Source organism: Arvicola amphibius, chromosome 10, assembly GCF_903992535.2.
Source record: "Arvicola amphibius chromosome 10, mArvAmp1.2, whole genome shotgun sequence".
In the NCBI taxonomy this organism is placed as follows: Eukaryota; Metazoa; Chordata; class Mammalia; order Rodentia; family Cricetidae; genus Arvicola; species Arvicola amphibius.
Window position 1 is genome coordinate 21,751,237 of NC_052056.1, and position 72,089 is coordinate 21,823,325.

Here is a 72,089-nt window from a genome sequence, read left to right on the forward strand (position 1 = left end):
CCCCCCATACACACACACACACACACACACACACACACACACACACACATATATAAAGGTACACTTTAATTTTTTTATATACAAGAAAGCATTTAATTGGGGACTTGCATATAGTTTTAGAGGGTCAGTCCATGACCATCTGGTGAATCTTCTTTTTCTCTTAAGTGAATATGGTCATAACCACCTCAGTGAGGAACTCAAATTAAACTGCCAGTCAGATATAACAATCATATGTCCTAGAACAACACATTTTTCTTCAAAATTTTGTAACTCTGCCACTGGGATATTATGCACACAGTTCACAAGCATATGGTAAAATGTTTAATTAACTGAAAAGCAATTAAAACATTCTTTCAACAAACAGAAAGGCTTGGCAAGTAAAATGGTAATAACAAATAAGTAGAAAATATAAAAATGAATAAAATGAAAATCATTAAGTTCATGGATTACAAAAGCAAAACATAAAATAGCTATATTTATATTTAATACACTAAAAATGATATTATCTTATGAATTTGCACTTATTATCTTCTTAGGTTACTCATTTTTAGTGTATTAAAAAAGAAAATTTTTCAATTGTTAACTTCAGGTTTTCTGATACTTTTAACTGTTAGCTATTGAGTGGTGTATATTGTTATAAGAAATGGATATGGAGAATGTGAGGTTTTCCAAAGAACAATCATGAAGAAATAGAAAATTCAGGCACAGAGGCAACCATTATGCCTTATACTTTCATCCCTTCACTCATAATTTTGTTAATCTTTCCAGAATCCAAGATGTGACAGGGGCTATGCGAGGTGACAAGAGATAGTGATTGAAAAGAAATAATGTCCCATTCTCTCAGGGAGATTAGAACCGGTGGGAAGATATAAACAAATGGAAAACCGATTACTTTAAATGATACAGAGATCATTGAGTCAAGGAGATCAGAAAGGTAGCTGGAAGAGTGTTTTTTAGACAAGAGGAGAGTTATCAATAAATTAAAGACCTTAGGGTTATTGATGCTACTGAACGCTGAAAGATGGATTGAAAAGGGATACAGTTCCCAGCACAAGGTACATTTAGGGTCTAACACAATACCGAACAAACTCAGGGCACATACAATAAGTTTCATAATTTCTTTCAAGGAAACTAAAGAATAGAGAGTGACAGTTAATATCCTTGATCTATTTTAATATCTGCCTGTCAGCAAGTGATGGAATAGTGAGTTAAATTATGTGCTAAGTATCACACTGTCCTCCTACCTTTTAACTATTGACTGGTGAGATGTTCTCTTCTCACAAACGGTGCTTCTTCACAGTGATGGCCCTGAGGTACCTTTACCTACATGTTCATATGCTTGGATCAGCTTTTCTTCTGAAGTCTCAGCAGACACTCTAGATACATTTCCAATGGCTGCATTTGAACTTGTAATGAAATAGCAGTCATACATTTTTAGTTTCGGGAGATATGAACTGCCATGGCCAAAGTTAGGTTCACTGGAGAGAATACATATGGAGCAAGAATATGGGTGATGTTTGAAAAGGACTTGATACATCCATCTAGCAATAGGAGTTGATGTTCCAGATGTGTATCTCCAATGTAACCCAAGCAAGGGTTTTCATCTGAAGTCTTTTTTTGAAAGAGGACCTGCATACCAGGGATAGGGAAATAAAGTATATAAGGAAGGAAAGATATCTATACATGTATTTTACAAAGAAGAATAGTGAACCCACATCTGAGACAAGTTCTGTTCAGAGGTGTGATAACAGTATAGAACACACTATCATGCCCTACAAGGATGCCAAACTATCTATTCTTTTTAGGTTACTCCAAGACACACTAACCTTCTGGCTCTTCTAGTTTAGAATATTCCCTGTAGGCAGAGGGGCAGAGGTATGAGGTGAAGAGTGAATGAACAGACTGAGTTCTGAAAACTATGCCTCTCTTAACAGAGTGAGATCTTCTAAGATTTGTAGCAACGTGGCTTTGCATCTAAGCCCATCTCTATCTAGTCCAATGCTGAGCACTCAAAACTGAAAATCTCAGTATTAGAATTTGAGTTTGACTTGGTTGAATAATTTCATATCACATTCAATATATTTGATAAGTATTCATTATTGGATTGTGCTGAGATATAAATGAAAATATTTACTACTTTCACTTTATTTCAAGAGAACCAGTCAAAGTATTTATACCCTACTGAAGCTAGAAATTATATTCTGCAGTCATTTTGACAAAATTGGTGCCTGGCAGTTCAATAAAATATGATCATATGACTGGTTTATTATTTGCTGAACTTTCCATAGTAAACTTATGATAATATATGGAATACATAGATAAGTCTAATAGAAGTGATACATTTAAAGGAACATTCATGTTCATGAATTCACAGCTTATAAAAATACCAATCATAAAATATTAGATTTTAATAAGAGTAAAACTCAGTCACTGTTGAGAATGTTTGCATACAAAACCAGGGCACAGAAAAGTGGTTTCCAAGAGAAGCAACTTGTTAAAGTACAAGGTCAAAACCCACAGAACAGTGCTCAGAGCTATGCAGAGACATAATGCATTTCTATTGTAGTGTTCTCTATGTTTACTTCATCTGATCTTGGGGAAGTAAAGTGAGTGTACATCCTTTAAAAAGAGTGCAAGGAGTAAATTTGCATCCCATGCTTCCTTTTCTACGAAAAAAAAAATGTAGGAAATTAAATGTCAAGTCAACGCTTGTGTTTATAATGAAGGGTCAAACTCAGAAGATCTAGCTCTAGGTTCAGTGCTGTGATGCTACCCACAGCTCCTGGACTGTTCTTGCTTCATATAGTCTGTCACTTATTCTGAACCTTTAAATTTTAATATCAGGAATTGACTTAGATGAAATAAGTGTGTTATATTTAAAGAGAAGTGAGAGAGAGAAGGGAGAGAGAAAAGAGAGAAAGAATGGGGGGCACATTTCTCAGTATCTATTCCAAATTTGTTTTTCAAGAAAAATATAGGAAATGAAATGACCAAATGGCCAAATCACATCTTGAAGAGAAGAAAAATGAATCAAAGCCAAGTACCAAACGAACAGCCAACAAACACAAGCTTTTAGTCACAACAGAAGTTTTTAGTCAATAATACCAGAAGGTATAATTGATAGCTTACAATGCAATTTATTTTTTTCCAGACAGGCTGTACATCTTCAATAAGTATAAGACACAAATATCTACTAATATGTTGTGTGATTTTGTGTTCAAAAATATACAAGTAATTTATATATCTGTATCATGTCTAAATCCTCTTCTGAATGTGCCCTGAAAAATCTTTCCTGAAGACTAGTTTACAAGAATTTGACATAGAGAAAGATATGGATAAAGAGGAGCACAGGAAAAGGAAGGGAGGGACTTAGATTTTTCTCAATCCTTTTTGATCTGGGAAGAGTAGAGAAAGGGTCAGCTGGTTGGTCTTCTGCTGCTTTTTTAAAACTTTCTTTTTATTTGTTCTTTGTGTCTTCCACATTGTACCTCCCAATCCCACCCATCTCCCCATCCCTGCCTCAAATAAAACAAAATAGAATTTAAGAGAAAAAAAAGAAAGGGAAAATTTTGTCGAGGAAATTATAGCATAAAACAGTGAGTCACACAGGATAACCCTTTATGCATACTTTTTTTTGTTTTTTTTTTTTTGTTTTTTTCTTTTTTTTATTTTTTTTCTTTTTTTATTTTTTATTTTTTTTCATGGTTTATTTTTTTATATTTAAAAATTTCCATCTCCTCCCCTCCTCCTCCCCCTTCCCTCCCCTCCTCCTCCCCCTTCCCTCCTGTCCTTCTTCCCCTTCCCTCCCCTCCCCTCCACCCATACCTCCCCTCCCTCCCTCTCAAGGCCAAGGAGACATCAGGGTTCCCTACTCTATGCTAAGACGAAGGTCCTCCCAACTCCCCCCAGGTCCAGGAAGGTGATCGACCAAGCTGAGAAGGCTCCCACAGAGCCCGTCCATGCAGAAGAATCAGAGCCCAGCGCCATTGTCCTTTGCTTCTCAGTCAGCCCCCACTTTTGGCCACATTCCAAGAGACGGGTTTGGTCGCATGATCCATCAGTCCCATTCCAACTGGAGTTGGTGATCTCCCATTAGTTCTGTCCCACCGTCTCCATGAGTGAATGCACCCCTCACGTTCCTGACTTTCTTTCTCATGTTCTCTCTCCTTCTGCTCCTCATCAGGACCTTGGGAGCTCAGTCCAGTGCTCCATTGTGGGGCTCAGTCATTTTCTTCATCTATTGCCAGGTGGAGGTTTCCTCATGGTCCTGACTTTCTTTCTCATGTTCTCTCTCCTTCTGCTCCTCATCAGAACCTTGGGAGCTCAGTCCGGTGCTCCAATGTGGGGCTCAGTCACACACAAAGACCACTGGTCTGATTCAAACTCATGGTTTGTGCTATATAACATGGATGCTGGACCCTCACTGGGCATCTTCTTAGATGCCCCATTACTGCCCGGTGTCATGGAGATCATATAGACCTCAATCTGCAGGACCAACCCCCACTCTTCTTCCCCACCCCATGTTCCAGCAAATCACAGATGGGGTAGGCCAAAATATAGCCCTGGTTTTGGGCCTGGGAAGTTGCAGGATTGGTCAGCCCACAGACTCTTCCCTGTCTTCACCACAAAGGTGAAATATCCAGAATTGCCCTTGCTTGTTCTTCTTTTGCAGAGATGAGCAAGATTTGGGGCCAGTTCTCCTGCTTTCATGTCCTTAGGGCCAGTTTCCCCATCCTATCCCTTCAGGGCCAGCTCTATTGCATTGCCCAGGGGAGGTGTAGGGACCACTTTCCTGAGTACTGCCATAGAGGGGAGCAGGACCAGTTCTCCTGTGCTTATGACCTTAGGGTCAGCTCTTCTAACTGCCTCAGGAGTTGATTGGGGAGCACATTCCTCTACCTATCCTGTCATGTGACTGATGCAAGGGAGACAGCTCTCCGATGCTTACAACATCAGGACTTGCTCTCCCACTCCTCTTTCAGTGGGGTTAGCTCAACTGTGCTGCCCAGGTGAGGGGTAGGGCCTGCTCTCCTGAATGTTGCAGCTGTTAGCGGGGAGGAGCATGGACAGCTTTCCCACTATTATAACCTCAAGGCCAACTCTCCCACCAACCTAAGGTGCTAATGGGCATGGGTGGAGGGCATCTTTGGACCACCCATGCCACCACAAGACAGATGAGTAATAGAGACAGCTCTCCCATACTCACAGCTTTGGGGCAGGTTCACTCACACCTCCACCAACAGGTTGGCTCTATTTTCCTGCCCAGGTGAGGTGCAGGGCCTGATGTCCTGAGTGTTGTAGCTGCTTCTCCACATCTTTTTTGAACTATCAGGGATTTTTTTAACCCAGTATCTGACTTCCAAATTTTTATTGCTAGTTGAACAATTTATATAAACATAAGGAACCTGACACAATGAGACCAACTGTGGCCCAATCAATAGATATAGTTTCATTTTGAATGCCATAAAATATATTTCCACCCATACCCTACTTAATTTTTTTCATGGCATTATATGCAGGTATTAAATCCTATTGATATTCTTTTCCAAAGTATTTCTAGATTTGTAAAGTATTTAACATAATGATTAACTACTCATCAGGTCTGTTTACTAAAATTTAATAAAAATGTAAGATTGCACTTAACAGTACTTTGTTACTATAGATGACATCAAACTACTGCATAATCAGGCAATTTTTTTCAAGCAGTTTATTAATAAAGAGATTATGTTTATGATACAGGTGAAGTATGTTACAAAGATAATGTTTCAGTATTAACTTTTTTATTGTGTAAATGTCAAATAGTGTTAGTATGCAAAAGCAGAAAACTCAAAGTTGTCAAAATTAAAACAGTATATTTTGCAACTTCAGATATTACAGTCATTTGAAATAAAATCAAAGATATACAACATTACGAAAAAATCGGAAGGAAAAGATGAATCTCTGGGGATATTCCATTAATATACATTCTTCATTTGCTCCAAGAAAAGCCAAATTTCAAAGTACTGTATTTGATAAAGATGATTTACATGTGAAAGGATTTTGGAGGAATGTGTCCAATTGAATCATTTTTCCCAGAAAATTCACATGTACATGAAAATCTATGGTTGCACACATGAACTAGATAGGCTTTTAAAGTGGGTATGCATGCTGAGTGTGTGGAGAGAGAAAATGCAGAAGAAACCTGAGTTCAGTTTTGACCAATAATGAGTTTTTCTAAAAGGGATGAGAAGATTGTTCCCAGTATGCTTAAGACTTCCTCTGGAAAGAAGGCATAGACCTGACATAGTGAGACCAAGTTTGGCCAGAGAACAGATGTTATAAGTTTAGTCCTTCCTGCTTCAAAATTTCTGGAGTACACCAAGGATGTTTTCTTGTGATCTTTTCCTTTTATAATTTTCTTCATCTCTTTATAACTTCTATAATTATACTAAACTTTATCTCCATAGTTAATTCCTTCAATACCCTTATACTGCTTCTATGTTAAAGATCTCCTCCAAATGTTTCTAAAGAATGACACTTGGAATTGTTGGACTCAAATACAAATTTCTTGTAGCTAAGATTTATTTGGCATTCATTCCTACTAGACTTTACATATAGCAATTCACATATTCCTCACAAAAAGCTCAAAAATGTTAAACCTACTTTTCTGCCTCTTGCACATAAAAAAAAAAACCTTAACTTCACACCAACTAAAGGGCCCAAGGCCATATATTTTGTAGTTCTGGTATCCATAATGTAATATAAGTCTAAATTCCTATTTCCTGTATGTTACAATAGATCCCTGAAGTTTGATACAGTATGTTCTTTGCTAAGAATATATCCTTTCAAATTTATTTTATACATTTTGAAAAACAATGAAAACATATTTTATTATAGTTCCTCCCTAAATAATATATTACTCATAAAAAGTAGGAAAGTTTGCACTTCTGTAATAGACATTTAACCTATGTTTAAAACTACATGTAAGTTCTGTACATGATGTGTTAAATTATATTTATTATAATCTGTATCCTTAACTGAAAATTAGAAGTAATCAAATGTATTCATCACATTGGAGTCATCTTTCCTTCTCTTTTCTCATCACATCTTTCTGTTTGCTCTGTCATCACAGAGCACAAGGACATCTTCCTTCACGCCCATGTCAAGATTCCATTAAGAAATATACACTATTTTCATTACTAGAGTTAGCCACACTGTATCTGTGTACCGGTGGGTACCGGCTTGTACCGGCGGTCGGAGGGGTTTGGAAATAACCAAAATAGTCCTTTTATAATAAATCAGTTTTAATAAAAGGGGAAATAAGGGAACTTACAGAACCAAGGGTCCAGCGGAGCAGAAGGTAACGCGGGGGATAGCAAACGGGCTCCTTCCGGCGCCCGGATCCTTTTTAAGGGTATCCTACTCCCCTGGGGCAGCCACGCCCCTGAACGCAGGGATTGGGCCAGCTGCCCCAACATATCTGGGACTGACTTTTGCGGCCTAGTGAAGGAGAACATTTCTACTGTTACATGATAGGAAGAACCCCGTGTAGACTCAATTCACCTGATTTGTTAGGTTTCCTAAAAGCGACAAAGCTCACAACTCATTGCCAACTGGCTAGTTATAATCTTTGTAGCTTGAATTATGTATACACTGAAAATTTGCTCTATTTGTTTTCTTTAGAATAGGGCTTAATTGTTGTGCGTTATTCTGTGATACAGTCCTTAGATTTTACTTATGGACCAGTGAAACTAAATTAGGTAACACTGTTCAGAATACTCACACTGAAGAGACTTCTTAAATGCTTGTTCAGCACCATTAGGCTGCTCATAAAGCAATTGCCAATAAACATTTAGAAAAGATGACTTTATTACATGTATACATTCGATATTCACAGCCCGGTAGCTATCGCACCTGATCACACATGCTTCAAGTACAGAGATGGAAAAATGTTTTTGACCCTGGAATAACGAAGCAATAAACAGCTTTCCACTACATTAAGTATGAAGGTGAATTTGAAGAGCCTGGTAATTGGAAAAGTCATTTGTGAAATAATCTTCAACATCATGAATATTGTGTCTATTGGAATTTCAGATAATGGAAACATAAATACATCGACATGTTTAGGGAAAGAGTTAGACCCGTTTAGTGTCCAGAAACTTGTGAGCTTTGTTCTTCACATGGTAGAGGTGAATGGATTCAAAGGAAAGAGGTTTTTAAACTAAAAGAATCTTCAAAAAGAAAAAATATTAACAGTAAGAAATCATTGAAAAGGATATTTTCAAAAATATACTCATTTGTAATATTTTATATCATTTAAAATGAGCATTTTATATAATTTTTTATTTGTTTCTAGTCATAAAATTTATTCACTCCTTCAGTTAGCTTGCTTTTTTTCTTAGCAACTTATCTGAATTTTTTTAGAGGGTGATAATTTGAATCTGTCAGAAAAAAGATAAAAGGTCAACAAATAGTTTTATGATATAATAATTCAATAGTAAAATTCAATCATAGTATTTTATGCATTCAATATGTTATTCCTCTCACAAAAGCTTACAAACACCATGTAATATCAAAGTCATTTCATACTAAAATGCTGACACTTGGACTATATTTATTTTTAATAGATTTTAAAAGATATATGCTCAGTTGCATAATTATATTTGAAAGAGATTTCAAAGACTATTTAAAGGCATTTTAGAAATACATGTAGGAGTATTTTTATAGAGAGGTAAGTTTTAAAAACCTGCAAAATTCAGGTGAGGACATACCAGAGCCCAGATTATACTATGAAGGCAAGCTATCAAAAATTTGTATGGCTCAATACCACAAAGTTGAATTTAACACATAGGAAACTCTTCAGTGACACCTTTCCAATTATGAATTTACAATTATCTACATTGCTACCCAGTGTCCCAGCATAATTTAATGGGCCATGTAAAAAGCTGGAACACTTGGGAAATAAAAGAAAGCTTTTAGGTGTTTCAGCCTGATAGTGACATGTCAGCTCTTCGGGTTTCCCATTGGATCTTTGACGTGGTCTGGTCACATGACTGCTTTTACTGCAAAGGGGATGAGCAAGAGGGTATCCAAGTGATCATAACTTGTAATAATATCCCACATTAACCCCAGTGAGATTTATGACAGTAGAACATTCTGTGAGAAAAGGAACAAATATGCCATCTCTGTGATCATGTGACATAATTTTAGGTATAATAAACTGCTGTTTCACTACCACCAGCATCTCAAGGGAACAGAGCATTGATGAGATTTCTAATTCTATAAGATTTATAATTCTGTAAGTTCTGCCATTCCTTTAAAATCTTTGAGAAACCATTATTTTGAGTGACGTAACCCAGAAACAGAAAGACAATTATCACAAGTAGTCACTCATAGGTGGTTTTTAAATATAAAGCAAAGAAAACCAGCCTACAAACCACAATCCCAGAGAACTTAGACAACAACGAGGACACTAAGAGAGACTGACATAGATCTAATCTACATGGGAAGTAGAAAAAGACAAGATCTCCTGAGTAAATTTAGAGCATGGGGACCTTAGGGAAGGGTTGAAGGGGGAAGGGGAGAGGCAGGGAGGGAAGCAGAGAAAAAATGTACAGTACAATAAAAATAAGAAAAAAAACCCAAAAACTTTTACTTCAAGGCAGTATATTCTATAAATTAATAAATCATAATAGTACCATAACAATCAGCACATTTGAAATCATTAGATTCAAATTCAACAGCATGCTCAAAACTCAAAACAATGATGACAGAAAGAAAAAAAAAACATAAAGTCACTGCCAATTCTTTCCTCCAAGAAAAAAAGGCATAAAAATGAGTAAAGAAGAGCAAACTAAATTTGTCTCACAATTGCGAAGAGGCCTATGGCACTGTAGATTAGTTACTTTTTGCTGTCTGGGAAAACACCATAAACAATACAATTTACAAATTGAAGAGTTTGTTTAGGATCACGTTTCCAGAAGAAAAACCCATAATGCCAAAGAAGGCATGGCAGTGGGTAGCCAAAGAAGGTTGCAGAGAGAGCACATCTTCAACCACACACTGTTAACAGAGAGGATAAACTGGAAGTGGGGTGAGGCGCTGAGCTCTCAAAGCCTAACCCAAAAAGAACAATCCCACAAATTTCGCTAAAAGAACCATCAATGGAAGAATATGTCAGCCCATGAGAGATATTTCTCAACCAACTTACCTTGTCCTGTGCGCAGTAAGGAATAGATGTTTTGCTTAAACTTTTCCTTTGAATCCATATGTTCAAATTATGCTCCTATCCTTCTCTTAGGTTTATATTAACAGCAATATTATTGAAAAGTATTCTTTTGATTTTGACCATTTTGATAACAAAATAAACATTGAGATATTTAAGGGGGTAAATCAAAATTGGCAAACACCAACTTATTAAATTTTTGCTTAGGTTTCTAGTCTGTTTGGAAGAACCTGTTGTTCTTACTTCTTTAAACTGAAAAAGTATTTATATAATGTTACAGCTACTTTTCAAAGTATAAACTCAAATACATATTTTCTATTGGCAAAAAGACCTTCTGATAAGCCTCCTCAACACAAGTATGCATCTTTAAACTAATCAAAAGAGGGAATTATAATAATTATTATCTTATAATATAAACAGCATTCATCCCACCTGGTTTTGGTCATCAGCAATTAATAAGGCACCTGGAAAATAGCTCTCCAATTAAAGCTTGATTACTGAAAGAACGAACAAATGAATATATCAATATATGAATTGACTGTACTGTGTAGCAGGTAAGAAACATAAACCATATGTAAATTTGCAAAACCTTTTGGTTCTTGTTTATCTGCTCACACCATCTGGATCTGAACCTATCTCCTTACATTACATACGTAGATACAATGGTTCTCTGAAAATATTAAGAGTGCAAAAAGACAAACTTTTCATTGAATATGATTACCTTTTGTCTATTAATTCTAATACAACCCATCCATTCACTTGATAAACCTATATTTAGTCCTTCATGGAACAACTTCCTGGAAATTTGTATCTGTCAATTTTATTGTCATTGCTATAAAGAGCACAGATTAGAACAGAGGCAAAACAAATAAATGCTGATGGCAAAGTATAAGGAAGATGATACAGGTTTCACAATAAATAGGATTGGTACAAGATTGCTTAAGATACTGGAGTAGAAGTTGAGAGGCAGAGAAAGCATTGTAGTCCAGGTGGAGGTGAGTGTGATCAGGGCACACATTCACCTGGAGACCATTAATACGATTTAAGTTCTGTGTGAGAAAATAATCGATGTAATACCAGAGGAACAGGGATGTTACAGCTGAGGATAAGATGAATTTGAATATTATTTGTAGCTTCTTATAACTGCTGGATATGAGAGGCTGTAACTGTACATTTTAATGTCTTCACCAGAGACTGAAATCATGAAATGTTCTTTGTGAGAGTTCAGCTAACTAGAATCATGAAGCAATTAGTACAGTGACCAGCATACACAAAGAACAGGTAATTTTCTGAAGATTTGTCCAAGACAGTTTGTCCAAGATAAAGGATAAGCATATTCTTAGATATTTTTGTTTTTTTTTCCAGAGGGAGTTTAAAGATAAAGTTACATCCAGATAAATCCTTATAATGCGAAATATTTTTACTCACATATGTAGATTACTGGAATAAATCATAATTTTGTGCTATTTCCATATGTACTTATAATGAGCACAAAACTATTGCATAGATATATTCTGTGCATGTTTTTAAGTTGCCAACCAGCTGTCACTTTATCAAGTGCCAATTGAACTGATCTGGTCTTGAGATAGTAAGTGCCCCTATGTGGTTTGTTTTATCCAAAGACTGGGTGATACTGGGCAATACAAACAGTAGCCACTAGAGGAAAGACAATGTTTAATTAACATGTTGCTGTGTACTGAATATTTTTTATTTGACATTAGAATTATCTTCTCAGTTAAACCAACTATCTGTAGCCTTGTCTTTATTTTGAAAGTATTTTTAAAGGAAAGAAATAATGAAAGTCTCATCCTAAGACCAATGAAAGACTAACCATTGTTAGTAGATTAAAAATTAATTTCCCACATATATTTATCTGTTTACTTAGCTATTCCAAACTTTAGAAATTAGATGACTTTTGTTATCTTTCTTCTACAGTAATCCTTGTAAATATTCTGCATTAGTATAATCCTATAAGGAGATTTAAGATGTCTTCGCTTTTATTAACTACTTCTGCTTTCCATTCCTCTTAGAAAAAAGTAAATACATAAAATAAAGGGAAGTATATAGCAACTCTCATGCAGGAATAACCTAATTCTAATATGCAAGTATCCATGTTGACTCAGGTTCATTAAAGAAGCAAATTTAGGTTTTCCTTTGTGTGCCCACTGCATCTGTCTGTGGTGCACACGATTCCAGTGCTATTTTGGATTGATTGCTGACAGTGGCATCATCCATTATGCATGTGAGGAATGGAGTCTCAGAAATAGGACTTTTCAGTCTGACTCCATGAATATACAAGAAGGCTAGAACTTCCTTGTTCTGGTAATCAGACAATAGATGTCTCATTACCATGTTTAAACCACAAACAAGTTGTACGAATTTGTACTACATTGATAGTTATCAATGCTTATTTTTTTTCATGGTTTATTTTTTTATATTTAAAAATTTCCATCTCTTCCCCTCCTCCTCCCCCTTCCCTCCCCTCCTCCTCCCTCTTCCCTCCCCTCCTCCTCCCCCTTCCCTCCCCTCCCCTCTACCCATACCTCCCCTCCCTCCCTCTCAAGGCCAAGGAGCCATCAGGGTTGCCTACTCTATGCTAAGACCAAGGTCCTCCCAACTCCCCCAAGGTCGGTTAGTTATGAAAAGAAGCATATTCAAAAAATTAATGAATCCTAAATAATAACCACAGGTATTCCAGTATTGATAAATATAATATAATAATTATTACACACGATTATTCTACTTAAGTAAAACATTGTAAAGGCAAACATGATAAAAATCTAGTATTAAATGTCAGTGGTACAAAGTAACACTTTCATTTTAAATTATATACAAAAGATACCTAATGTGATATGATTCACAGATACTCTAGAATCCTTAGAAATAATCCTGACTAGCCAAAACTAGATAATTCCTCTTATGATTAATAAGTGGAAGATAGCTAATGAAAACTGTTGAAAACCATTACCATGTTCCTAATAAACAGACTTATTTTAAAGAGTTCTCAATTAGCTATGCCTGTTTTTATGTATATTCTTTTATCATCTAGAAATAGTAGGACAATGACCTACTGAGAGAAACATACAAAAAGTAGGTCCATCAAATTATGTTTTATCTTTCAGAAAAATGCACGAATATAAGATTAATACTAAACATAATGCAGTCTTTTTTAAAAAAAAGATCACTTTACGCTTTTATTCATATAAAGAAAATGTATAATCACCTTACTTGCTGTTGAACTTAGACTTATCATGTATTGAGCAATCTATTTTAAAATCAGCCAGTAGCTAACAAAAAACACATGTCAAAATATAGTGATTAAGATCTATGTAGCAGAAAAGAATGTTTGTATTTTGATAGAGTTGTCTTGAGAGTATGTATTATTTATCTATGTTAGAAATAAATCCCTAGAATAACCATAAAAAATTAAGGATCACAAGATATTAATATGTATGTAGCTTAATAATTTAAGACTAAATATAAAAATTAAATGCTTTAAGAATTGTGCAGAAATAGATGGCTTTGTGATAAAACTTTTTAATTTGATTTCATTATAAATTATATTGTCACTTATTTATTGCATAAGAAACCGGGTTTTCTGCAGACAATTTATTTCAATACTTCACTCTAGGCCTATTCACAAAATATGTCACCTCTCCTGGGTGTTTCCATCCTCTCTCCCCTCGCTAGTGTTCTTCTTCCTCCCAGTCTCTCTTTCGTTTTCATGTCATTAATATGCAAATAATTTCCTACTTTGTGTCCAGTTTATTGATAAAATACACTGATTAGAGCAGTGGTTCTCAACCTTCCTAAAGCTGCAACCCTTTAATATAGTTCCTCATGTTGTGGTGACCCCTAACCATTCAATTACTTTCATTGCCACTTCCTAACTGAAGTTTTGCTACTGTTATGAATTATAAAGTAAATATCTTATTTGCAGCATATCTGCTATGTGACCCCTGTGAAAGTTTCCTTTGACCCCTGCATAGGGTCAGTACCTGAAGGTTGAGAACCACTGGACTAAAGCAATTTTAAGGGAGAAATGGCTTTTTAGGTTATAATCCATCATTACTCAGAAGATGAGGCAGTAGGAATTTGAAAGACTTAGTCATGTCTAGTCAGGAGCAGAAAGAACATGAAGGTATTGATGTTTGCATATTCTCAGCATCCTCTCTATAATTATGTTGTCCAGGAACTCCTGCCTAGGGCCCATTGTCACCCAGTGTGAACTGGATTTTCTCATGTCAGTTATCATCATCAAGACAATCCCTCACAAAGATGTAGGATAACTTGACCTAGACAATCCCATGATGAGACTTTCTTGCCAAATATTGTATGCTGTGAGAAGCTGATAAGTAAAAAGCACAATCATATATATTGACAAACTATTCTGAATTCTACAAATAAGAGAAAAGGTGGTATTTGTCTTTCTCTAACAAGATTGTTTTATTTAACATGATGATCTCTTGTTGCATTCTTTTTGCAGCAAATGACATAATATCATTCTACATTTTGGCTTAGTGTGTGTGTGCATGTGTATGTGTGTGTGTGTGTGTATGTGTTTGCATTTTCTGTATTTTTTCAGTTACTGACAATACCTACTCTGATTCCACACTTAGCTATTATGACTCATGTTGCAGTAGGCATAGGTGTACACATATCACTAATATCACTAATGAGCATTTGATTTATGAAGTAGTTTATAATAATCCTTTATAAATCATTCAAAATTTGTAGAAAGTATTAAAATGCATTATTAATAGTACTTGGTGAATAAGGTAGACTGAAATAAAGGAAAAATGTAAAAAACATAAATTGACAATCATAAAAATCCCAGGTCTTCTTTTGAAAGCTGTTTTTCTCCTTGTGCTTTGTGGTGTGTTTGTGCTGTCTGCTGTTGCTGTTTAAAAATAACAACAAAGAGACTAAGAGTAAAACTCTCATGTAAGCATTGAAAGAGTCTGATTCAGTCCCTTCAGATTTTTCACATCTTTATCTAATCCTCTCCCCTTGGCACATCCTTACTACTAGCAACTTCAAACATATCTGGGCTCCTGAGTGAGTATCCACATCCTATCTGTCTCCCTTTGACTCTATGCTGTGACCCAAAAAATTCTTTGTTTGCTCCGCGTCAATGAAACCCTTGAGAAATTTCTTAAAATGACATTTTAAAGGATATTAGAGGAAATCAGAACTGCTTAGATAAGTACAATGCAAAAGTGAAGTAATAAATATCTTCAAAGGGTATTACTTTCAGCTATGGTCACATTATATATCCAATCACACAGCTGTCTTTTCAGCTTCCTAAGCTAGATTCTTTCCTCTCTATTCCTAATTTGAATTTCCAAAGTTGAAAGAAAGTACATTTGACCTAGTTTTTGATTTTTCACCATATATTAACTCTCAACACTTTTCAAGACACTGGGCTACATACAGATAATTACAATGAACTAAATATTCATAAAATAATGCTGATTCATTGTTACATGAAATGTTAAGATTTTTAAAATGCTATTCTAAAATCAAATGAATTAATTTTATGATACAATCATGAATCACAAAACAGTCAATTTAATAATAAATAAGATATAAAAGGAAAAAGCACAAATAGAAGGCTAAATGCTGATTCTTTCTTATTTATTTTGAACTCTGTATGGATTCATTATGTAAATATACTTAAATGTGAAAGAAATAAATTCTTTTTATTGCTGTTAATCGTATACAAAACTTCAAAGTCATTGGTTATATTCCATTCTGAGGAAACTCCTCGCTCTTTAGTCTACCAATTTTGATGATATTTTAGAGTTTCGCTTTTTGGCCCTTTTTTTCTATTTCAGCAAAGTTTGTATAATAGCTTTCAAGCAAATTGGAGAGTTCAATATTTGTTTTTAGCTTAAACACCTGCAGGTACAATCTGGCCTGTTCCCATTAACAACACATATGACTGGATTTATGGTGATAGAGATGGTTGCGTGGGGTTTGTTATGAGAACAAAATGGTTCTTTGTTGTATTTGTACCAGATAGGAGGTCAATGAGAACAGCTGATGCCTAAGGGTCCAGTCGGGGCAAGTAATATAGAGTAACACAAAATCTGATATGTTCCTGTCTATCGTTGTCATTCAGAGCCAAGTCCTATAGGGTAACTCCTGTCTTATTTAAGAATAATATACCATGACATCTTTAAAATATAAATTCCAATATTAATCATTTTTAATGGTTTTTCAAGACAGGGTTTCTTTGTGTAACTTCGGAGCTTGTCTGAAACTTGCTTTGTAGACCAGTCTGGCCTTGAACACACAGACATCTGCCTGCCTCTGCCTTGGAGTGCTGGGATTAAAGGCATGTGCCACCAGTACCTGGCATCATTTTAAACCTTCCAAAATGGGGTGGGAAGATAGCAAAATTGGTACAGCACTTGCCTTGCAAGTGTGAGGACCTGAGTTATGTCTCCAGAACTCAATTTCCTTCTTAAGGTATGGTAGCGTGTTCTTATAATATGTGCTCTGGGAAACAGAGACATGCAGATTCCAGGGACCCAGCCAACTTCACCAGTGGGGAATTTCCAGGATAGTCAGAGATATGTCTTAACAAAACAAGTTAGGGCTGGGGACATGGCTCAGTGGGCAGATCATTGGTATTGAAAGTATAAGGATATGATTTGAAATCTTCCATATAAAGAGCCTGGGGTGGTGTCACATACCAGTCACCCCACAGTTGTTGGGGGGGAATGTCAGGATGCTCTTAGAGCCAGTAGATGGTCAAACAATATTGCTGACTTGGTGGGAGTCTGGTTCAGGGAGAGATCCTATCTTAAGGCAACTGAACAGAAAACAGTGGAGGAGTACATCATGCTTGAGTTTCTCATGATTGAACACAGGGGTGAAAACACACACTCATGTATATACACTGCACACACACATACACACACACAAAGGAAGACAGAACAATATAAAGAACAACAACCAAGTTTGTGCTCTGGCCTTCACATGCATCTGCAAAAACATATAAGTATACTTGCACATGTACACACACACACACACAAAGGTGGACAGAACAACATATTGAACAATAACCAATGTTGCTCTCTGACCTCCACATGCATCTTCAAAAACATGTAAGTATACTTGCACATGGACATGTATGCATACACACACACACACACACTCACACACACATACACACACACACACACACAAAGGCTAACACATAAAACCTTATCAAGGAGGCAAAAAAAGAGCTTCCAGAAGAATTTATAGTTTTTGTACTACTGCTAATCCTTGACTTGCCATTTAAACTCATTCTACCCCAATGAGATTATCCATTCCAGTGTCCGTGAAATCTATGTAGGCTGCTATGGTGATCTACATCTGCTGCGGGACATCCCTGATCTAATCCTTCATTTGAATAATGTCAGAAATCTGTTTCTTTTCCTGTATTTGGCTGTACTTGCCTGCATTGCTTTCTTCCAGTTTATTCCTGGTAACAAATGCACCAAAATTGCGGCATGACATAACCTAGGTCCTGGGTAAATTCTTCTGCATCACATTGTGATGCCATAGATCCTTAAGTAACTTTTTTCATTATCTTAGCTTCAAGTAACATGGGAAACACCATATATGTAAGTGGTAGCTGCAGTTTTTGAAGCAATGGAAACCTTTATAAGTGCCCAGTACCTGCATTCACTCAGGAAAAGCCTGCCCAACTTACCTTCATCAATCAGTTAAACTGATCCATCCTTACTTGTTAACATGGGATCAGTCAAGTGAGCAGATGAGGTGAATAGAGAGGCAGAGGAGGAAGAATGGGAGTTAAATAGATAACCATAATTGAAAGGAGGCCATGTTTATATATTACATACATTTCACAATCTGCTATGTTGTATCTCACAGATAAAGGTTTGTATATGGTTGCCCTGTGTATTAATCAGTCTCCCATTCAGCTCCCTGATCTTAGTAATACTGTGATTAAACAGTAATGAGTAGAGTTGAAGAGGTACTGGAAAAGCGATACCTCTTCAATCAAGATGTGTAACTAGTCTATAAACATTCCTGTTTCTTTTGTCATTGACATTCAAAAAGGAAGGGACAGAACAGCTGAAGGGTTCTGACACACTGACACATCCATAGACCTTACTTTCTCTGTTATTTCTCCAAGCGCTATACAAAAGAACGATTGTATCTCTAGGAAGCCCTGGAAAATGCCTACTTAGTTTCTTTCCACATCACCAGGGCTCAGCTGTCCATTAGACTAATCTCAAAAGGAGATTTGGACTTAAGAGCCTTTCCCCTTCCATTGGCAGAAATGAGTTCAGTAGAAACACTGGAAATAAAGAAAAAATTATGACACACATGAGAGAGAGAGAGAGAGAGAGAGAGAGAGAGAGAGAGAGAGAGAGAGAGAGAGAGAGTCAGAGTCAAAAATGACATGGGATATTACCATCACTTTCAGTCTTCAATTCTTTTCACCTTGATTCTCCTACCAAGGGAGATTAAAATCATTCAGTTGTATTTGGCTGGCTGGCCAAGCAACGTAAGGAGAAACTTTTAAGTGGATAATAAAGCAACAGAACTCTTTCCCCCTTTCTTTTAAAACTGTGTTTTTCCTTTTGCTTTGAGTTCTGCTCTTGAGAAGAGAGCATATGTTTAATCAATGGCTAAAGTTGATTGGGATAAAGTCTTTCTTTTAATTTTTTATTTATTCTTCCCTCATACAATATATTCTGTCCAAACTTTCCCCTCCCTCCATTCCTCCCAGTACACTGCACTGCACCCCTCTGCCCCAGATCCACTCCATCTCTTTGCCACCAAAAAGAGAGCACATTTCCATGTTACGTAGAAATTTACATAAAAATGCACAGAGTAGCCATTGGTTGTCTGACCTTACACCTACACATGATACTGGGCATTGCAGTTGTAGCCTCAGAGAAAATAGTGCTCTGACCTAGCACTCATGATATTAATTCACATCATTCCAGGATGAAGAACTAATACCTAAGCTTAAGCATTTCCACCATTTCCTTTTAAAAGCAAAACTAATTATTAATTTGTCAGTAGCGATTACATACATTGAATCACAAGTAGAGTGTTCCACTTTCAAATTAAAATGTTTCTTCTACCCGAAAAGGCAGGTTTTTTTGGAAGATCACTCACCCCAAGACTCATCATAAGAATCATAGAAAATGGTTTTTTAAACATTTGTTGGTTATATAGAAACTAATTTTAAAGACAAAGACAATATCATGTTCTATAGCAAACTCTCCTCATTCATAAGGATTTTATAACAAATGGTTGTGTTAATGGTCCCTGTGACGCTTTTTCTGTAAAACTGCTTTTGATGATGTTTCATTTGTTGGTAGAAGGCTCGAGCTGGCTGTTCACATCCTCTGTATCTGGATGCATTTCTCAGATATGTGGGTTACCTTGCCAACTGTGAGTTTTGTATATTCAGAGTATTGGAACCCTATATCATAGCTAATATTTAGATATGGGAGGACCTTTTCCATTTCTTCATCAACAACTAAAATTACTGTAGTTTACACTTACCAATACAAACAAAATTCACTATATTTTTAACCATATCATGCATTTTATCCTATTTATAAAACTGAGATATGCTGGTAGAATTTTAAAAGATAAAAGATTGAAACAGTTATGAGCAGACCCTTTTATATATAAGAAACAATGTAATAACCTATTTGTTCATGGGAAATAAATAGAACCAAAATGAAAAGCATATGTCCTATGATCATCTTATGATATGTTGCCATATATCATAAACCAACACAGTAAGGATAAAAATGAAATGACAGCATTGTTTTATGATTTTTTGGTTATTTAATGACTTACCAGTATTATATTTCAATTACATCATATGATGAGGAAATATAATTATTACTTGAAAAGACTCCGTGATGATAAAATAAGAGGAATTTAAAAGAAAGTGGAGCAAGACTTATGTATTCAAAATTTAAGTTAATATCCTTTTCTGACATTTTTCCTTACCAGTTCAGAATTGTGTCAAATCATTAAAAGCACGTACTTAGATTGTGGTAGAAATAGATCTCACAATAAATGCGCCCCCTTTAATCCTAATCCTGCTTTGCAGTAGGGTCAATACCATGTGTCCAGAGCTGCCAGATAGACCATTAGTGTATGTGTGGTATTTCACGACTAGACAGGCTAATGACTACTGAGCTCCGCATCCCTCTGTTCCCTGCCATAGTGAACTTGAAAGCCACATGTTCACTGAGTTAGTATCATTATATGAAGAAAGAAGGCTACCTGATGGATATATGGGATTTTATGTGAACAAAAACTTTTACATTTGGTAGTAAAAGTGTTTTGTTTTAACTAATACAAGATAAACAATTTGTAAGAATTATTCCTAGAAATGGATGTTTATAGAAGAGCTTGCAGCAACTGTGTTTAATAAATTCGTGAACATCTGTGCCAATATATTTAAAACCATGCCTTAAAAATCTTTATCAAAAGATATGTTTCAAGAAAGAATTTAACTTAGGGGAACAGTGAGCTCTGTCACAGACAGACCTTTACAGGAAAAATTACTAATCATTTACAAAAAAAAAAAAAAACCATAAGCTGACTTTTACTGCAACTTGTGTATATTATTCTTTTTTTCTGTGATTGCATGAATGTATTTGCCATTCTTCCTAGAACATAGAATGGTTATCTTCAGTGAAGCAACATTATTAACTATTATCTTTGAGATCTTTAAATTCAATCAAGGAGTGTTCTATTGTATGCTGTCCTTAACTTTATTTGGTTTCAAAGGTTCTGCTAGTATCATGTCATCTAAAATGGCTTGCTGAGAATGTGTGGGTAACTTTGAATCTCCTGTCACATCACGGAATTGTAAGATCTGTGAGGGTGGGAAGACATACTGATTATCTGACATGTCATCCTGTTCTTTATTTCCTTCTCCCTTCACATGTGTATCCACTGAGAGGGAGAACACCAGCCTATGATGCTACATCTTGAAGATGAAATGGTGCATTATTTCTTGTTCAAACCCTTGTGATCTGTCCCTATTGCTGCAATAACTAACTTAGCTGATTTTGATTTCTAGGTCTACTTTATCAAAGTCTACATTTGTTTTCACTGCACTGTCATGAAATTCAATCTTTAAATGGCTCCTATCAGTTGTCTGTGCCTATATACAAAAAAATATCTCCAAAACATAGTAAATTAGAATAAATATTTAGAATCTCAAGACTTTATGGTTTTGAGGACTAACAAGGCTCCTGTCATTTAGTGATGTGCAAATTTATGAAGCTACAGAGAAATATGGGTCAGAGTGAAAATTATCTGAGGCCTCCTAGATGTGTATAATTCATGAAGGCCCAGACACATGACTTCTGGCTTATGGTGTCATAGCTTCAGTGTTCTAAGTACTTTATCAAGTTAACCTTCCAGAAGACTCCATTTTCGTTTATGAACCCATCCTTAGAAGAAATGTGGAATTATTTTTACTGTAAAACTCTGGTAAAAATTGAATCACCCGATAAGCTCTTTTGTAGCACAGGTGGACTACAGACGAGTGTGAGGAGTGACAATGTGGTGTGTAGGGTCGGATTTGTAGATGGACGGCTATAGTCTCAATAGTTCTAGACACTGTGCATCCGGACGCCTCCTAATCTTGGCTTTGCAGCCTCTCATCTTTCCTTTGCCTTTTATTTAAATAGACTTATTCATATGCTTTGTAGATTGAATTTATTATTATCATTATAATAACATGTCATTTTCTGACACTAAGTAATAGGATAAGTTTCCTTCCAGTTATATTGAATAAAAATTATATTCTTTATTTAAAGTTTCTTGTATATTTCTTCAGGTGTTATTTCATCCTGCTGTATTAGGAGTCCTCATGAAATTACATATTGTAATCATATCAAGGGACTTAGAGGTAGCAGACATTTGTTGTTCAGCTTTATGCGAAAAGGTCATATAGAAAGCAGGGCATGTACTAAGTCATCTGAATATCTATGTAAGTAAGGGAAATTATTTTGCTAGTACATTGCAAATTTAAGCTGGGTTTGAAAGATTTAGTTTCCATTCTTTCTAAATACGTATAAAACTTACTTGCTTGAGCACATTCTCTGAATTTTCACCAAAGTGAGAATGATAAATAAAATGTAAAGGAAGTCAGATAGCTAAGAAAATGATATGAGGGGCATATTGCATGATACCAATTATGATATTCACACTTAAAGCCTGTGACTTTTTGTATTTCGTGAGCTCTTATAGGAAATATAATGGAAGTTTTTCATTCCATTCCAAAGTTATTAAATCAAATATCTGTCTTTTAGCTAGTACTTTGGTTCTCAGCAAGATAATAATGTGAACTCTCTGAGGAAAAAAAATCATTTTCCTCTGGTTTGATACAACAGGCTCACTCAGTTACCCAGACACTAATGAGAAATATGTCTCTTATTTATCAAAAATGGCAATTGTTGCTTTCTGCTTAATTTTTCTTTTTTTATCTTTTTATATTTTATTTTTTTGAAAGTAAATTATATAATACTTTTATTAATCAGTAACTACTGTGCTGTTCAAGGACCATTATATAGATTGTAACAAATTATAATTATATGTACTTTTGTTTATTTTTAAAGAAATTATTATTTATAATTTTTCTTTATTTTCTGCTTAATTCTTTTGTGATGTAAACATCAGGGAAAATTCTATATTCCTATTAATATAAGAAGAAAAAAATTTAACTTTTATCCAAACGTACTAGCTCTTAGGAACTGTTAATGTGCTATAATTTGTTAATTATATGTTACATTTAAACATAAGCAATGTAATTATATGAAACATGCAAATTCTAAAAGGTATATTATGTAAAATGGAATGCTTAATATAACTATCATTCTATTATCTGACAATTTATTAAGAAGTAAAACTTGGGAAAGTGTACATCTCTAGCCGTTGCATTTGTTTTTGAATATTACAGATAAGTGACCTAAATCAATCACTTTAATAATGATATTATTGAAGTGATTCATGATACATTTTTCTATAAATTTTCTTTGTTTACCCTCTATATTATAGTTAACTTAAAATGCTTAAGCACTACTTCTGTCATGTACTTTCTTCAAAAGCTTGAAATTAGTTGGTATTATACAAAAACAAAAACAAAAACAAAAAAAAACAGAGAACTTTCAAAGCCATCAGATTAAGGTCACAGGTCAGTGTTCAAGCAAAATAGACCTGGGCTACCCAATGATTTCCTGTCATTAAGACAATAAATCAGAGCCATGTTGATAGGTGTGAGCTCTAGAATAGCATGTCAGTCGCACACACAAAAAAGCTGAACTTATGTGGTGATCAATGCTGTCAAAATATTCTGGAAATAAAAGTTTTAAGGAGGTCAAAAAATCCTTGAAAAGACTGTCAGTAATTTTTAGACAATCAAAAATGCAGACTATCCATGACATAATTTGCAAGGCATCTTCATGAAATTTCTTGATGGGCAGTGCTGAAGAATTTTTCAGAATGGAATCAAGTTTTTCTAGAGAAGTATATACTCAGATTCTCACAGACATTAAACCCTGTAAAGAAATGTGGAAAAGAGTGCTTCATTTCAGAAAATTTTCACACTTTCCTATGGGACAACAGAGTCATATAAATTTAATTACAGGCATATTCTCTGGTGCAACCATATTTCTATAGCTTCTCAGATTCTGTCCCTAAAATCCTGTCTTCCCTTTCCCAGGTTTTGAATCTCTTGCCAGTCTTCATGGGTCATTGAAAGAGTTCATTGAATAGAATTCATCCAGGCATTACTGAATTCCCTTCCATGTGAGCTCATTTTGCTTTTCAAAGGTTACTTTTTAAATACTCAGAGAACAACTGCCTCTGCCTCCCAAGTGCTGGCATTAAAAGCATGAACCACCAATGCCTGGATTAATTACCCTTGTTTTTTAGGTCCTAGGGGATAAGCTACGACTATCATTCTGTTAAAAATCATAGTACTAAACCATCTCCTAATGACTTATCATCATACTCAGCGATTAATGCATGCGTCAGCCCTAATCTGATAAGCTTCTGTTTGCAGTAGATGATGATTAAAACAGATCAACCACTGACCAAGATGCAGAGAATGAGAAGCTGCAGAACACTCAATCTTAAATATGGCATCAATATTTTATCTCCATTTGAGAGGCTCGGAGATCAATGTGAAAGACAACAGAAAAGCTGAAAGAGCTAGACGCCAGTAGATGAATATATGAAAACTGTCCTCAAGCGAACACAGGCCAGAAGCACATGCAAACTCACAGAGCTTGTGAGAACATTCATAAGCCCCATGCATGCTCAACCAGACCAAATAAAATACCACTATGGAAAGGAAAGATGGACATGAAGTATATGTCTAGCAAAGAAGCTATTGGCGACTTCAGTTCCTGGAAGAGGGAAAGCTGGAATTTTCTCTGGGATGTCAATAACACTCCTGTGGAAGACTGCAGTTCAAGGAATACGTGGGTAGGAAAAATCGGACTTCATGGGTGAAAACAGAGGACATGACCTTGAGTGAGTGGTAAAGTAGGATGGACCGGGCAGGAGTTAGAAGGGAGAATATTATCAAAGCATTATATAAAATTCTAAAAACTAAAACGCTTAAAAATTAATTCAAGAAATCCTTGCTTTAAACTTCATTTTAAGTAAAATAGTGTAGAATTTTAAATCTTTAAATCACATTAAATACTTTAAAGAGTTTACATTCATTTGAATGTTTTATAAACTTTGGCTATCACTCTCTTTTGAGAGTCTGGCTGAAAACAACAGCTACTTTTGCCAGAAAAAAATCAATTTCTATAAAATGCATGTAAACTCATTTATATTTATAGAGCATTATGAATGTTCTGAAGTAACACTAATACTGGTTTTATGAAGTGACTAATGTATTTCCAATTGAAGGTGTATTGGGTAGTTATCTTCAGAGACAGAAAAATATACCACAAATGAAATAAGGAAACATGACAAAAAACAAACAAACAAACAAAAAACCCACGAAGTTGTTTAAGAATGCTGGAACTGCCATTCTGGACAGCTAGCACATACATTTGTTAGCTAAAGTACCTGACCAGGTTTGAAGATATTTCTTTTTCTTTAAAAGAATAATTTTTTTCTAAATCTTAACTCTTTTACTATGTTCATGTTTCATACGTTTCTATAACTTGAAGTACCTCCTGCATAACATTGTGTAAGTTATGGATATTTAGCTGTTAATTGACAAAGAAAAAAACCACGAAAAGGGATGAGAGATTATACAGTCAATCTTCTGTATTTTAGGGGAAGGATGAAGAATGTTGGAATAGATGTTATGGCAGATTTAGGCTACTCAGTGCTTTTAGTAGCAAGATAGAATTGAATTGTTATTTTGTTGCTAAATTTCCCCACGTTTTAACCCAACCCCAGTAGGCATGAGTTTGGACTCTGAGGCTTCAAAGGTTTACTTCCTGATGAACAGAGGACAAATAGGAAGACCTGAAAATAAAATTTAGGAATTGCCTGCTGTATCAAAGAGCAGAGCTCCCCATAGCATACTTACTAAAGGAGATTTCTATCATACCTAGTATAACGAACGCTCTTGAAAATGGTTTCATACAATTCAGGAGGCAGCCCACTCCAGGGAATATCCGTCAGAGCTACTGCAGATGAATGGTACACTCTGGCACTGTGCTGTGGCATCTCAAATTATATCATCCAAAGGATGTAGTCAGTTAGCACTGTGTTTGAGTTTGGCCCTTACGGTTTATTAGAAATATGACCTTAGTCATGTAAACCTTCCTCAAAAAGTATCTGGAAAATCAGCTATGATGCTTATACACAGATCTCTCAGATAGAAGTAAAGCTTTTAATTGAGATAAATGGTTTTAATTTTAATTTTATATTACAAACTTTAATGATGTCACTGTAGGCTTTTGTATTGTTGTTGCTGCCATTATTGTTTAAAACAGGCTCTCATGTTGTTCAAACTGTCCTAAAATTCACGGCATCAAGGATAACCTGTGCTGTGGGACAATGGTCTTGTACCCAGTCAATTGTATTTTAATAAAATGCTGATTGGCCAGTAACCAGGCAGGAAGTAGAGGCGGGATGGACTGGGCAGGAAGTAGAAGCATGGCAACGAGAACAGTTGAATTCTGGGAGGAGGAAAGAGTCAGTCTGCAGTTGTCACCCAGAGAGAGAGGAAGCCAAACACAGAGAAAGATGTGACTGACTTGCCAAAAAAGTTACCAAGCCACATGGCTAATATAGACAAGAATTATGAGTTAATGTGTTATAAGAGTTAATCAGAAGCCTGAGCTAATAGTCCAATCAGTTTATAATTAATGTAGGCCTCTGTGTGTTTATTTGGAACTAAATGACTGTAGGATTGGGTGGGATAGAAAACTCGGTCAACAAACCTAAATGCCTGATTTTTTTTCTCCACCTCCAAGATAATACAATTACAGAGCTGTACCATCAGCCATGAACCTACCCAATAATATTGCTTTTAAAATGAATGATAGGTAACACTTCAGATACTTTGATCTCTAACGAGAGCAAGTATTAAGGGATCTAAGCACCAGTCATTTCAAATATCTAAGCTAGAGATAGTTTAAGCCTTTGTGTTCAAGGAACTGCCTATTACTCTATGAGCAATTTGTAACACAGTGTCAAGTAATTTAGAATACAGCAGTGGCGATGATTTAAAAGGACAAACCTAAAGTTTTACAACAGTTAGGTAATACATGGAAACCCAGCTCTGTTGGAAATGACCAAATTCATGTGTCCATCTTGAGGTAATAGAAAGTCATCATACCTTTCACAAGTCTGCTCAGCTAATTTATCCAATGCCACATCAGCATCATCACGTTTAACCTTCCTTCATTTGGAGTGAGAAACAATCACTCTATTTCCTTTTACAATTGTAGCCTCTCATTGTTTGTTTTGATTTTTCCCGCATTCACCACGAATGCGAGGTCCCGATCATCTTCATCCACAGTCACTGTGTGTTCTCAGTTTAATCTAGCATACCTGCTCTTGTCATTTCCTTCATCTTCATATTAAAGAAGTCACCACTGGTATTAGAAGGCCAAACCCCAAGCTTCTTTCATTTTTTTCCATCTCATTTGATAGAAATTGAAAAGGGAATATATAAATACAAAGCATATTATCATTTAGCAAATTTATATTCACATTGAGCGTCACTTCTCCATCCAAAGGACTTCTCAGCCTCTCTCTGAGGGCATTCCCCATTCGGATTAGCCAAACTCTAAAAGGACCCTTAGCAGTCTTCATTTAGAGTAGATATGAGCTGCTTAGATGTACTAACATGTTGTGGCCCAACATAAATAGAGTTTGTAATTTCATGCAGTTTAAAAAGTTTCCTCGGGATTGGTATGGAAAATGAGAAAAAATATTTATTGAAAAATATAAAATAATAAAGAAAAGAAAGCTTCCTCAAAACTGAAGTACAGTAACTAAACAGCACAGTGTCTTTATAATGCAGAAAAAATGCTCTCTCCCATCTTAACAAACTTGTTGAAGTCAATGAAAAAAACATTTCCTCAAAAAAATACCACATACAAAAGGAATAGAACTTCTTTAATGATATTCATGAAGTTGAATTTTAGTTGATGCTGGGAATTCTATAATGTTACAAAATGGTTCATAAAATATAGCCATCTGCTGTGCCGAGTAACCATTCATTTCTACTGGTTTTGAAATGGCTGTGCTTTTATGCGTTTGGATCTTTGCCTAAGCTTTCAGTTCCCTCTGAAAGTTCCTTCTGACCTCTGCCTGTGGAAATATAAAAATTCTGCCTTTCCAATCTTGCTTTATAAGCTTCAGTGGGAGGATGTAAATAGACTAAACACATTCTGTGAAATTTCCCCATGAAAAACCTTTCACATACTGCCTGCATGGTTGGCTCTCTTTACAACATTTCTGCTTTATACTGAGGAAACCACTTGTAAAAGAAATTGCCTGAAGAGCTAGTGCTGAAAACAAACATTTCGAGAGTAATATGTAGTTAGCAAGAAATAAAGACTTTTATTACAACACAGGAAAACATTCAAAAAAGGAAAGAGAGATTTCCTAAAAAAAAAAAACAAGAGTGTAATGTAAGTTTCAGAGCTGAAAATATTATAAACAATCCTTTTGCTCAATAATAAAAAGAAGGTTTGGTGGTGTTAATAGAATTTTAATTTTAGGGGCATGTGTCCATGTGTGTGTGTAATCATGCATTCTTTTGCTTTCCATAAAATGACTAGATATTAAAAGCATAAATATTTTTTAAAATAATGAAAAGAGTGAATAAAGTTGGGAATCAGTGAATAGATTAATTTTTGAGTGGTTATAAGAAAATACTTTTTAAAGTACAAAGAAGAGAAAGAATAGCTGTTTCAAAAATAATAAAATGGAAATTAGCTTAGAAATAAAAACCATAGAACCTTCATCTGGCGATGGATGAAGCTAGAGACAGAGACCCACATTGGAGCACTGGACTGAGCACCCAAGGTCCAAATGAGGAGCAGAAGGAGGGAGAACATGAGCAAGGAAGTCAGGACCGCAAGGGGTGCACCCACCCACTGAGACGGTGGGGCTGATCTACTGGGAGCTCACCAAGGCCAGCTGGACTTGGACTGAAAAAGCACGGGATAAAATCGAACTCCCTAAACATGGCGGACAATGAGGGCTGCTGAGAAGCCAAGGACAATGGCACTGGGTTTTGATCCTACTGCACTTACTGGCTTTGTGGGAGCCTAATTTGTTTGGATGCTCACTTTCCTAGACCTGGATGGAGGGGGAGGACCTTGGACTTCCCACAGGGCAGGGAACCTTTACTGCTCTTTGGACTGGAAATGGAGGGGGGAGGGGGAGAGGGATGGGGGAAGGGAAATGGGAGGAGGGGAAGAGGTGGAAATTTTTAATTAAAAATAAATAAATTTTAAAAAAGAAATAAAAACCATGAGTAGAAAAAGATACAGATGCCCATAGAAAAAGACTCAAAAATATGAGACCCTATAGACTGTGTCCATGAGCAACAACTTGACTTTTGCCTAATACCTTTTTACTTGAATATTCATGCTGATTCCTTCCTTGTTTTCCTAGATGAGTGTATCTTTCTTGTGTTAGTCAGAGGATAGCATCATTTGGGGACCTGTTCTTTGTGGTATATACAGTTAGTATTGTTGGCAGTATAAGTATAAATGAGCTGTGTGTTCTGGAAGTTTTCTTGCCGTTCTGTTCTCAACAAGCTTCCAAAAGGAGTGTTCTCATACACCCCTGAATCACACTCTCCCTCTGTCATGTAAGTGATTATCGTGCAACTTTGGAGCTACTATCAAAATTGACACAAGACGATTAGCTGACAGGCAGCAGAGATTTACTGCTCCTGTTTCATGAGACGTGGGTTTTCCCGATCAAACCACAAGTAGCTGTAATACCTTTTCTGACTTGACTCTTGGGTCTCACATCCTTGTCTCATTATGGAGGGTACAAAATAGATCTTTAGGGTCTCTTTTGGCCTAATAACATGATCTAATCATTTCTCCAATAATTGCTGATGGTATTCTCTTGGAGATTAGAATTTGAGAATATTCATTTAATGCCAAGGCTGATATTCACAGTCAGTCCACAGCAAGGAAAATATTTTCATCTTTTTAAATGCATATGTTCGATTGGAATACTCCCAATGAAACAGATGTGATTATCAGAAAGCCTGCAAATTTTTAATTATGCATTGAGGATACATATATAAAAAGTAAATTCTATATAAATTCTACAAAGTTATTAAATAACTGAACTAGTCCGAGCCCAGTTTGTTCTGTCCAGTTTTCTGCATCCAGATGAGTCACCTGCAGTGCTGACTAGAGGCACCGAGTAATAAGAGACATAAGAGAAGAAACACATTTCAGCTCCCTAACAGAATTCACTTCATATTGTCATGGTTTTGAAAATTGATGTTGGCTCAAAGGCATCAATTCAAAAATGTTAACACTCAAACTGGGCCTCAACATTAGTATGTATTAGTTTAAGTAGATTGCTTTCTTCGTTCCACATAAATTATATCACCTGCACTGAGTAAATGGAAATTATGATTGCATATATATAAGAAAAGAGGCAAAGCAATATGGAACTGTGTGGAGAAAGGATTTTGAAATTGAATTTTCTTAAGGGAGTACAGGGCAAGAAAAAGGAATCACTGCATTAGGTGGTTATATCAGTAAGAAGCATTAACAAAGTAGAGCAGGACGAGCCCGTGATCTCTGCTGTCTTTTAAGGGGTTTTGACAGGACATTGCTGCAATAACTCACTGATGGACCTCTCTGTATGTTAATGTATCTTACCATAAATAACAGTTTAATGAATGAATGGGCAGACTATACATGAATGGAAGCAGATGCTAGTGGGGATGTGAAAAGTATTTCCAAGGTTTGCATGAACAAAACTCCTAAGATGCATAGAAATATCATCTTTTGTATCACGGCCCAGTGCTGAATATAAAACATGACTACCAGCTATATGTGCTTGAATAAATCCCCTATAGTGCATGAAGTCCAGTTGTCTGTGCTTGCATATAATTTCCCAGTTAGTTGATTCTCATGGTTCTTCTTGTTTGAGAGCCACTGTGGAGGCTGATAATCTATAGAATTGTTTTCTACTGAGGTTTGTCAGATCAGAGGGTGTAAAGAAATAAAAGTGTGTGGGTAGCAGAATTCCAAGAATCTAAAGGTCCCTCAGAGGTGAATTTTTCTTCAACTTGGTAAAGTCCAATTAGTTTCTATTTGGAGAAAACATACCTTCAGTTTACTACGCATGTAACTGTTTAAAAGTCCAAACATGCAAAGCCAAGACAAGCCCTCTGTATATGAAGCAGATTCTGTATCAGGGCATCCCTCACTCAGTGCAGTAAGACGTGCACATCTGGCATCCCTCGTCATCTGAGCATGTGTTCAGAATTTAAAAAAGACGAATACATATGTAACATAGCAGTTACCCCAGTTGAAAATGGTTGTATGAGTCAAGTTTATATTTAATTTATATTTATTAATGGCAGTTGATGCTAATATAGGAAAGAAAATGGGGAAGTTTTGCTAGATATACTACAAAGATACTTAAAAACTGTCAAAGTCAACAAAAAGATTTATATTCCAAAATAACCAATTTTATAGTGGTATATTATTTGTATTTTGATAAATAGATCTTGTCTGAAGACCAGATACAAAGCTAAAGCCACTAGAGGTCACGTAGTAGTGGCACACACCTTTAATCCCAAGATTTGGAAGACAGAGACAGAGGGATCTCTGTGAGATCAAGGTCACCCTGGGCTACTCAAGAACAATGCCTAAACAAATCCAAATGGTGTTGGCCTACACCTTTAATCCCGGTACTAGGGAGTCACATGCCTTTAATCCAGCACTAGTGGGGATATAAAATGAGAGTAGAGAGAGGCTCTGTCTGCTTAGTTTTATAGTTGCCCAGTCTTGGGAGAGGTAAGACTTCTCTAGTGGCCTGGCTGCTTGGCTTTTCTGGTTCTCGGGCTAGGCCCCAATTTTTGTCTCTGGGTAAGACTTAATTAATAGCCATCATAGAATAATTATTTGAAGATATGTCTATAATTCCAGTCCGCATAATAAACTAAGAGAAATGTATTTCTCATCACAAAAATTAAATCTTTCCATTTCTAGAATGCCTACCACATGATAGATACCATTAATTATTAGATCCTTACAATGGCCCTCTAAGACCCATTGCTTCTGTGAATGCCACCATTTATCACAGCTACCCAGGACAGCCATCAGGATCTTGTATGTGGCTCAGGTACATAATCTTATGCAAATGACTACTAGTGTCTTCAAAGTCATCACTTCTCTAAAGAGTTTCAATTTAGTATTAGAAAGAAAGTTTATCCCCTGCAATTATACCATAATTGCCCATTTTAATGCAATTTTCTTTTACTGATCATAGTCCTAGATTTTCCAAAAGGTTAGGTGGCTAACTAATTTGATGACACATACCTTATCTCTATAGACATAGGTTAAGAAATGTCACTTTGATTGTCTCCATGGCAAGCTGTGTTACCTGTGGACAGGTCCACCTCACTGTCTAATTTGACCCAGTTTGCTATATTGTTTCAACAGCACATTATAGGCAATCACTGATCTGTTATCTAAGGAATTATGAACCCTGTGGGTTATCTTCCATTGCACCTGCTTTAATCAGTGTTCTGCCTTGGGTATTATGATAACTTCATCCTTTAATAAAAAATGTTAATATCATCAGCTGTATTTTCCAGCAATTTGCAAAAGCATGTTATCTGGCTGGCTCATAGATAAAGCATCACACAAGTGTGGTTACATGGTATGATATTACCAGGAACAATTCTGTTTCCTTCATGCTAAAATTATTTTCTTAGATAAGCTGTCATATTCAAACTAGTAAATTTATTTGAGGAGACAAAATGTTTTCTTTTAGTACTATGATCTTTCTATACTCAATATCATTCATGCAAATGTTATTTCCCTAAAAGACCAAAGTTTGTATTGCTTACCCGAGTAAACTTATATAATTCATTGAACAAAAATATCTACTTTTACTGAAGTTTGAATTGAGGGATAGGACCACTCAATATTGTACCAAATAAGCCTAGAGGAAGCTAGGGAATGTTCAGTAAACCAAGCATAATGGCTCAGTGGAAAGAGGTACTTAATGGTTTAATTCAGTGACCTATGAAAAGTTGAACCTATTGAGTTTTGAATATAGTTATACGATGAGATTCCTGAGAACTTATAGAGAATTATGTTTCCATAACGTCTACAGCTAAGGTAGCAATTTGTGTTTATCTGCTTACTCTAGCTTACTATTTCTTATATCCATTATTGTTTATACCTCCAACTGACTACAAATACATTTTAAAAATATTAGATCACTTATAACGTGTTGGTTTGTCTGTCTCTGCTTTTTTCTGTCTCTGTGTCTCAATCTCTCTGTCTCTTTTATTGCTCTCTCCCCCTCTTCTCTGTGTCTTTGTGTCTTTGTGTCTGTCTGCCTCTCTCTCTGTCTCTCTCTGCCTTTCTCTCTCTCTCTCTCTCTCTCTCTCTCTCTCTCTCTCTCTCTCTCTCTCTCTCTCTCTCTCTCTCTCTCTGTTTGTGAACAACCTGTGAAATTTCACTCTCTCCACCATCTGAATTCCGAGTCTCAGACTTTAAATTCCTTTATGTCCTGAAACATCTGGATGACTGGAGTAAACATTTTTATCTAATTTAGGGAAAGTGTTACAAGAATAAAAGAAAAAGTATTTTTATTTTGAGTGTAATTTTATTAATATTGATTATCACTCTGCGTTTTATTGACTGGGGACATTTTCTCTCCTTCACATCTCCTGTCAGAGGCACAGTTTTTCAACGATCTACTTATTTCAGTCTTATATTCTATTTTATAGTCATTTACTGACAGTAACTAAATTGAATGGAAACTGAATACCAATAATTTCATCTATGATATGTGATAAAATAAAAATCAAATTTCCCCATCTCACTTCCCCCACCCTCTGTTTGTATGTGTGTGTGATGTTGTGTGTACATGTGTGTTGATTATTTTTGAGAATCTGTTGAGTCTGCATTGAAAAACAGGATTCATTTGCTTTACCTGAGCAAAAGCAATACATCAATGATGTTTATCTAAAATTTATTAGAAAAGTAAAAGATTGTTATCCCTGAAAGAGAAAACTTCAGAAGTCAAGCTTCACATAAGATTAAATTTCTCTTCATATTTACACACACACACACATACACACACACACACACACACACACAAAGCTTTTATTGACATTCCTATGGTTATTCTGGCAGGCATATATGGTGTATAATATATATTTGTCATGACTGTGTATTTTGCATTTTGTGAATATGAGAGTGTGTGCAAGCATTCACACACACAGGAAGACCAGAAAAAATATGAAGTTTCTTCTATTACTTCCCGATCAGAGTCTGTCAATAACTAGATCACGCCTTCAGCTCACCTTGCTTCCTAGAAAGCTTTTGGATTGCCCATTCAGAATTCTCCATGATGGAGTTCCAAATACCCACAGTCATGTCCAGTTATATAAATGTTCACATGTATATGCTTGGAATTCTAACTGTGTTCCTCATACTTATAATGCAAGTTCTCTGACCTAGTGTTTCACCTCTCATGCCCTTCTTATTTTCTTGATAATAAAATAAATAGTCTCCTTAATAATAAAATAGTTTAAGAATTCCTAATGTAAGGCAAAACTCTAGTTGTGAGATATAAAAATAAAAATAATGTGTTGAGTGCAGTAATATGAGAGACTTAATTTGTTGTCCTCTGTTTTCTCAAACCACATTTACTATACTTTCATGGGATAAAACCATGAAAAGAATAGAAAATATGATAGGTGATCCATAAGAACCAGTGTGAGCCTCAGCTCTCCTACTTCCCAGAAACACAATCTTGAGCAAGTTACTGTCTAGCTCAATCATTTTGTTCTCAATTATAAAGCTGTAAACTAAAGCATAGCACCATGGTCACCAGAGGCTATAAGCCTGAACCAAATGGCTTCACAAAGTGTAAGGCAAATTCATGAGCATGGAACTCTTATAAAAATGATCATAGAATTGGTAGAAAACACATAGTCAAAATATGTAGACTATCATCTATGCAGTTGCTGGACCACCTTGATTCTACATTATGCAGAACTAAGCAGAGGACTCAGATGGTTAGTCCTAAAAGGTGATGCTTTACAACTAGTTATCCTAGGTCTAGTTATACTACATTGCTTTTTAGGCTAATGATTTGTGGCTGAGCAGAGAAATTTTCATCTTTCATGTATTAAACTGAAGTACATTGAGTTATGAAAATTTGGAATTTCACAGGAGGCTTGAGAGGCATGTATAACCTTGATTTAATAAGGGGAGTTAGGCCTTTGAGGGTTTTGCACAGATTTTCTAACAAATATTTTTTTTCAAAAAAATGTTTACTCAGAACATCTCTGGTTATGTGATAATGAAAACTCATATATCTTTGAAATGTCTTATGATGACATTTGGCAAGGATCAGTGAAATCCTTCTCAAATATTAGAAAAATCATAATAAATGTGTGAGAGCAAATGCTAAAGTATGTTTTATTTTCTTGTTAGTAGTTTTCTGAATCTCAAGATGATAACTACTATTTGTTATTCTTAGAAACAAAATGTGTGATATTACTCTTTCATGCCATTTTATGTCACTTTTGACAACAGGTATTTATCTTTTGACCAGAAGGTATGAAATTTACTTAGTGTAAGTTAGTGTAAGTAAATGTAAGCCTCATAGTTTAATATGTTCAAATAATCATAGCTATAAGATACTAATTAAAAGGTTTCATCTCTTTAAACAATAATGAAACCCATGAAACATTATTGCTTAATACATTAGAAGTGTTATTTATATTATAATTCATTAACTCAAATAATTAGTACACATCATCCTTGGAAGGTAAAAGGACAGTGAAAACCTGAGAACAAAGGAATTTAGTTCTAGACATTATGAAGAATTCCAGTAGAGAAAGTAAATTAATGAAACTAATCACTTTGAGAGATTGGCAGATCTGCAGCTGAACAACCCCGGAAGGACACAGTACAACAGAAGGAAATTAAAATGACAATTCATCAATGAGAAGAGAGAAAATAGGAAATGAAATTTTCTTGTTACAGTTTCTTTAAATAATCTTTTGAAAACTGTATACATGTAGAAACTATACATTGCTTATATCCCGCACTCACCACCTCCAACTTCCGCTATGACATGTCACATCTCCTCAAAATTTTTTGCCCCCCTTTTAAAATTACATATTTATATTTTTAACCCACTGAGTCCGTTTTGTACTGTCAATGAGTATGTGCTTATTTCTTAGGCATGGGAAGTCTACCAGTGGTCACAATGTCAAATAAAGATGATACTCCCTCTCCTAGTAGCCAGCAAGGGCCAATATTGCTTAGGTAAGATTGGGGTATTGAGATCCCCTTTCCCTACTTGCTAGAATTTTTAACTCGTTGGTCTTCTGCAGGTCTTGTTTAGGTGACCACAGCTTCTTTGAGTTTATGTGTGCTACAAACATGCCCTAACCATAAGATTCATTTTACAGTATTTGCCCCCATCCTACATCTTTGTACCCTGTCATACTTGATGTATTCTTTTGAACCTTTTCATACTTAATGTTCAGTAAGTTCAGAGAAGGAGGGTTAAATACATGTACCATCTAAGGCTGATAACTTGTAGTCACTTGTCCCTTTGTATTGCAATAGTATTCTTCTCGAAATAAGTCTGAGAGAATCATGAACCTATGATTGTAAACAGATATATGGAAGACAGTTTGATAATATTGCCATTTAGAAAAACAACATTAATGGGTTCTCTTCTAGGGCCTATAATTTCCTCATCATGGATTTAACCATGTTCATTATACTAGGCAGAAAAAATGTATCCTATTAAAGGAACAATTAGTTATTCCAACCAACAGTCTTGCTTCTGTTGTGGGAGTAGGCAGATTGTGCCTGTGAAGTTGGTATTGGAGCGGGCAGTGTCTAGCCCTAGATAAGTCCATGCTTATCATCCCAGTGTTGCTGACCATCTGGCCTAGCATACGTGGAGAATTTCGATTCAGTGAGATACCCACTCTCAAACCAAGGTGGGCAATAATGGAGTGACAATGCCTAAGGCTGGTCCCTGGTGTCTACACATGTGTGCTCTTATTCCCAACACACAGACAAGGTATGAATGAATGGTTCTACTAAGATGAGCAAACAAACAAACAACTAAGCAATACCAGCATAGGATGAGAATGAAAAGATAAAAAAAAAAGAGAGAGAACCCCCTATAGGCATGAAGAAAATCCCCCAAAACAACAGATAAATGTTATGGCAACAATTGGAGACAGAATAGATTAAAGGCCAAATGTTGATGCCAAGCAAAAAACAATAATAATATAATAGTCTCAAAATTTATATTAAATGTAAAGATTTAATACAGAGATTTTGGTCACTGTATTAGAGATACCATCATGGGGTCACACATAGTAAAGAATGAATCGTGTGCTTCAGCAAGATAACCAATTTTAGAATGAAAGTCAATAAACATTAGAAGAACAATACAGTGTCACAGAGAAATAAATGGAGACTCCGTGTTCTGTTTTATCACAGTTTGGAATAGCCTGTAGACATCTGTCCAACTCAATGAGATTTGAGTCTAGAGTTCCCAGGCAAGGTAAATCCCACTGCTGTCATTTCACGGCTTTTCATTCCTTAGCAACACTAGCACCAACTAATGTATGGCATACTTACATTATGTTTATCAACACTCATGCATACATACACTCATGTGCACACACATATGTACACATGCGTGTACAGAGGTTCCCAGGCACATATGCACACAGGCATGGACATATAAAGGAGTGTTTTGAGAAGACAAAAATTTTAACTCCAGTGTTCTCAGGAAGTAGTATAGGATCATTCTCTGATGACTATTATGTATGTATTTTTAAAAATGGCTTTTATGTGCCCTTCCTGTCTCTTGGACTTTTTATTTTCCATGATCTTGATGAAACATACATTTTAATGGAAGAGATTTGTATTGTGTAATTTTAAATAAAAAGGTTTATTTCTACATATTTCCTGGTTCTTTCAGAACTAAACATCACTTTGTGGCCTTTGGTAGTTAAATGTGATGAAATCATTCTTCTACAACCTCAGAAATGAGCCAGAACACATAAATGCCTCCACAGCTCCCAAGAAGTCGGAGCTGACACCCTGCATTGAACTCTGGGGTATCATGTCTTCTGAGTACCTGCAACCTATGAAAACCTGTTTGCTGCTTTCCTCACTGACTAGGTGTCATGCATCCACATCTAGGCTTGTGAGTGGTTCTCTCATTGTTACTTTTTTTCAGATAAAATAATGAATGAGCCAGAAGACAATGCAATAGGATTTTATAATCTCCTCCTCAAATATTCGGTTCTCTTGGTGCATTAATGATTAATGATCCTATGTTAACTACCCTGAATATTTTACACCAATATTCTATGACATCCAAGTCAAAATATACACATTCTCTACTTCCTGGCCTATCTATTACTTACTTTGTTGGAAGTAACATCAGCACTATAATTTATAGTTTTGAAAAAGCATATGTGAAAATAAGACAGAAACAAAAGACACATAGGTTAACACCAGTACAAAAAATCCATAGAATATGAAATACAGTTTTTCAGCAAGAGATACATTTATCTACCTTATAAGCTTGTTAAAATAAGAGAGAGGAGGGTGAAGGGAAGGAGGCGGGGGGCTTTTAATTAAATATTTAAACAAACCTTCCTGAAACAGTCTTCTAAATGGCAGCAGACAGCAATCTTACTTTTTTGATTTACTATCATCTCGACTGATGCACAAGCATAGTTTACTTTGTTCCTCCCAGAGTCTCAACAGTTAGCATCCAGGTGCTCTCCTGAAAGGATGTCATATTTATCTGAGTCACACCAATTGGTGTGAGATGTTCCAAGTTTCCTCATGTTATTGGCAGATTAACAGAGGAGCTTGTCATTGTAGTACTTAAGTTTTACGTACTGCTGTTTCTATGAGCTGCAAGTCCTCTTAGCTGACTTATAGGCCCTATCATGCCATCCCATTTTATTTTTCCAAGCTATTAAAGAAGCTAACTCCACTCTGCTATGACATAGGTATGCACAATATAAGATAATCAGATGAATGGCATCTCATCACATTTGCTAATACTCTACTTTCACAAGCAAGAACAGGCCTCTGTTTCTAAATGGCAGGGATGACAGAACGATATGAATCAAGACTCAGTGGAAACCTCTTAGGTTCTATCTGCTGAAAAATGAAACTAACTACAATCAGTTTTCTATTTCACGACTCTAACTTGACTCCTATTTGGAAATTTAAAACTATGGCCTGCTCCATAGAACTTTCCAGGAGTTCACTCAATAAAAGGCTTGCTATGCAAGTACAAGGACCTGCTGTGGGTTCCTGGAATCCAGCACATGATATAACCACCTGGAATCTAGTGCAGGGAAGACAATTGGCAGATCTGTGAGGATGGGTGGCTAGCTAGTCTAACTGAATTCATTAGCTCCAGGAGACAGAGTTTTGTGAATAGAAAGGTGGAGAGTGATGGAGGGAGAAACATCCAGTAGAGACTCCTCAGACACAAATTATTCCACATGAGTGTCAGGTTCCAGAGCATGTAAAAGGCAGAAATGAAGATGTCTTTGGAAGCTGACACTTTATCAGAGACTCATAATTCTCCTTCAGTCTCATTAAGGGTATGAACAACTTCAATTCTGTAACTCAAAGCCAAAGAATCACACAGAAATTATATTCATGACAATACTGCCCAATGGCTTAGGTATCTTTCTAGCTATTACTTTTATTTTAAATTAACCCATTTTTACTAATCTGTGCATCACCACAAAGCTGTGGCCTGCTGGTAAGTTTCTAGTGTTCTGGTATCTTTCTCCTTTGGCAGCTACATAGCGTTTCTTTGACTCTGCCTACTCTCTCTCTCTCTGTTCTGAATTCCTGCCTGGATTTACTCTGCTAAGCCATATGCCCAAACAACTTTATTCATTACTCAATAAAAGCAACCCATATGCAGAAGGACATCCCACATCATCTCCTCATTTCTGTCTAAATAAAAAAGGCTTTTAAATTAACATAATAAAATTACATATATAAAACAGGTATCAAGCAAGAATTACATTTGTACAATGGAGTATTACACAGCAAAAACAAAAAGATCAACATCTTGAATTTTGCAGGAAAATGGATGGAGGTAGGAAACATTATTTTGAGTGAGGTAACCCAGACACAGAAATACAATTATCACATGTACTCACTCATAGGTGGATTTTAAACATAAAGCAAAGAAAATTAGCCTACAAACCACAATCCCAGAGAACTTAGACAACAATGAGGACACTAAGAGACTCACATAGATCTAATCTACAGGGGAAGTAGGAAAAGACAAGAACTCCTGAGTAAAGTGGGAGCATGGGGACCTGGGGAAGGTTAAAAGGGGAGAGGAGAGGCAGGGAGGGGAGCAGAGAAAACTGTGGAGCTCAATAAGAAACAACAAAATAAAATAAAATAAAATACACAGTGACCGTTTAAAGGTTTAATTTGTTGACTCTGTCTTTATTGCATATCTGTAATCATTTTCTGACTAGGAGCAACTTTTTCAAAAGTGATGAGTGGGTATGGCTAGTATCAACTCTACAGCCCTGCCTGTTGGTACTGTCCTCTCCAATATGGTAGAGGTATGTTCACCACCTCTGCAAGCCATGTTCGCTGCTGTAGCTCCAGGGTTTCAGCAGATCTACTTTGCCATTAAGCAATTTAACACACTACTCACAAAACTCCACTGAAGTGCTCTGTAAATTTACCGCTCAAAAAAAGCCAGTGATTTTGGTGCAACCAGCATGAACCATGAAGCTGGTTGTTTAAAAAGCCACAATTATGCTTGTTACCAGCAAACAGAGCCTATCTATCTATCTATCTATCTATCTATCTATCTATCTATCTATCTATCTATCTATCTATCTATCTATCTAATCAAAAAGCTGTGATTAGCTCCCATTTTTATGGGTCTTGAAGCCTTTTGTTTCCTCTTGTTAGCTTTTTTAGGTCTTATGGGATGCATACCCCACAATGGATACCATTTTGCAAACAGAGACTGCTCTTAAGTTTCATGGGTGCCCAGACCAGAATAGTCACAAAAAACTATATTAATTACAAGACTGTTTAGCCAATGTTTAGTCTCTTTAACTCCCCCTCATCTTTCAATCTCTGTTCTGGTTTCTCACCTGGCATTACTCTGCTAACCCATTGACCCAAACAGCTTTATTCATGACCCAATAAAAACAACACATATACAAAAGGACATCCCACATCACAATTTCCTGTACTTGTAGAATCAATCCCTCCTTGTTTTCCTGTTGACTAATGTATAGAACTATGCTGTTGTCCTAGGGAGACTTTCCACCACCTATGACAGATCACAGACACAGTTGCACTAATAAGGCCAGGATGAGTATCTCTATGTACCTTTCAATCTCTGACATCTTCCGCCACTGACTCTTACTCCAAGATACAAAAGACTTATGTAATCACTCCTACCTCTCGTAAATAAGTTGTACATCCATAATGCCTTTCTTTTGTGTTAGTCTCTTTAGAGATACCCCATTGTTGTCACATAGACATGTGTACTAAAGGGTGAATATATTGAAAAGAACAATCTTAGCAATTTCAATGTCTTAACTTCCTTTTTAAAAAGTAGAATCATTTTACTGAAATGACAAAATTCAAAAGTTGAAAAGTAAACTGTTCAACAGAAATTTTATTTTGGTCCTGTGGTCTGGAAGGATTTTGTGTTATCTATTTTTGAACAGACTTCACTTATCTTTCCACGGTAAAATGAGTAAGTCTGATGCTTAAAACACTTGGTAAAAAGTCTACATAACATATCTGCGTCAGGATAAGTGTCTCTGATTATGAAAGAATAGGAACTTGTGATTTTGAATGCGATATGAAACTAAAGTATATTCAACTTTAAAATGGAAAATTATGGAGCTCCAGTAGCTTGGGCAAATGTCTGGCACTTATAATAAATGGAAAACTGTGTGACTCTGCTTTAAATGTATCTGGTAAGGTAGGGTGTGATGGCATATGTGTTTAAACCCAGTACTGTAGGGGTAATAAAGGGTCTTCAGCACACAGTGAAAACCTCTCTAAAAACTAAATAAAGAAATAATATTGTGATAAATGGAAATCAGAATCTGACTGGAGATATAATTAGCCTGCTGTATTTATTTATGGAATTTTCCTGACAAATTCAGTACTACCTCACTTTTCCTACTCAATTTTTCTTTCTGTATGATTTATATTTACTATTTATCATATAGATTTCTTCTTGGGCTAAATAAAATTTTATTTAGCTAATTTGTAACTCCAACCATTGTCAAATATTACCCATTAAAATGAACCAATCAAGCCGGGCAGTGGTGGCGCACGCCTTTAATCCCAGCACTCGGGAGGCAGAGGCAGGCAGATCTCTGAGTTCGAGGCCAGCATGGTCTACAAGAGCTAGTTCCAGGACAGGCTCTAGAAACTACAGGGAAATCCTGTCTCGAAAAACCAAAAATAAAATAAAATAAAATGAACCAATCAGACAGAAAGAGTACCATGAAATTGCTTTCATATTTAAATACTACAAGGATTTTTTTATGAATTAAAACAGTTTTTAAAATATTGTATATTATATTATTATACTCCTATAGTTTAATAAAATTATCATATACCTATCAGATAATTTAATGTTTTTAAATAAATAAATTATAAAATCAGAAGTGAAGTGTTTAAATTTGTTAGACAAAATCTAAAGGTTATCTAGGAAAGGAAAATTAAAATGGAAATTTGGGGGAATGTGGTACAAAGAAGGATGCTGTTGTGGCTCCTAAATATTTATGTGTGGGTACCAACCTTTTTGGCTGTTGCTGTCAACCATGGCACTTCCCTTCTTATTTCTGTTTCCTGGGGGAGATTTTCAAGTACTAAGTTGGTGCAGCAGTCTATAATTGCTTTTTCCTTTGAATTTAATTTTTCTTTCTGGAATAAATCTATATGATCTTAGACAAAATTACATATTTAAGCCAAAGTGATGTGTTTTGTGATGGCCTATTCTTCAGCCTGTAACAACATGCTGAAAAGAAGGTTTCAAAGCATCACAGTACAGAAAGAAGTAAGCTCCAAGAAGAAGATTATTTCATAGTTTCATTTTATGAAATATCTAAGATAGTATAATTCAAATCCAAAGCAGGAAGTGAATGGAAATGCTGAAAGTGAAGTGAGGAATGAACAGCAACTACAGGATGAGTGCTGGATTTTCTCCTGGGAAAAAAAAATGAAGCTGATAAAGTTGGTAGGTTTCCACATTAGGAATATACTAAATGCTATGGAATTCCATAATTTGTGATTGTTAATTACTTATGTGAAATTCACCTTGGTTTTTAACAATGAAGAGCAATATTTCCAAGTGTAGGTTTGAAGTCAATACTTGTAACAATACGTAAAGCATTATGCACAGCCTAAGAGACATATTCTTTGATATACCTTTAGTATTTCGTAATTTAGCGTACCTTTTGGTGAAATCTATCCCCCCTCAGACCTGACTCTGGAGGTGAAAACTCAAAACTAATAGAATCATGTTCAGTTGCTCTAGGTTATATATTATAAGTTTGTGGATGATTGTGTTACTGGAAGGTATTTGAGTGTTCCTGAAAACCTGCTTCTCCTATCATGTATCCATTACCCTCACACCATTAAACAAAAAGTCAGTTTCTTTCCTCTTGAGGTAATGCTTTGGGGATCTCTTGGTTCTTGTTCCTTTGGAGACAAGAATTTAACATGGTTCAAAGAAAGATCCAGCACATATAACTTACTGTATCTGAAATACTCTTGCAAATGGTGTAAGCACTTGTTTCCATAGAATATTGCCCAGTTGTCTGAAATTCTGACTTTGTATATGTCATCAACATTATTGTTTATGTGGTTCTCTCTTGGCCTCCTGATTTATGGTTTTAAAATGCCTTTTCCATGTGCCTTCATTGAAATCTTTTTGAAGTAGAAGTTCCTTGTTCTATCTTAAGCCTGCCAAGGGACTGTTGTTTAATAGCATGACCTCTTATAGGTTAGGCTACCATGTTACTAAAAGTTAAGATGTTGAACTAATTTTTGCCTTTTTACTTAAAATTGACTTTTTCTCAAATAATATATACTGATTAGTTTCCCCTACTTTTACTTCTCCCAGTTTCTCCCCAAAACTCCTCCCATCCCAGATCAACCTGCTTTTGCCTCTTATTAGAAGTTAAACAGACTTCTAAGAGATAATAATATAATATAATAAGCTAAAGGAGAAAAATAACACATTGGAATAAGATGCAACAAACACAAATGGAAAAGGCACAAGAATCAGAACTGTATATAAAGATACCCCCATTCATTTGCATGCTCAAGAATCCTATAAAAACACCACACATAAAAGCACCTATAGGTTAAAAGAATAGAAAATAAACACGAATAAAATTTTTTTAAAAAAGATCAAAATTAGAAGTTCTGACACATGATATTATGAGAAAAGGAACCTTCAAAGATGATGTTAGATTCTTTTTCTGTTGTCCATATTCTGCTGGGTATGCAGATTAACCTTAAGAGTAGCTTGTTTTCCCAGTGAGAGTCCTTTGGAGAAACTAAATTTTCATTTGCAAGTGGTTATAATTTAAAGATGACTTCTGGCTTAGGAATGGTGGTACCTTTCCATTTCTCTTTGCAGTCCTAGAGTGCTATCTGGTGCAGATTCATGAAGGCTCTATGTATGTTGCCTGAACCTCTGTAAGCTCATATATGACTTTATTCTATTGATTTAGAGACCTTTCTTATTGTATTCCATCCTCCCTGGTACTAACACTATTTGTGCTTCCTCTCCTAGAGGGTTCCTTGATACCTGAGGGAAGGGTTGTTAGAGACATCGCATTTGGGGCTGGGTATTCCAAGGTGACTTACTTCTTGCATATTGTCTGGCTGTGATATTTACTTGTTCTCATCTGCTTCAGGAAGAAGCTTCTCTGATAATAACTGAGAGAGTCCCTGATTTATGAGTATAGCAGATTGTCATCAGGACTCGTTTTATTAATATGTTCTCTTAGTATAACAGATGTATGCAGCTTTTCTCCAGGCTCCTGGGCTATCTAGTGTCAGGTTCTTGGTAATAAAAGTGATATTGGATATGGGCTCAATCTCTGATAGTAGGCCTTAAATCTAATCAGATGTTGTTTGGTTATTCCCACAAGCTTTGCGCCACCTTTGCACTTACATATCTTGCTGGTAGGAGACCATTGTAGATCAAAAAGTTTGTAGTTGGATTGGTGTTTTCATTAAGCCTAAGGTCATTTACAGAGTGCATTAGTGTATCAAAGACACTAGCCACTAGAGCTTAGTCAAGAGGACTTTATGAGGTCTAGTTTGTCAGATAATAAAATGACTACACCAGTTTGCTTTGTAGTTTGAAATAGCTATTTCCATCATTTTACCCTGAGGTGATTGATGTCTCTCCTTTGTAGTAAGGTGTGTTGCTTGGATTTAGTAGATGGACAGATTCTGTTTTTGCATCCATTCTGTTAGTCTGTGTCCTTTTAGGGGGGAATTGAGACCATTGATGTTGAAAGGTATCAGTGAGCCCTTTGTGTTTGTTTATTCAGGTTATTTTGGTGTGTGTGTGTGTGTGTGTGTGTCACTTATTTTGATTTTATGGTTTAAATTTTTATTCCTTTTGTTTTCCTGGGTTTAGTTAATATTTTTAAATTGGACTTTTTCTTTTAGTGCATTCTGTAAGCTAGGTTTGTGCATAGATTTTGCTTAAATTTGTTTTTTTTATTATAGAATGTCTTATTTTATCCATCTATTTCGATAAAGTTTTGCAGAGTATTGTAGTCTAGGTTGGTATTTGTGGTCTCTTAAAGTCGTAGAACATTCATCCAGATCCTTCTGGTTTCTAGAGTGTTAGTATTCAGGCATCTGTATTGGCCTCACTTTGGGGTTTTGACAGGGTATGTCCTCAAATGTAGCCACTAAAAGCATCTTCTGTTCACATTCACTGTGTTCTCTCTATAAAAGGCTCTGCCACCTCCTATCTCTCTCTTTCTTTCTATGTCTTTCTAACTGTCTGCCTGTCTTTCTTTCTTTCTTTCTTTCTTTCTTTCTTTCTTTCTTTCTTTCTTTCTTTCTTTCTCTTTCTTTTCTCTTCTGTTTCTTCTGTCCACAGAGGCTGGTGTCCCCTCTTCCCTCCTGCGTTTTCTGTAAGCAGGAAATCCTCATTTATTTCCCAACTGCTCAGATCCACATAATCACACAGAATCCATATTAATTACCACACTACTTGACCTATTAGTTCAGGCTTCTTATTAACTAACTTTTACATCTGAAATTAGCATATTTGCTATTAATCTGGGTACCAGCACAAGGCTGTGGCTTACTGGTAAGGGTCTGGCAGGCATCTTTCTCCTTTGACGGCTACATGGCACCTCTCTGACTCTGCCTACTCTATATATCTCTTCCAGCCTGGCTATATTCTGCTCTGCATAGGCTGAACCAACTTCTTTATAACCAAAGGTAATAAAACATATTCATACCATACAGAGGGGAATCCGAAATATCTCACCTTTTCTTTCTAAATGAGAAGGAAGGTTTTAACTTTAACATAATAAAATTACATTTAACAAAGCAAGTATTAAGAAAGAATTACGAGTAAAATATTTGGTCCATTTACATTTGGCAAATTAAAGAAAACTGTCTATCATCTTTGTGAGTCTAAAGTTTTATATCTAATTTATCTTTTATCATAGCTATGAAATATTGTAACTATAACTATATGTCTTCAATGCTTCAAAGACCCCAGAAGGATATATTACCTAAGTAAACAGGAAGTGTGTTATAAGCAACTCCCAAAGTTCTAGAATTGATAGAGACCTCTCACCCAACGTTCTTTAACACTGGGACATCCATCTTCAGTCTACACGCTCATAGTATCTAGAAGACATTCCCATGAAGCAGGAAATTTGAAGGTCCGTTCTATCTTATAATGGCAAATTTCATCAGTTGCTATCTTCTGTGTCCTGCACAATGCCTGGAGGTTTTCTCTGTAAAGCAGGAACCCTGAAGAACTATTCTGTCTTTTGGAAAGTTCACCAGTCACTTTTCTGTGGGTCCTGCATGTCTACTTCATATAGCACACCATCAAGCAGTCCAGGGAGAGCAGTTTCTTGCCCAAATGACTAGCCTTGTTATGTTGATATTGTAGGAGCCAACTGAAGTAGGGTTTCTGGACTGTAATAGAGACATATGGTCCTCAGTGTTACTGATTGTCATTTTAGGCTGGTGTCTAGACATCTGGGTTTGGCACAAATGTAATTCTAGTTGCTACTAACTGGTCTTGTCTTTGTTAGGTGGGTGTGATTGTTCTGGTATTTTTGCAATTATACGAACTGGAGGTCCTTAGTAAAACATGTATTTAGATTTAAAACAGAAATTTAGGATTTGATGGTTAGGGATGAAAATGGCTATAGAGGGAGGAAGGACAAATGTACTATCAAAATCTGCTAAATCACCTGGGAAGGAGACAGAGAGTACGAAGAGGTCAAAATGGGTAATTTGTTAAAGAAATGGTGATCAGATTATGGGATTGGATTTCAAGGGAACGAGAGATAGTGATGATTTGAAGCTTGCCTCTCTGCTGAACTGACCTACTTGCTTAGAAAACAATATGTTTCTATAGGTTTCTTTTCAAGCTTGCTTAAGGTTATTCATGTCTTATTCACTTCTTTTTTTATTTTAATACATGATTTTTTATAATGAATGGCCACAGTTTAATTAAAAATGCCCAAAATTCTGAGTTATGCATGAAATAACTTTTCTAATATTTGAATATTTACATGACATAAATAAGTAATACTGAGCTATGTCTATTGAGGAAATTTTAAAGAGATCTATTTGGACTATGTTTAAGACCAACCTTACAGTGCAATTTTTAGAAGGAAAAATGTCTCTGAAGAGAGGAAGCAATTTGTCCTACTGTGTCTCTAAAGGACAATATTATATTTTTTTGGTCTTTTTTTTGTTTCCAGTTTATTTATTTTTTATTAAAAATTGCCATCTCCTCCCCTCCTCGTCCCCCTTCCCTCCCCTCCCCTCCACCCATACCCCCACTCCCTACCTCTCCAGGCCAAAGAGCCATCAGGGTTCTCTACACTATGTTGAGTCCAAGGTCCTCCCAACTCCCTCCAGGTCCAGGAAGGTGAGCAACCAAACTGACAAGGCTCACACAGAGCCCGTCCATGTCGTAGAGACCAAGCCCATCGCCATTGTCCTTGGCTCCTCGGTCAGCCTCCACCATCAGCCACTTTCAGAAAGTCCGATTTGGTCGCATGTTCCATCAGTCCCATTCCAAGTGGGCTTGGTGGTCTCCCATTAGTTCTGTCCTGCTGTCTCAGTGGGTGAACGCATCCCTCATGGTTCTGACTTTCTTTCTCATGATCTCTCTCCTTCTGCTCCTCATCAGAACTTTGGGAGCTCAGTCCGGTGCTCCAATGTGGGGCTCTGTCTCTATCTCCATCCATCGCCAGGTGAAGGTTAAGGCTCACAGTGAGCCCGTCCATGCTGTAGAGTTCACATTCATTGCCGTTGTCCTTGGTTTCTCAGTCCTCCTCCACCGTCAGCCACATTCAGAGAGCCCGGTTTGGTCCCCTGTTCCATCAGTTCCATTCCATGCAAATGGAGGGAAATAGAAAACACCATCCTGAGTGAGGTAACCCAGGCCCAAAAAGATGAACATGGGATGTACTCACTCATAATTGGGTTCTAGCCATAAATAAAGGACATCGAGCCTATAATTCGTAAAAATCCTAGAGAAGCTATATAAGAAGGTGAACCCAAAGAAAAACATATAGTTATCCTCCTGGATATTGGAAGTAGACAAGATTGCCAGACAAAAAATGGGAACATAGGGGTGGGGTGGAATGGGGGGAGGGGGGATGGGGCGAGAAAAGTGTGAAGTGGAGGATGGGAAGAGCTTGGGGGAATAGGATGGTTGGGATATAGGAAGGGTGGATATGGGAACAAGGAATTATATATCTTACTTAAGGGAGCCATTCTAGGGTTGGCAGAGGCTTGACTCTAGAGGGGTTCCCAGGTGTCCAGGAAGACGCCCCCAGCTAGGTCCTTGGGCAGCTGAGGAGAGGGTGCCAGAAATGTCCAGATCCTATTGCCATACTCATTAATATCTTGCATATCACCATAGAACCTTCACCTGGCATTGGATGGAGAAAATGACAGAGCCCCACATAGGAGCACTGGACTGAGCTCCCAAGGTCCCGATGAGGAGCAAAAGGAGGGAGATCATGAGCAAGGAAGTCAGGACCATGAGGAGTGCGTTTACCCATTGAGACGGTGGGACAGATCTAACGGGAGACAATATTATTTTTATAGCTTCTAGAAGAGAATTTAAGTCTATTATTATGAAATTAATTTGAATATTCATCTTCAAATGACTCATTTGCAACCAAGAACACTTCTAAATATACCTTCACATTCTTCAATATGATTTAAAACTGATACTGGATTTATACACTAATAAATATTAGGATTTTTAAAAGTACGTATTACATAGTGATAATTTTTCAATACCCATGGCATCATTTATGTTGTGCTAGGATGAAATAATGAATAACTCTGGCTTCATTGGGACAATACAGAGACAATTATGAGTCATAACACAGGTTGAGATGACATTCTCCTAGTTTACTAGCTTGTATGACAGAATAAGGTAGAATAAGGCTGCGTATCTCTTGAAGGTTTTGCTCTACCATCTACATGCTGTACCATTAGGCACCCAGGCCTGTTCCACCTGGACACATCTGTGGAAATATGTGCACCATGTCCTTATCTTTTCCTCTTTTTCTTCTTTTTCTCTAATTCATAAATATACCATTCAATATTGATTATTAAGAGTTTACACTTACTATATTTAGCACAATAAGTCTTCCATCTAAAAAGGAACAGATGAATTATTTATTCCATACAATGTTTTTAAATGCATTCTTTACCAAACCCCAGCTCCTCTAAAAAAAAAAAAATCAAAAGAGACAAAACAGGAGGAATAACTAAATAACATAAACTAGAAAATTAATAAAAATTAAAACAGAGAACAGAACAACAGTCTTAAAGATTAAAAATCGAAACATAAAAAAATAAAATAAAAATCAATAAACAGAAAACATAAGACCAAGCGAAAATTACCCCACACTAAAAACATAAAGTTCATTCTTTGTTGACCATTTACTCTTTGGCAAGAGACCCGTCCTGGAGTGTGACCAGGGACAGTCCTTCAAAGAAGACTGAATTTCTCCTTCCTAAAAGATAACAATTGTAAATGGGTTCTGGATTAGTGCTGGGACTTTCTGTCTATTTCTCCTCCTCAGGGCTGCACCTTTATCTGACTTGAACCTATGTGGATCTTGTGTGTATGGTCACAGTCTATGTGGGTTCCTGTGTATCAAGAACTGTGTGTACCAGTACCCTGCTGTGTCGGAACAAAATGCTGTTTCCTTGGAGTCATCCCCCACTTTTGGCCCTTACAATCTTTTCAGCTCCTCTTCTACATAGATTCCTGATCTTTGAGGGAAAGGAGGTTTTATAAAGACATCTCATTAAGGGCCGAGTGTTCCAACACATCTCACTCTGCAAAATGCCCACTTTGTTAATTATCATCTACTTCAAGAACAAGCTTCTCTGATATGTGACAGTCTACAGAGTGTGTATAGAAAATAGCGTTAAGTGTCTTTTTATTGTAGAGTTACCTTAGTAGAAAAATAGTAGTAGGTTTCCCCTAGGCTCACAACATATATAGTCTCACATTCCTGACCACTTTATCAGTGTCAGAATGGGTCTATGTCAAGATCAGTTTGTAATAATAATGTGACTGGGCATGGTGTGGTGATGCACAATATTAATCCCAGTACACAAGAGGCAGAGACAGGTCAGTCTCTGAGTTCCAGGCAAGAATCATTTACAATGCAAGTTCAGGGCTTCCAGGGCTCCACAGAGAAGCCCTGTATTAAAAAGCCAAAACAAATAATTATTAGTAATTATAATGATAGTAGTAGTAGTAATGTAAGTGTTGATTATACCATTTGATGAAGTGTAGCATAGATGAGTTATATTTTCTAGAAGGTTAATAAAGCAATATATATATATATATATATATATATATATATATATATATATATATATATATATATGGCGGAGCTTTTGTCATCCTAAACAACAGTGACCATAAACAACTAAAGAGAATTCATAATTTTTGTCAATGAAGTTTCTGAATATCATGTTTTAAAGTATTATAAATAAATGTTGGCTGAAGTGTGTCCTCCAAAAAAAAAAATGAGTTCAGGTGCTTGCTGGGTTTATTAAGGAATGAGATATCAAAGTGATAGTCTTTCCATAAAAGAGCATTCCACGTTGTTGCCCAGTGTGAAAGGATCAGACGTGAAAACACACATTCAGGTAACTTTGTACCAACTAAGTAGGTTATAGGTAAAAATAGGTATGTGTAAATAGAGAGTGTTCATTCATTTCCTGGTATCCAGACCCAAATAATCACAAAGGAACTATAGTAGTTATAATGCTGTTTGACTGATTTGCTTAGCTTCCTATTAATTAGGTCTTACTAAATTAACTATTTCTAATGTTTTATATTTTACCAGGAGGCTCGTGGTTTACTGGTAAGATTTTGGTGTCTTTCTCCTTTGGCAGCTACATGATATCTGCTGACTCTGCCTTCTTTTTTCCTGCATTCTCTTTAGTTTTTCTGCCCACCAAATTAGTTTCTTTATTAACCAGTTTCTTTATTAACCAAGGGTAATAAAACATATTCGCAGCATACTGAGGGGAATCACACATCAAGTATGTATATGAAAATATATATATATATATATATATATGAAATAAAAATTAGTGAAAAAAAAAGAGGCTATACATTTGAAGGGGGTAAGTGGGGGAATAGTGCAGGGCTTGAAAGGAGGAAAGGAAAAAGCAAATGTTGTAATTACAATATCAATAATAAGTAAAAAACCTTAAAGATAAATATTGTCATACTATAGTAGGTTTGGTTCTGATGCAATATATGTGATATCTTTATCATAAGAAACGGAGAAACAAACAAAATGACCACAGTGACACCACATTATGGCAGTACATAAATTTAGGCAGTATCTAAAACTCGTGGAAAATGAAGGACTGCTGAATTGCCGGAGGTGACAGAGGCAAGGAAAATTCCTCCCATAGAGCTTTTACAGGGATTCACAACTTGGCTTCAAGCTTCTAGCATCATAGAAATCAATTTTTCTCATTTTATCTCAATTATATGATATACAGCTATGACACTATTCCAAAACTTACACAGTGTGACATTTCTAAAAGAAAGAACAAAAAATAATAAACATGTACAATGTTGCCAGTGATTAATTACATTTTATTTGTTCATTTTGATGTGATGACAGGGAGCTTAGGGTGAAGGAAAAATCAGCTTTATTTTAAGGGGCCCTGATAAAGCCTGCAGTAGAAGAGTTTGGTACTGACTCTCCTAAATGTAGATCCATCTGCATTCTTCACTATCACTTTCTGCTCGCTAGAACAGCACTCTCCTCCTGTCTGTACCATATGTCAGCTTTACTCTGTATACCTTGGACAGTCACATTTGCCTCTTTCCAAGTTACCTCTTTCTTTGCTTTGTTTCAATATGCAAGCAACATATACTGAATTCTCTTGATCCAGGATAGTAGGCTAAGGTCAAGGTACCAACATGACTGGTGTCCAGGAGGGATGATTCCTGCTGTCAAAGTGGCACCTCCTATTAGAATGTAGTATACAGTATCATGTGACCAAGTGTCAGCATCACACCAGAAACACAGATTACATAGTATCATTCAATACTGCTATGCTTTTTTTTGACTTCTGTGTGTTTATGTTGTGTATCCTGTTTTCTATTAACTAGAAGCTATCCTGGTCCTTTAAGTACGAGCTCAAAGTTTTCTCTATCAACTTCATTTTTTCTAGCCCCATTCAGATTGTTTAATAAGCCCTCCTTTAATCATCACTTTATAAATTATCTTTAATTTTCATTTAATAAGAGAACATTTATTACTTAACAAGCAGTTTTAAGGAATGGGGAGCTAGTTCTGTTGGTAAAGCACTTGCCAGGAAGCACAAGGGCCTAAGTTCAGAACCCAGAATACATGCAAAGATTGGTCTGGGGTTGCACTCTTGCAATCCCCAATACTGGGTCATACAACCAGGAAGATCCCCTGGGTTCTCTAAGCACCTAACCTAGCCAGGTTTGCAAGCTTCAAGACAGTGAGAGACATAAAATATTATTTATTTTACATAGAAAATTGAATTATAGAATATCTGTCCTATTAAAAGAGGCATGATCAGTGATTGCTGAAGGAGTATAGTTCAGCATGTAACTTTGCTGGTTAATTTAAAACACAACTAAAATAACAAATTAGATTATAGTAGAGTTTCTTAATCGTAATCAATAAATATAAATTTTAAATTTAAACATCCTGTCAGAAAAATATAAATATCAAATTGATCAAATAATTCAATAATATAGATTGTTTTGGAAATCCAAAATTACATGTTTACATGACTTTTTATCATTAATATGTTAATATAATTATTGTCAATCAACACAAATAAAATGTCTATATAAGAAATAAATTAAACATATGGAAGTGCTTTATAATATAATTAGAGAATTCTTAATAAAAATATAATCCTGTTTCAAGTTCCATGAAGATAATAAGGTTTTGAAAAGCCTAAACATAAATAACATAATTAAGGCTTTATTTATAAAACTGAATTAGATTTTATTACTTTTAAGGATTGTTCTGAGTGCACAGCTCTCAGTATTTTATGTATTTACTAAATGTGAACTCATAGCATAATGCCTGTAAGTACTTTATAATAAAATATTTGTCAATGAAGTAAACATGTCTTGATTTCTAACAGGGAGAAAATGTTAAATGGAATACTTGCCCAGAATGGAAAGAGGAATTTTCTTTCTGAAAGCCTTTTTATGCAATGAAATAGATTCTTTAGAAACAGAAGTGAAAAGCGGAAGTAATAAAAATGACTACCATATCAGAAGCACTTCATGCCAGGCACAACTTTAAGTATTTTGCATGTATTAGCTGCCATATTTCTAACAATAATTCTATGGAGCAGACACTAACTATTTCTCCCTTTATCTTACAAAAGAAGATGTGGCTACTTTGTTTCTTGGTCTATTTTCTGTTGCTGTAATATAAAATCCTTGTGACCTATAAAGTAAATAGGTTTGATAGGTTCATAATTATTGGAATGGGTGTGTCCAAACCCACAGTGCACCATGACACCAGCCTCCTCATGTGCCTTCATTGCATCATAAAGGCTAGAGTGGAACCCGCTGTTTGCAGAACAGGCCAACTACTTTTAGGATCCTAACTATATAGTGATATCTAATTTAAGTATCTACCCAGATTCTGTAAGAACTGCATTAATGATACCACCAGTGATGCTCCCAGGGATGCAATGCTTTCATTTATGCCACATTTGCTGAGGTTTCTCTGTCTCATCTGTCAGCCCACTGAAAATGAAACTTCTGCAGGAAAGTTTGGAGGATAAACTCAAACCCTCCCCAGGCTTTTTAACACACCTTAATCTGTACCCGGCAGCAGGGTCTAGTCTGAATCTCTATTGCAGTTTTTAAAGATGTGTCTTCTGCAGTATCTCCATAGGTAAACACAATTCTAATCATTCTTCTCAATACTTCAATGTCTTGGGCACATAAATTTTCTCAACAATACACAGTACCACAGAGCAATTACAATGAAGTGTGTACTGGGACTCTGTAAAACTTCATCATAACATGAAATATGTGAATGAAATATGTGTTTCATGTGCTTACCATAACGGCATCTGAGGGAGAAGTCATGTCACTAGGTTGAGGCAATGAAGAACCACAATTTCAAAACATTCTCATGTATGGCATGGATTTTATTTTATTAGAGAAAAGCCCTTCAAAATGAACCCAAGATCCTCCACTTTCAAGTATTCCAGATCCTCCAAAAACCTTGAATATCTACCAGTTCATTTTATTAGTCTTATCAATGCAATATTTTATTAAATACGATAGTGCTATCTATGACTATGTTTAAATCTCAGTCTACATTAATTTCTTGTGAGATCATTAACAACAAACTTATGTTCATGTGTATTATTTTTTAGATAGAAATTATGAATACTTTTGGGTTATTTGTGAAAAATGGATGACAGCATTCATAATTTAACTTTCACTGTCCTTCGGAAACAACTTATTCGGCTTAAACATCATAGTATAGATAGTCTAAGTTTTGTTAACTAAACATCCTACATTGTTGTGAAAAATTTTGGAGTTTCATTTTATTCCTTTTAAATTCTATGTATATTTTTTCACCTTTAATTTTGTGTGTGAATATATTTTAATATTTAAACTGCTTTTAAATTATTACAAAAGTTTGTTTTAGTTTACAGAAAAAGAGAGGTGTGTGTGTGTGTGTGTGTGATGTGTGTGTGATGTGTGTGTGTGTGTGTGTGTGTGTGTGTGTGTGTGTCTTAGTGACTGGAGTTTCTTAATTTCTCATTCTTCTAGGTCTAAAAATACTACAAGTAGCAGGAATAATGTTTTGATGTGTTCAGAAGATATTCTGATGACTTACAGAAGGTACTTTTACACCTGTGTTGTCCTTGAAATCTCATCTTCAACTCAGTTTCTACAGCCATCAGATTGTCTTGGGATCCATACTTTTCATGAAAGGAGTTTGCTTTTTCTTTAGGCTTTTTGCTGAGAAAAATGGAGGACAGATTGATGGATATCTGAATGAAAGACCAACCTTTCTGTGTTCTCTTCTCGTTACTGTAGTCTAGCAGCAACTGGTATTGACAGACAGATTCATCAGCCTTGACTATGAAAATAATGGAGAAGTAAGCAGCAAAATTTAGCTTTTTCTTTCTCTCTCTCTCCTTTTCCACAACTGTTCATGACTAATTCCCTACAGATCTGGCTGCTTGCTAGGATACTCCACTCTCCTTGACCTTCTGTTCTGGCATAGTAAACACGTTGAATAGCGAATCTGTGTTCTGTGAAATCAGCTCTTTCTCTGTTGGGCTGTTTAAATAAGTGGTTTCTTTCATTTGTATATAATTATACTCTCTCTAAAGACAATTTTAAATTTAGTTATCTTCACACCTTCACACTTCTCGTCTCTGCAACTTGCCATTGTGCAGAAATTCTTGCAATCAAACAAAGCTTTCCGAAGGAAAGGAAAATTAAGTTTATTGTACTGTTTCCATATTTTGGAACTGTTTTCACTGTATACATACTATTTCATTCTAAGTTACAACAGATATGTCCTCCATGTTCAAACTATCATAGGCATAGAATGAAATGGAATGCCAACCCCCTCAAAATAAACCGGGATTCTGATGTTTACTCTGATTGTCAAGTACCTACTTCTTATTTTCCTTGTTGAATGTTAAAATGATTCAAATACTTTTATTGTTTGTTTGTTCTTTTAGGACAGGATTTCTCTGTGTAACATCCCTGACTGCTCTGGAACTCACATTGTAGAATGGAATGGCCTTGAACTGACAGAGATCTGCCTACCTCTGGCTCATGGGTGCTGGGATTAAGGGTGTGTGCCACCACTGCCCGTCACACACCTTTTAATAACACTACACATTATATATACACTTCTTTTGTTGTTATGTATCTTTATACCTACCCCCCCCATATTTCCTTTGCTACTCATTAAGAAGCATAAAACTGTATATCCTGCATATATTCTGTTTTTAGCTTCTTTAAACCAGTGGAGAATACGGTGGATGGAGGGATTACTGTGGTCCTTAACGGTTTTTTATTGTACAAAGTGCTAAAAGTGGAGTGGGAAGCTAAACCTTTCAAACTTTTGCTCCTTTCTCATTTTTTTTAAGCAATGAACACAATTTGTTCCAACTGTCACTTGCAGTGAGAGACACTAAGCCATTTTCAAAGAAACATGTCTACTTTCTCAATTCTCCACTTACATTCTCTTTCCTCCTAGCTTCACTGACAGGTTTATGTTGGTCAGTGACATGTGGTGTTGAGAGCTACAATGCATTAAAGAAAGTGAAAAGTCAGGAATTTATGGAGCTGCAAGAAGAAAGCAGGAGGTGGATAGCTAGATTTAGGTGCCTGCTTGGTCTTGATTTGTTTGGATCCCTTCCTGCAATATGTGTGTGTGACTTTAACAGGTTTCCATCCTTAGCAGCAGTATTTTATTTTGTGAAATTTGCATAAAGTGAGGAATGGATAATCCAGGCTCTGAATGTTTGGTCCCATAAATGTAGACTTTGTGTTAGGGAAGAGAAATCAAGATTCTAGGTGCTAAGGAGAACTGTGAGAAATCTACATCTCAGAGACAACAAAGTGTCACCTTTTCCTTTCATCCTAACTCCTGACTCTGCTGTCATACCTAGCATGGATCTAGTCAGGGGCAGGAAATAAAAGCTCTGTTTCGAATTTCCCAGTCCCCCTGAAGCTTACAGAAATAGAATGATTGAAAGAAAAAAAAAGAAACCCATATGGATCATCATAATATTTGTGATCTGTCATTATTGTAGCAATAACATATCCTTGTCCATGACATTTTTAAGGGTTTTGGTTTCCACTGTACACTTGATTTCCACTCCTACTTTAAACCACCATCTTTTAGTCTGCACTTTCTCCTCTTTCCCTCTTACTGCAGTGAAATGAATTTATAACAACAAGAAAACTATTGCAAAGCTTAGCTGGAAGAGCCCAGGACAGCTTTTCAAACTATGTATGCTAAACCTGGAACTCAGATCCAATCTTCTTTCATTTGACAAGTGTTCTGATGTAAAATCAGAATTTTCAGGACACACAAATGTTGCTAAAAGGAGAGCTTCCCTAGAAGAATGATAATAGGTAATTAGGCACATGGTTGATTGCTTAATCCTCAAGTTAGGTTCAGGTTTTTCCCTTCTTGTTTTAAAAGAGGATGTTACTCTAAAGGTGCAGGTTATATTTTTTGTTTTATAACCATCATCATCACCATCATTACCATCATTACCATCATCATCATCATCTTTGCTTCTTAGAGGTTGGGTGAATCGTAGAGGGGAGGGACTTGGGAAAGAGGTATATCATGGGGGTTGCTGGGAGGGGAGGAGCTTCTGTTGGGATGTAATATATGAAAGAAAAAAATGAAATAAAAATGTAAAAATAATGTCACCTTTAAATGGGAGTGTTTTAATTTTAACTATGTAGTACAACTGCAGGGATGGAATAAGTACATGATAGCATGCTAGCAGACTCCAATTAGGTAAGCTTAAATTGAAATAGGGAACACTGATCCCTTAAAAATTACAACTCTGTCCTTATCAGTAAATACATGGGAGAACAGAAATGGTCCTTCCTGACTTTGCAAGTATGTGTGTGCTTTGGTGAACCCTCAATGGGTCTCCTTACTGATCAATAGCACATAAGTATCTATATTTCTGTGATGGCCAATAGCACGCAGACTAAAGAATCATTCTCTAAATCAGGATGATTGCTTTGACTGGATTTCTTAGCTAGAAAAATATAAAAGTAGTCTAATCTAATTATAAAATTTGCTTTGCAGAAAATTCAGGTCCAGAATGATATGCATAATGATATAGGCCCATTGTACTGTGGGCACTTTAGGTTAAAATTCTCCTCGATTTCTGCTTTTGACGCACAAAATTCACATGAGTCAAATAATACCAAATAGTGTGCCTGAACTGACCTTGTCCTGTAGTCAGACTGATGACTATCTTGAATATTACCATAGAACTTTCATCTGGCAATGGATGGAGATAGAGACAGAGACCAACATTGGAGCACTGGGCTGAGCTCCCAAGGTCTAGCTGAAGAGCGGAAGGAGAGAGAACATGAGCAAGGAAGTCAGGACCACGAGGGGTTGGTTCCCTCACTGAGACAGTGTGCCTGAGCTAATGGGAGCTCACCAAATCTAGCTGGACTGTAACTGAAGGAGCATGGGTTCAAACTGGACCCTCTGAATGTGGCTGACATTTGGGGTAGACTGAGAAGCAAATTATAATGGCACTAGGATTTGACTCTACTGCATGTACTGGCTTTTTGGTATCCTATTCTATTTGGATGCATACCTTCCTAAGCCTGGATGGAAGGGGAAGGGGCTTGGACTTCCCACAGTCTGCCCTCTCTTAGGACTGGAGGGAGAATGGAGGGGGAAGCAGGAGGGAAGTGGGAGAAGGGGAGGAAGTAGAAATTTTGATAGGTATTATTTATAAAATAAAAAAGAAACAAATCACTAACCCCACTATACTTCTGGCAATTAAGCTATATATTTCTCTTAAGAAAGGAAGGAAAAAAGGAAACAGGAAGGGGGGGAGGGAAAAGGAAAGGAGAGAGAGAAAGAAAGGAAGGAAGGAAGGAAGGAAGGAAGGAAGGAAGGAAGGAAGGAAGGAAGGAAAGAAGGAAGGAAGGAAGAAGGGAGGAAGAGAGGGAGACAGGAAGAGGAAGGGAGGAAACAAGAAAAAAATTGAAAAGAAAAGCAAGCAAAGCAAAGAAGACAGAATGCGAATAGAAAATCCTCACTTGATGGGATAGAATAGAAATTTTCAGATCTGCTATCCTCTACTTCTTTGATCAACTGAGCTCTCAGTATAACAGACAAGCGTTGCTGCTGCATCTTCTTTCCTTAAAGGTAATTTCAAGCCCCACATATCTTCCAGACGCTTGAGAAGAAGAAGCAGATGAGCATTAATTGCTTTGCCTGTGGCTTCATTCTACCAGAAGTCCCATTCAGTGGGCCAGTCCTGCCAGCCATTGCTGCCAACCCTGACATGGCCAGCATAGTACAGCTCAGTGGAAGGAGAATGGGCGGAAGCCGGAAGCATGGCTGTGAACACAGATCTATATGAAGGCAAATGTGAAACCATTACTTACTAATTCACTACTTGTTATGATATATTTCTACAATTCTGTGAGTCCTAATCTCCTCAGTGGCAAGAAGGAATATCAGTGCCTTTGTGATTTTGCATATTAATTGGCGTGACATGTTTATAGATGAGCATGAAGACAAACTAGAATTACAGGGCATACAGGAGCTTCATGTGTGCCATTTTCCCTTGCTTGACTGCATTTCTCATTTAGCCCTGATATCCATTCTAAGAACAAATTGTTTTATAGAGACTCATAAGTGTGATACAACTTATGTTCACTAATTATATTTATACATTAGCAAATGTGATTTATGTAATCCATTTAGCAATATAATTAATTAACTATTACTTTTTCAATTGAAGGTTAATTCAGTAAAATAAAATCTGTAATATTTTTCCTGAGATTTATTTAATTTTCTATATCAAAGAAATTGAATTCCTTTTGGTTTTGTTTGCATGCAGAAAAAAAAGTCATCAAGAATACATTTTACATTGTGTTTTATTTGCAAAAGTCTATTTTCTCTTTATACCTTCTAGGTTTCTGGGTTCCTACTCACTCCAGCAGTTGGTATGTGCCTGGGGACCGTGCAATGATTTTAGTGTTGGCCCAAGTACAACATAGAGTAATTATGGAAGTAAATCTATTCTCTAAAACTCATTGTGTGCATTCTGAGCCAAATGAAGTTTTCATTGTAATTACCCTATGTTTAGGGTGTTATTCACACCATTGCTTATTTCTGAACTCCAACTGTTGGCCTGTGGGCCTGCCTGTCTGTCACTCTCTGTATCTGCTCATCTATTCATTAATGCAGAGCTGACCAAAATAAAAAGATTCCAGTAGTATTTATAAAAATTGTATTTATTGTAAAAGTGAAATTTTAATTTTGAAAATATAATTGATGAAGCATGTTTCTTTTTAATTTAATTTTTTTACAAAAGAAAACAAACTGACTTTTTTCATTTTACATACAAATCCCAGTTCCCACTCTTTCTCCTCCTCCCATTCCCTCCACCTAGCTCCCAACCCCCTGAAATCCACTCCTCAGAGAGGGTAAGGCACTTTGCTTTGGGGAAGGCTCAAGGACCTCCGCACTATATCTAGGCTGAGCAAGGTATGCATTCAAAGAGAATAGTTCTCAAAAAGCCAGTACAAGCAGTATGTATAAATCCTGGTGTCACTGCCAGTGTCCCCAAAGTCTGCCCCAGCCATACAACTGTCACCCACATTCAGAGGGTCTAGTTTGGATCTATGCTGGTTCCTTTCCTGTCTGGTTGGAGTTGGTGAGCTCCCATTAGCTCAAGTAAACTTTTTCAGTGGGTATCCCCATAATGGTCTTGACCTCTTGGTTCATATTCTTGTTCCTCCTATTCGTCAATTGGACTCTAGGAGCTCAGCCCAGTGATCCGCTGTGGGTCTCTGCCTCTATTTCCATCAGTTGCTGGATGAAGGCTCTATGGTGACATATAAGGTATTCATCAATCTGACTAAAGGGCAAGGCCGGTTCAAGAACCCTCTCCTCTATTTCTTAGGGTCTTAGCTGGGGGTCATCCTTGTGGGTTACTGGGCATTTCTCTAGTGCCAGGTTTTTTTGCTAGCCCTATAATGGCTTCCCCAATCAAAATATCTCTTCCTTGCCCTCATCTCTGTCCTTCCTCCATCTCAACTATCCTATTCAATCAAGTTCCCCTCCTCTTCACCTTCTCCCCTCCCGTCTCCCCTGACCCCATGCCCCAATTTTGTCAGGCGATCTTGTCTATTTCCCCTTTCCAGGTAGATCTATGTATGATTGTATTAGGATTCACCTTGTTACTTAGAATGAAGCCCTGTTTTTGTTCATAAAGGGATAACAAATCCATAGACCAGTATGCAGTGTTTTGAAATGCAGGAATAGTAAGTAGAAAATTACGTTGGTATGAGCAACTCAAAGGAAGCTATGAGTTTTGACAAATATGTTTGCATCATATTGAGCAAAGGTTGTGCTGAATACACATTTTATGTAGCAAACCACACCATCCATCTGTGTGACTCACTATGTTTCATGTGAGCATAAATAAAATAGTAAGCTCTTGGGATATTATTTATCTGTGTCTTCCTATTGTCCTAAATTACTGAGCCGAACAAGAGAACATCAAATAAGCACTATTCTCTTATCACTAGCACTCCCATTTGCCGTTTTATTGTATGTAATTACACTCTTAAAACATATTTCTTTATTCTAGGTCTAGCCAATACCTTAGTACTACCAGCCAATATTTCAATCTGTTTATTTGGTACATAATACTAACTCAGAAACAGAAACCCTAAATTTACCTAGCCACTCTAGAATCACAAAAGAAAATAATATATTAATGCTGTGATACATAGCTTTCTCTGTCTTCCTCTGCCCCTCTATACATTTAAGAGGAATGTGTATTCAAATGAAAGCAATAAAGAACTAAAATTATAGTTTATGAAGTCGATTTTGGTAACTACCTATTGCTTGTAGGATTGAACCCAGCTTCTACTTCTAAGCTGCTGTTGTCATTTTACCATTGATTTTATCTTTTTCTCTTTCCCTTTACACTCGGCACTCTAAATTTACTACCTTTGTTATTTCTTTTAGACATGCCTTCCAAGGAACGCTTTATTTTAGAAAGCTGGAAGCCTATTGTAAGAGGAATTCAATGGTTGATATAAAGGTCGCACAGAGCTTCTGTGGGCCACCTGCCATCTTCAGGGTTACATTTTCACGAGCTATTCAGCATCCCCGCTTCGTTTCCCTCACCCTGTGGTTTTTCCCACTCTTTAGCACTGTGGACCTCCCTGGTGCCCTCCACACTTCCTCTTCATCTCACCTTGAGCTTTAAGTAAATCTATTACTCTTGCAGATATCTGAGGTAATGAACTTAGGAAATAAAATTTTATTTTGGCTCACATTTTTAGGGGGTTGGTATAGGACCTGTTAACCCTGCTACTTTTGCTCTTATGATGAGAATGGACATCCTGGCAGGAAAGCACAGTAGAGCAAAGCTACTCTCCTGGTGGAAAGGGAGGAAAGAAGAGGAAGAGGCCACATTCCATTCCCACATCTGTACTTCAAGGACGGACTTCATCTACATGAGAAGTTTGCAGGAGCCCCTGCCCCTTTCAGCCTAATAGTGAAACACTTGAGACCAAGCCTAAACAGGGGGATGCTTGATCTACATCTAAGATCAAAACTGTTTTTCTCCCTCCTTACTTTCCTTTTCTCATTCATCATTTTCTTTAATTTTAATATTTGTAATTGTTCTTTGGAGAAAAGCTCTTCAGATGGAACCCAAGAAAAATCTGAATTAAAAAAAAAGAACTAAAAGACGAAAGATATATACGATCTGATGAGAAACCAGAGGATAACTAAAAATGACTTCATAGAGAACTGAACTAAGACTTACTTAAATATAGTGTGAGTTTCCCACTGTGATCTTTTCAATCTACCTACATTCTACTTTGTGTGATTTAGTATCTCCAAAACAAATCTACTAGTAAATACTTTATAGTATCGATTCTATTACTTTGAGTTTCTTCTCCATCAAACCTCCCCCCAGGTCATGGGAAAGTACTCCTACTGAGAAACTGTATCTTAGAGGGATAGATAGCAGTGATGAGAAACCCCGACAAAGCTGACCAGAAAACTCTAGCTATCAGGAAAAGACTGAAAACAATTGATGAGGGATTACACTAAGGACACCTATTACGAGGGGAAGAAAACAGGCACATTGTGAAAGAAATGTAATCAGAGACGGAGTTGTTTACCACCGAGAGGGAGCAATCTAGGAAAACTGACTTCGCCTGCGTATGAAAGTGCAAATGGTCTGTAAAGAGAATCTGCTACATGTATGTGCAGGTTTGTGTGCTTGTGTGAATGCGGGGCCTGCAACTTCACATGACAGAAATCAGGGAAAATGTAAAATCATATCCACATTTGAAGTCTTGCTAGTATGATTTGATTTTAAATAATAAAACACACAAAGGGAGTTCAGCAAACAATTTTAAAGAATGATTCTGAAACCTCCGGATTTTTCCAGAACCTTTTCAATTTTGATAGACCTGGCAACAGTCGAAAATATGAACGTACGCATGTTAGAAAAATGAGGTTTGTGATGTACTCTGTAGCTGGAGACTTATACTTAGGAGCAGTGGCATGATTATTGTTCAAAGGAGCACAGATTAAATGGCAGAACAATTTGTTTATGAATAGAAATGGAACTGCTGCAATAGTACTGGGACTGCCCGCAGGTTGTAGACCCTTCAGAGGAAGGTGTTTTGACGGGGCCCTGCAGGCACAGGGAACTGCAGATATTGACAAACTCTACAGTCCATTATAGATACTAAATACTTCGAAAGTTTAAAGATACTTGCCATAACTGTCTGGGTTGACCTTAACACCTACAATTTTCAAGGGTATGGGATACTTTTGAATGGCTTTAAATGACTTCAGCCAGGACTGTGATTGGTTAAAAACAAGTGGGTTTGTCTTTTCTGCATACTAATGCATTAATAATGGACTTGGCTTATGATCTACTAAAATATTCCATGTATTTTAAAGTATAGATTCTCACTCAGGTATGTTCCTTATCTGTAATATGGTTGTTGTCTCAGTCTTCAAGTGAAAGTCCTTGGAAAAGTGGCAGACCTTACAACAGGGTTTTCTTAAGAACCCACGAGCTTCTTATTTCTAAAATATGAGTAAAATCAGATGAACCGATTCTCTGACAAATTAGCTAAATGTAATTAGAGATCAATGTAAATCAAGTAATAAATGAGAAAAGTAACAGATGTTAAAGAAAATAAACAAGGCTACATGATAAAGGGTCAGTGTAACAGATACAGAGGTATAAAATGAACTTTTGTTTTCAGTTGTAGAGTTTTGACAAATGACAACCATATTTCTAAGGGATGCACTGGTATCTTAATTTTCATTTATAATATGTTCATTTGCAAAAATACATACTTGCATCATTTTTCCCTTCCTTTCCCCCACAACCCTTCCCATCTGCGCATTTCCCTGCATTTACTTTCGCAAATTCATTACTTCTATTTTTTTAACTTCTGTGTGCATACATACACACATATACACATATATGCACATATATGTGTACATATAGATATATGTATGTATGCATATACATGTATGTGTATATTCTTTACCATATTAATATAAAATGCTCAGTTTGTATCCTGTTACTTATATGTGTATGATTCCAAGGCCGATAAGTTAGTATTAGATAACAAATTTGGGGCTCTTCTTTAGAGAGGACTAGATATTTTGTGTGCAGTGTTAGGGCTAGGTGGCTTTCAATAAGTGAGTAACAAAGAAAAGGAGTCAATGACAAGTTTTATACTGTCAAAAATACCTTGCACCCTCATTTTAAAAATGCTTTTGAAATTTCTAGTGATTAAACAGTGAAGGAGGCTGTTTTCTCGTGATTACGCCGAACCCACTCGCGGTCCTGACTTCCTTGCCCATGATCTCCCTCCTTTTGCTCCTCATCAGGACTTTGGGAGCTCAGTCCGGTGCTCCTATGTGGGGCTCTGTCTCTATCTCCATCCATCGCCAGGTGAAGGTTCTATGGTGATATGCAAGATATTCATGAGTATGGCAATAGGATCTGGACATTTCTGGCACCCTCTCCTCAGCTGCCCAAGGAACTAGCTGGGGGCGTCTTCCTGGACACCTAGGAACCCCTCTAGAGTCAAGTCTCTGCCAACCCTAGAATGGCTCCCTTAAGTAAGATATATAATTCCTTGTTCCCATATCCACCCTTCCTATATCCCAACCATCCTATTCCCCCAAGCTCTTCCCATCCTCCACTTCACACTTTTCTCTCCCCATCCCCTCATCCCCCCATCCCACCCCACCCCCAAGTTCCCATTTTTTGTCCGGCAATCTTGTCTACTTCCAATATCCAGGAGGATAACTATATGTTTTTCTTTGGGTTCACCTTCTTATATAGCTTCTCTAGGATTTTTTACAAATTATAGGCTCAATGCCCTTTATTTATGGCTAGAAACCAATTATGAGTGAGTACATCCCATGTTCATCTTTTTGGGCCCTGGTTACCTCACTCAGGATGGTGTTTTCTATTTCCATCCATTTGCATGCAAAATTCAAGATGTCATTGTTTTTTACCGCCAAGTAGTACTCAAACCGGACTCTCTGAATGTGGCTGACGGTGGAGGAGGACTGAGAAACCAAGGACAACGGCGATGGGCTTGGACTCTACAGCATGGACAAGCTCATTATGAGCCTTGTCAGTTTGGTTGCTCACCTTCCTGGACTTAGGGGGAATTGGAAGGACCTTGGACTTAACATAGTGATGGGAACCCTGATGGCTCTTTGGCCTGGAGAGGGAGGGAGTGGGGGTATGGGTGGAAGGGAGGGGAGAGAAGGGGGAGGAGGAGGGGAGGAGATGGAAATCTCTAATAAAAAAATGAGAAAAAAAAGTGAAGGAGGAAATATTTCAAAACTTTACCCTTTAAAATGTTTCTCCTAACTTGTTCTTAAAACATGTTTTTTAAAGCAAAACTCTCATGATGTAAATTCATACCTGGCATTTTAATGAACAAGCACTGTCAAAGTGGGTCAAGTTGGGATTGGAGACAAGAAAGATAACATTGCTTCCTGATGCATTTTCATCCCTGAAGCTTACTTTTTTTTTTTTTAGAAACACAAATGAATATTTTATTTCACAATCCTGCATTCGTAATATTCTCTCAGCCAATGTGGGCAAATTAGTCTATTATGTTAGACATGCACGTAAAGGGACGGTGGAGGCTTCATTTTGCTTATCTCTTCCAGACAGGCTGCAATTAGAATTAGCCAGTGTTTTACTTAATTTTGAGTGAGTTCTTCTGTAGAGTCCTCACACCCCTGCTATAATTAGCATCGTATTACTCCCATTAGTGTTTTTACTCTCTTCGATTGTGCCATAATGGTCACAGTTAAAGTTGCCATTTAAGGGCAATTGCTATTTATTATGGCCATAAAGTAGACACTTTACCATGGGGAGAAAAATATAGTAGATTTCCATTTAGAAAGCAGGGGCACACAGTGCAGTAGTCATGGCACCCATGGGCTGAAAAGGCATTTCCTGAGTGATCCTGTTCCTATACTTTTTCATCAGGCTGTTGAGCAATCTGAAAACAGACAAGAAACTGTCAAGTCGTTGTTCTAAACAACACAGGATCCTAGCAGAGGATACAGATTCCTTATAGTATCAAAATTCTTGCTATTCTAATAAGCCTCCATGATGATTGAGCTTAGTGGAGGGAACTGGAGGAGTCTAAGTGTCCAGTGTTGAAGTTGAACAAGTGAGATGCAGCCAGATTCGAAGTTAGAAGATGAGATTGCAGCTAGGTTTTAATTTTTAAATGTAATTCATTTTTTAAAAAAATCAACATTTGATGGACAGGTAGTAGTGGTGCACACCTTTAATCCCAGCCCTCAGGAAGCAAAAGTAGGTAGATCTCTATGAGTTTGAGGCTGACCAGCCTGGTCTACAAGGGCTAATTCCAGGACAGGCTACAAAGTTAAAGGTAAACCCTAGTTGGAAAACAAAACAAAACATCAAGAATAAATATCAACATTCAAAGTAATGGTATCATAACGGCATTGCCAGCAAAGTATACAGTAATTAATGTGCTTCTGCCTTCATGGCCCCAGACTCCTCCCTTGTCTTGTCCCCTTTCTTGTCCTCTTATTCTTTCTTCCTTTGTGTACTGTGTTCTTTCCTCTCCCTCTCCCCCAGAGCACAGTTTTGTTTTGTTTTTGAAACCTAGAGTTACAGACATATACAGCATACTTATTACAAACTATGATTCACATATGAGAAAAAAAATGCTATTTTCAAGAAAATTAATGGAGCTGGAACAAATTCCATTAAGGAGACCTGCTGTTCTCATGTATTTCTTCAAGGCTGTCATGAATGAATGTGACCCTTTGTGTTCTCTTCTTTTGTCCAGGCCTGTTATTGATAGTCTTTAAATTTCTCTTCATTGACTGGCATACTATATTTTGGTTCATTTATAAGATTCGTTGTCTTACATCAGTATCAACCATGTCATATAGATATAGAACAAGGTTAGTGTTTATAGGTAATTGCATTGTTTTGATTAATTTTATTTTTAAGATTCATTTTGCTGACCATCACAAAATTAGCCATTAACATTTTTTCTCATTTAAATGTTTTATAACATTTTAATATTTTGGCAATTGTATTTTAGTTTAGTTTGTTGTTTTCTCATGGGTTTATTTTACTGTCCAGCAAAGAATGGTGCCAGATATATTTAATTCTGTCGAATTGTTGAAACTCAACACAAACCATTTATGAGTACACAACTGCCCCAGAAATGAGAACCCTTTAGCAGTCTTGCATGATTAATATCCTCCATGAATTCTTCATGATACTGGATTGAAAGAGAATGTTATGAATGCATAATGGAAAGCTAAGAAAATCTGCCATCTTTTGGTTAGTTTGAGGAGAAGTCTTGCAATCGGTGATTTTTCAATGGTCAGGTTCCTGTGAAACTATCATATTTCTTAGTATAAATTATAATTTATGAGTAGCTATGATACACACCCTTAGATCACTTACAAAGAATTTCCCAATAAGTTTCAACTCTCTTTGCATATGGAATTTAATTTTTCCTCATCATTACTCAGGGAAATTTAATGAAAATAGCTAATTTCTTTTTTTGATGAATATTTAGTTCAAGAAGGAACAAAAACCTTAAAAAGTAGCATATATTAAAAATTAAATAATAAGTACATATTTGTATCTATTAAATGAAACCACAGAATACATTTAAAATCCTGTTGTGTAAATAAAATTTAAAGACAAGTCATGGGTGAGAACTACCTTATTGATTGTCTTCCTTAGTTTTAGTGCATAGAAGAAGCAAATGAAAAATTTTAAATATAAGACATATTTTACATCTGCATATTGGTTAGTGGCAATGCCAGTGGGGAATATCTGAGGCATCATTTCATTTTATCTTAGAGAATTCTTAGTTTATTCTTTTCATTTTTAACTTTTAATTAAATATAATGACATCATTTCCTTCTTCCCTTTCCTCCCTCCAACCACTCTTATGTTCCCCTATTCTCTCTTAAATTCATGACTTTAAATTAATTTTCTAATATATGTATAATATAATATAATACAATATATAATGCATTCTATTATGTAATTATATATACTGTATCAGTGAATGCTGCTCTGTCCCTTTAGTGTTATTTACATATATATGATTTCAGGACTGACAATTTAGTAGCCTTATTCCTGAAAAAGACCACTACCTAAATTTCTTATCTGCCTATAATTTTTTGTCTATGGATGGAACACTATAAGGTAACCCCTTTTCATGTTATAAAGTTAATTTGTTTTGCATATATTCAGGTCTTGTTTAGGCAGCCATGTTGTTAAGGTATCACAGGTAAAACATGCACACATCTAGGAGACACATTCTTACAGCAGCCTTCCTGGACCTCTGATCTTCGACTCTTTATGACCTGTCTTCCTCAGTGTTCCTTGAACTTCAGATAAAAGTATTGTGTTTTGAATGTATCCGCTGCATCTGGGTATCCCACGGTCAGTCCTTCTTTGCATTTTGACCATTTGTAGTTTTCTGTAAGGGTCTCTGTCTGTCGCTAGGCAAAGTTTTACTATGGGTATTTAAAGCTGCACTGATGGAAAAGTTTTCATATGCTGTTAGGAACGAGTTTGCTTTAGTAAAATAGCTCAATATATTATCTTCTAAGATCCATTACCACACTAACCCTGAATAGCTATCTAGGGTTTCATAACCAAGCATGGTTTCCTTGCTATTGAGCAAACCTTAAAACCCTTTTAAGTTGTTACCCCTTCTAATATTCAGTCCAGTCATATTATTAGCACAACTAATAATGACATGTTATTGTTATTAGTCAAAGACTTCTGAGCTTTCAGTTTACTTTATGAGATAAAGAGAGCCATTTTGAATAGAAAGGTTACATGATATGACTTATTTAATGGAAATTGCAAATTTCTGGAGGGAGAGAGGCTATTGCAGGTAAGTGATGGGAATAATTAAAATAACACACACCCCCAAAGAGAATGATAGTGACAGTGGCTTGGATCAAATAGACAGACTTATATCTATGAGGATTTTTAATATAGATATAATGGACTCCCCTATGACTAGAATGTGATATCTGTATCAGACTCAGTCAAAGGTGACGACTCCAAATTGTCTTTCTGAACAAATATATTGGTTGACGTTTGTTGGACTGAGTAAATAGACTTCAGGAAGAGATGAAACAAGAAACATAAAGAGACTAGCATGGGACATGTTAACTTTAAGAAATCTGTTAGACATTCTATTTGAAAAAACAATATGCCTTAAGGTTGAGAAAGAGAACTGAGAACCAACCATTGTACTTCACATGGGAAGGTCATTGATGGCCTTGACAAGAGCTGTTCTTGCAGTGAGGTCACAGTTGTTTTTAAAGTCTGACTTGAATGAGTTTGATGGAGCTGAGAAAAAGGAAAAAGGATTATTGACAGCTCATTTGAAGCAAATAACCTCCTTGCTCTTGATGTACGCTAGGCTGAACTTGAGTAATTGGATCCCTTGCCTATACCTTTGATGAGAAGCGTGGACATTGTTCATTAAGATTTTCGTAAAATTCTGCTTAAAAAGCAAACAAATAAAAACACAACAAGCATCTTGCGGAGCTTCAGACCTAAACTCCAATGGGAAAGATCTGCACAAAAGATGCAGATAAAGAAGAAGGAAATTTGTTTTGTGGATATATTAAAATGGAAATGAATGCTCAACTTCCTAAATGCTGTTATATTAAACTAAAAGGACTTTATTATCTCTAAGTAAAGGTAGTCAATCAGGTCCTCATTATAATATTAACTGAAAGAAAAATTATTTTGATAGTCAAAGACATTTATAAAAGAACACATAGTCCCTATTTATTCGAGTAAGCCAAAGATATTCCTCAGATAGATTTTTCTCCCCTGAAAACATCTTAGCAGACAAGGAAACTTAATACCCTAGAAGTAAGGTATTAAACCTTACGCCATTTCCTTATATGCACAAGCATCTATCTTACATTGATCCACAAGGCCACCAATATACAAAGCAACTCGGAGTTAAAACATTCTGCTGTGCTTTGGTACACCACTGGTGTCTGTAATGATGAATGATTCCATGGAAAATAGTTTCTTCTTCAGACACAGGTCAGGAAACAGCAGAAGTCAGATGTGATCCTGATCCTTGTGACATATTTCTCCTTGAAACTTTTCATGCTGACTACTTTCCCCTGAGAAAGTACCTTACAGTTAAAGTTCATGGCCAAGCATGCAAGCAGAAACTCTGAGCTACTCTTTCTTTGAACTGTTGTAGCTTCCCTTACTCTGAGCCCAAAAGCATTCCATTCTTTTTGCAATCTGTCAACTCTGTTGTGCCATATGTTGTCCTCTCCTCCACTACACCATTGTGATTTCCTCCGATGTTGACCTGGTAGAAACTCAGATGCTGAAGTCTTCCTGTCTCTCAGTATCTTGGTTATTTTGAGTAAAAATGAGCTTTACTTTGGTAACACACAAGGTCATACTTCCTAACTCTTTCTAGCTTAATCACACTCCAGTGGATGGCTTTACATCAGAAGTACATGAGCAGAGCAAATGAATTAGAAAATTAAAAATAAATAAGCTCATGAATTTGTGCTGATTTCAGAGGTGTGTTGGATTTGGAAAGAGCTAGGGAAGGTATGGGGTCAATATGATCAAAATATGTTGTATGACATTCTCAAACGTTTATTAAAATCTTCTCAGAAAGGTTTAGTCTCAAGGTAAATTTCAATGAACTTACACTGTGACATTATTGTAAAGGATGATATGAAACTTACATCTTAAGAAAGGTAAAGTTTCGTCATTTTTAATTCTGCTCTCTGGGATTTCTAGGATATTGAATTATTTCATTTGTATGGTTATCCCATTTCTATTATATCTCTTATGTAAGTCAATGAAATCTAGTGTGCAATATTCGATGGCCCATGATGCTAAAAAGTATTTTTATAGTTTTTAAATATGCTTAAAACTTACTATTTATATTCTGTGTGTGTGTGTGTCTCTCTGTCTCTTTTCTGTCTCTG